A 71,394-nucleotide genomic window follows, 5' to 3' on the forward strand; every position below is an offset into this window, starting at 1 on the left:
TTATTTCTAAAATTCTCTTCCTCTCTCTCAATTAGCATATGTGAAAAATTGCCACGCTCTTTTCTCCCCTAATTTTTGGTGGTGCCTTTTGATGTCCTTCCTACTTCGAATACGGATCGAGCCCCCTTCGTCCCTGGGTCAGTCAAGCCCAATCTTCTATTTTCCTAGCTTGTGTGCATTTCGGCGGTGCCGGGCAGCCTGTTGAAAGCCATAACATCCGCAAGGAAGCTTTTGGAAAGCACACGGTCATGTTATCACCCTGCTGGGATGTCTGCATCCATCTCAGCAAGGCCCAGCTGGCAGGAGGAGCGTGTTGCTCACGCTGAGACCTTTTCTTCTTTTTTTGTCTTTGGTCCTCTTTCACCTGAGCAACGGCAGCAGGAGCCAGAGGACCAGGGGAAGGGTGCCAAGAAGCACAGAAGGATGCAGCTGGTCTCCCGTCTCAGAGGATGGGAGGTTTTACTGTGTGCCCATATAACCTTCCTGCTGGACTGCCTTGTTGGCCCATCATTTGGATGGAGGCAGAGGCCATTTCCCCTGTAACCAAACAGGGTCAGTAACATTGTCCTCCTTCTGAGCCAGGCTGCCACCTGATTCACAAATTGATCTTCTGTTTCTGGATCGATACTGGGCATGTTTGCCACTCTAAGCATGCTATGTTTTGGGGGGGAGGGAGGCGCTGGACCTCCCCATGAACATCTCCTTTGTTCTCTTATACAGTGGTAAAGGTAAAGGGACCCCTGACCATTAGGTCCAGTTGTGACCGACTCTGGGGTTGTGGCACTCATCTTGCTTTATTGGCCGAGGGAGCCGGGTCATGTGGCCAGCTTCCGGGTCATGTGGCCACAATGACTAAGCCGCTTCTGGCGAACCAGAGCAGCGCACGGAAACGCCGTTTACCTTCCTGCCAGAGTGGTAGCTATATATCTACTTGCACTTTGACGTGCTTTCGAACCCGCTGACCTTCTGATAGGCAAATCCTAGGCTCTGTGGTTTAACCCACAGCGCCACCCACGTCCCATTATACAGTGGTACCTCAGGTTAAAAACTTAATTCATTCTGGAGTTCCGTTCTTAACTTGAAACTGTTCTTAACCTGAGGGACCACTTTAGCTAATGCGGCCTCCCGCTGTCGCCACGCCACCGCCGCACGATTTCTGTTCTCATCCTGAAGCAAAGTTCTTAACCCGAGGTACTATTTCTGGGTTAGCAGAGTCTGTAACCTGAAGCGTCTGTAACCTGAAGCATCTGTAACCCGAGGTACCACTGTAATAGCAATGGTGCCCACCAGAGAGACACCCAACCGAATGGGAGGGATGGGCACAGAAATGTGTATTTTGGATGAGGTTTCATTTGTGACCACTGTGTGTTTCTTCGCCCCACCTGTCTTCTTCCCCTTGAACTTTGCTTCTTCTTTCTCAACGTCCTTCAGGGAGTCCCTGCCCCCCTCTCCCTGCTCCCCAAAGCCTAGCGCTCGATTTTGTTCCCGGACAGCAGCTCAGCCAATTGCTGCTCATCTCAAACACCTAATAGAGAGCCAGTGTAGTGGTTAAGAGCTGTAGACTCGTAATCTGGTGAACCGGGTTCGCGTCTCCGCTCCTCCACATGCAACTGCTGGGTGACCTTGGGCCAGTCACACTTCTCTGAAGTCTCTCTGCCTCACTCACCTTACAGAGTGTTTGTTGTGGGGAAGGAAGGGAAAGGAGAATGTTAGCCGCTTTGAGACTCCTTCGCGTAGTGATGAAGTGGAATATCAAATCCAAACTCTTCTAATAATGCCGGGGTTGCCGGGAACAATATATTTAAGCCACTGAATGCCTGAGTGAACAAGGATTTATTTTTTTCCATTTCTCCTGTTAATAATAAGGGTAATGGATAAGCATAGCTGCCTCTGGGTGGCTGAGCGCCTCAGAGGTACTACACTTTGCAATGTGTCCAGCTGCCTTATAAGTAAATTAAATGTTTAAAGGGGGTGCAGGAGATCTGGGGCCCATTGCAAATAATCTGGAGCTCCCACAACCACCACTCCTTAATAATGCCGCTGGTGGAAGGATTTCCAACCCCCAGTTAAAAATGAAACTCTACTGAGAGGATAAACTCAAAGGATGCCTCGGAATCCACACACGGACGGGCTCTTCTTCAAGCGTCTCCTTTTAAAACAAGCAAAACTGGACTTGGATGCTCTCGCTGCCCTTGTAAGAGGTCGCAGCTGAAAGGAAGATGCCGTTTTTCACATCTGCTCTGTTGACAAGAAACCAAATGGGCCCTTTTGGATGGGCAGGAGGCTGTTTTGGCAGCTGCGGCCTTCGTTCTCCAACCCTTCTGAACTCAGGTGGGAAGTGTAGCCCAACGGCGCTTTTTGCTGGCTCGAGCCTATTAACCGAAAGTTATCGTTTCAGTTTGTGCTTTTCTCTATAGCATGCCGTTTTTGGATGGGCAATCCGATCTGCTGCCTCGCCTTGCCCTTGGCATAGCTGCCGACAATTTAGCAAGCTGCAATTTGTTTGTGTGAGCTCATCATCTTTAAAGAGCAGGCTGTTGGAGGCGTTGAGAGCGTGGCTGCAAGAGAAATGTAAAGGTTCGAGTGATGCTTTCGGCAAATTGGAATATACATAACGGTCTTAACTAGAGGAGTTTAGGCTCCAGAGTATCTATTGAAGTTAAGTGGTGCCAAACCCTCTTCATCGCTTCCTTGATTGCCCCATTCACAAAGACACTAGAGATGAGTGCTTATGTCAGCCCAATATTTACATCCTACAAATTGTGGCCAATTCAACATAAAACTGGATACCTTCAACAGAGCTTCCAAATGGCTAGAGCAACTAAGAGTCTCTGACGATAATACAGTTGACCATTTTAACAACGAGACATGATTTTGTATTGCTTTCTTCTTTCCTTGGGGCAACATTTTTGTGACAGCTTCTTAGATTTCCAAACGTGCCTGGGGTCCAAAAAAAGGGGGGTGGGGGGCTTGGGTGTCCCAAACAAGGAAGAATGACAGATCAAGTTAATGCAGAAACGGCAAAATTAATGGGAAGAATAAGGAATCAAGAGGAAAGAATTTTCAACAAAAATTGTGGACTATCTTAAAAACTATTGTAAACAACTAAACACATTAGCAGGATTAATCTAAAACGAAGCAGTTAAAAAGTTTATTTAAAAGGAAACTAGAGAGTAACTAAGTAAAAGGTGTAAAATGGGAGATGCCATTTTGGAAAGGATTTTATACGAAACCACGGAAGGGGTTGGGAGTCAAACTGGGTATGTACTGATATACATGTGATTGTTGTCAAACTGAAAACTAAAATGTATTTTTTTTTAAAAAAAAAAAAGGCTTGGGACCCCTGCTCTAAGGTAAGGCAATATTATTCTCCTACATGTTGCCTATGGAGGGGAAAGCAAGACTGAGAAAGAGTGGAATACAAAACAGGGGTGTGGTACAAATCAGGGGCTTTATTTGTTTTATTTAGGAAATTTTTGTTCCCCCCTTTGTTATTCTCAACAATAAAGTCAAAGTGTAACATAGCCAGAATACACAAAAACAGAGGAAACCGATGCTCAAAAATCAATTTAATTTCATAAAACCAACAATCTCAACACTTAGGGTGGTATTCAGCTGTGTTTTGCTCAAGACTTGTTGAAATGAATGAATGCAACTCATTAATTTCAATTTGTTTCCTCTTGGTAAAACTAAGCTGAACACCACACTTAACAGGCTTGGGCGGGGGGGGGAGCGATAAATAAGTTTGAAGCGGATGCTGAAACAGTAATCCCGGTAGTAGCTTTCATAACAAAATAAGCAGAAGTAAAACAATGCTTGTTTAATTATCTTGAACTTGATCCATAAAAGCAATGATGCTAAACTTTAGAAAGCATAATAGGATCCCCATAATAGGAAGTGATTACTGAGAGTGGCCACTAGATGGAGGCAGATAGTTACTAATCTGATTTATGATATTCAACAGGGCACCTTCAACTGCACTCCAACTTTCTTTTTAAATCCTTTTTTAAATCCATTTTTAAAATCCTACGACTGGACGGAAACGGGATCCATTCTGCAGTTATTTGGACTGAGGCAAATCAAATGTAAAGGCAGTGATCTTTTCATTTGTGGGTCGTAATACTGTTGAGCAGAAGTGGTTGGGTGGTATAGGTAGAGCATGAGACTCATAATCTCAGGGTTGCGGGTTTGAGCCCCATGTTGGGCAAAAAGATTCCTGTATTGCAGAGGGTTGGACTAGATGACCCTTGTGGTCCCTTCCAACTGTATGATTCTAGGATTCTGGGAAGCAGTGATTTATTGTAGTAGCTTGTGAATGAGGGGAGTGAGATTGGATGCATTCAAAGAGTGTCCTTTATGTTAATTGGGGTTATACATTTTACTATCTTTAATGCTTTTAATGCCCCATTGCTCCAGAAGCAGTTTAGTCCTGCTGACCACATGACCCGGAAAGCTGTCTGTGGACAAACGCTGGCTCCCTCGGCCTGAAAGTGAGATGAACGCCCCAACCCCATAGTCGCATTTGACTGGACTTAACCGTCCAGGGGTCCTTTACCTTTTTACCTTTACCTTACCCTCCCAAGCAGGAGAAAACAAGCTCGCTCCATCCTCCATGGGACAGCCCTTTAGATATTTGAAGGTGGCTGTCCTGTCTCCTTATATTGTATGTTGCATTTGTTGATCACTTTATCTTGCCCAAGGTAGCACTGGATTTAGGGCGGTTTAGCCTACACAGAGCTCCGAGCCAAAGGAGAGCATAATACTGTAATAATAATGTTATATACTGAGTTGAATAGGATCCAAAAGGCAGCAGTCTGATTGGTCCTAGAACATTAGGATTCAGAATGCAGCAATCTGATTGGTTCTAGAACAATAGGGTCCAGAATGCAGCAGTCTGATTGGTCCTAGAACAATGCAGCAGTATGATTGGTCCACAGGAGCCACCCAATCCAGCTCCAGGTGGAAGTGAATCCGCAACCTGATTGGCCTACAGGAGAATCCCAGAATTAGCCAATCACATGTGGCCCATTGTGTAAATAATGTATATAGAGCAGATATTTTGGGGAAACTTTCATTCCTCACTACTATGAGCTGAATAAAGGGCATGAAATTCACGCTTGACGCCAAGTATATTTCAAATAATAATAATAATAATAATAATAATAATAATAATAATAATAATACAGGTACCTGCTGAGAAGGTCCATAAGAAGGCAACTGTACCAAAAGGAATTATTATGAAAATAAGAAATATTTGCAGGGGGCACTAATTTTTAGTCCTCGTTCTAGGTGCCATGTTACCAAGTCCACATCTGCCCACGGCAACCCAAAGCAATTTACAACCCTGAAACCCCCATAGATACATTAAAACCAGGCTGGGGTGGGGAGGAATACATTAAAAACATCCCACCCATTTCTAAAAGGGATATACATATATATAGGCATCCGTCTGTGTCAGAAGACAATGGAGGTGTGTGTCTTCAGAGGTGAGGTCAAACTGTGTAAATTATGTTCTTAATATTGTACACTGTCCTGTGATCTTTGGACAAAGGGTGGTATATAAATAGAAATAATAATAATAATAATAATAATAATAATAATAATAATAATAATAATAATAATAATAGCTAGACCAGAAGCTGGGCAACCAGACTGCACTTCTACATCAGACGTTATGAGGAAGTCTCTATATAGGCCTATAACAGGCATTGGTAAACTCGGCCCTCCAGATGTTTTGGGACTACAATTCCCATCGTCCCTGACCACTGGTCCTGTTAGCTAGGGATGATGGGAGTTGTAGTCCCAAAACAGGTGGAGGAGGGCAGAGTTCGCCTATGCCTGGTGTTACCCCCAGGAGCACTGGGCGGCTGCCAACAAATTAAAACAAAGTATCAAGGTATCAAGTTACAAGGTTTCAAGGAGATTCCAACTAAACATTGACATTTTATTGACATTTTGGAAGGTCGGATAGTTACAATGGAATGGTCTCGGTGGTGGGGCGCACATTTTTATTGTTACTTATTTATGATTATTACTTTGTCAAAATAAAAAATATTATTACTTTGTCAAAATTAAAAATAGGTTTTTTTTATAAAAAAAAGTTGTTCGACAGCGGAAGAAACACCCTCGTGAGGTTTCGGGCTCTCCTTCCTTGGAGGTTTCGAAGCAGAGGTCGGGTGTCCATCTGTTCTGGATGCTTGCGTTCGGAATTCCTGCATCGCAGAGGGGGTGGACTAGATGACTCTGGGTACCCCTCTTCCAACTCTACAATTCGATCGTTCTACGATTGTCCAGGCTTTCAGCCTTTTCGCAGCTGCCGGGGGTCGAGCCTGCGACGCCCCGGTTGCTCTATCCACAAGACTGGTGGGCTTTCCCCCAGTTTCGCCCCTGCGCGCGCGCGCGCGCCCGTCCGCTCAAACCGGGAATTTCCTCTCCCTTCCCGTGACGACAGCAAGAGCATGCAAGCGTCACGTGAGCGCGGCGGGGAGAAAGTACACTTCGGCGTGCAAAGCTGCAGGAAGCCTCCTCTCTCCCTAACACGCTTTCCAAGAAAAACCCAAGAAATAAAACCCCCAAAATGCCCGCTTTCAACCTCTCCAAAGAAACAGTCGTCGGGACTGCAGCGCTGGGGGTGGTTGCTGTTGCTGGATTCCTAATAGGTAAGATCCTGAGACTAAGATCCCTTTGTCCTCTGAGTCTGCCTTGGAAGCAGGATCCGCGTGGGCGCCGCCCTGTTGCGCGTTCGCCAGAGGCTCCATGGCTTGTTGCGCGCGTGACCCGGCCGAGGGTGGAGTCGTGGGTGGGCTGGGTGGCAGGAGGGGCATCCCAAACCCTAATGAGCTCATGGGTTTAGGGCTGGGGCAAGCCCCAGTCTCCCTTTAACAAAACACACTGAGGATGCTGACACTATGTGACACTCAAAAAATAAAAAAATAAAAGGTAAAGGACCCCTGGATGGTTAAGTCCAGTCAAAGGTGACTATGGGGTATGGCGCTCATCTCGCTTTCAGGCCAAGGGAGCCGGCATTTGTCCACAGACAGCTTTCCAGGTCATGTGGCCATCATGACTAAACCGCTTCTGGCGCAACAGGACACCGTGATGGAAACCAGAGCGCATGGAAACGCCATTTACCTTCCCGTCCCAGCGGTACCTATTTATCTACTTGCACTGGCATGCTTTCTTTTTTTTAAATGGATTTTTATTAAAGAGCCAAGAGGCTCAGTGGTTTAGACCACAGCGCCACCCACATCCCTTGTATTCTCGAACAAATGTTTTTCGGAAGCCGAACGTCTGACACAACTTCCAATTGAGTGCAGGAAGCTCCTGCAGCCAATTAGAAGACACGCCTTGGTTTTCAAATGGTTTTGGGATTTGATCGGACTACCGGAACAGATCAAGTTCGAGAACCATGGTACCACTGTATAGTGTAACAGCCCTCCAGTTCAAGGCTGGATGGAGCCTGGGAAAAGGACGTCATAGCAGAGTTTCACTGTAGTGCTATGGTGCTCTGTTCAGTTTGGGGGGCTGTGGAAAATTCACATTGCGGCAATCTGCATGTTCCCAGTCCTGTGATGCCTTTCTATAGGGAAGAGTTTGGGGCACAGCCTTGATCTCTACTGCCCCTGTCTTAGGGCTCTTGTGCTTTGATGTACACACTGAGTTTGGGATGAGCTTTACCATTAACTCCCATGAAGAAGACAGGCCTGTAAATGGGCAGATCTGCTTCCACCATTGAAGTGAACGGGGAAACCCTTAGGTGCAAGGGAGCGATGTGTGCATGCAGCCACACCAGAAATCTTTGGAAGCTTACGGGTTTCTATGCTTGTCTTATTTCTTTCCCAAAAGGCAGAAGATATTCAGGCCTTCCCTTTGGAACTCCCAAAAGCCGTTTCCAAGGGAAAAACAGCCCGTTACTCCAGTACGTACTGGATCACTCCTTGAGGGAGCACCCGGCTTTGAAGAAGCTAAGAATGGTAAGTATGTCTTTCTACTGGGTCTATCTTCCCGACTTCAGCTCTCACATAAGTGCCCCGTTCAGAGTCCACTTAGGAACTTGCTCATGCCCAGAACTGGGTTTTGTCTACTCCATGAGATGATAAGCATAGACATCCCAGAAAAAATATATGGTTGTTTATTCTTCAATGGTTTCGTTTCGCATCAGAACCGTGTTGCCTCAAGGAAAAGGTATATGGGGCCCACAGTGAAACCCACAAGCTCCGCCCCATGTTTCTGTGCTGTTTTCACCAGATAATTCCCATATAGTCTTCTAAAAAACAATAGAATATCAGTAAAGACCAGGACCCGCCTTTCCCCCTGTAAATGCGGCCATGCTGGGTTTCATTGCAAGTGAAGGCGCACGGTGGCTGACTCAAGACAAGAGAGAGAGGTGCTCAGTTAGGTTTCTCCTCAACCTGCTAGTCTTGTTTGTGGAGGAATTTAGCTTTTGCTTTCCTGAGAGAACTTTGCATCATGTGAACACCAGGCTGTGTTCCTCTGATGTGGTACTGCTAAGCCGCAGTGAGAAGTAGGTCGTATCATGGTGTGGACTCTCCTTTCCCATTGCCTCTGTGAACTCAGTTCTAAATACCCTTGCAATTATAAATAGCCCTATTTAATGCAACAAGAGTGCCTGGCGTGCTTTGGTCCATGGGGTCACGAAGAGTCGGACACGACTAAACGACTAAACAACAACAAATGCAACAAGGCTGACCTATAGGTACTTTCTAGGAGCTTGCGACAGCTGAACCTCTCATTGTAGTGAATATTAATTCACGTAACCACTGGCGGAGGAAGAGGGGTGCGGGGGGGCGCACCACCCCCGGCAGTGCGATCCCAGTGGGGCGCCATTGGGGCTGCCCCCGAGTCCGCGCTAGGTGTGCTACGCCCCCAGGGTGCCCTGCCCTGCTCTCCGCCCCCTGGTGCCGGAGCATGAAGCTCCACCACTGCATGTAACAGTTTTAAAAATGTGTATCCCTGTGTTACCTGTCTGTTCAGTCGTGGATCAATAGTTTCCCCGCTCCCCTGCTATTCAGTGTATAGCCTTTACAATTATTATTGTGATGATTATTATTATTATTCGTCAAAGTTATCTGTAGCTTTTTCTTTGCTAAAGGCAACAGCCAAAGACTTTATGCAGAAGCAGGGCTTTTTTTCAGCCGGAACTTGCCCAAACTCAGGTGGCCGCCATTGCCATTCTAAGAGAACAGGGGTGGCATTCATGGAGAGTTCTGGCACCTCTTTTTCTAGAAAAAAAATAGCACTGTGCAGAAGGTTATTGTCATTTCTCTGGTCATGCAGATGGAGAAATCAGCCAAAGGCAAATTGTGTTCACATGCACAAATAGCCCCCACACCCCATAATAACTTATAGCACTGGTTACTGATCAGTAAGTTAGCAACTTGTAATAAGCAGATGTTCTTTTCTAGGTTACTTGGAACCTTCCCAATAAAAATATGATGGTGTCTATTGACGAGGCCCAGCTTTTGGCCAACCTGGCGAGGCTGATCAAAGCAAAGAAGGTCATTGAAGTAGGTAAGTCATTCTGTTTATGTAGGGAAGGCTCCGAAATGATCTGTAGGCTGAATTGCAGGATCTGTGGGTCATGTGGCTGTTGCCTGCTAATCACATCTGGAAGAGAAGTGACCTTATGTCCACTGGAAGTCTGGCATCCAGTCACTTTCTTTCTTTTTTGAAAAAAATTTCCTTGAATTTCAAAAAAAAAAAAAATCCACATAAAAATTCCAGTGCATTAGAGAGAGTGTGTCAACATCCCATCCTATTTTACATGACATTTTTCTTAGCTTTCCTGTGTTGCATCCTGTCTTCCCTCTTTTTAACATAGTCATAACGCAATAATCTTTCATTATTTCTGTTGCTCATAGTTTGAAACCTGTTGGCGGGTTCTTCGTGTTATAGTATTTCTTCAAATAATCTGAAAAAGGTTTCCATTCGTCAAAATAAAAAACACCAGTCATCATTAGATTCTCGTATTTTAGCTGTTAGCTTGGCTGATTCAACATAGCCCGTTACTTTGCTTAGCATCCAACCACTTTCTAGTTTCTGTTCTTTGGCCTGTACATTTGGCTTGACTCTAAAGATCCCCATGTTTTTTTCAGGCTGTGGACTGAGGCAGAGGAACAAATACTCCCAATTCTGCAACAAATGTTTGTTCTTTGAGAATTTCTGAGACTTTCTCAGCATTCAATCCCTGGCCCTCCACCTAAAAACATTTCATTGGTTTCTCCAAAGAACGCTGTCGCCTGCCTGAACCCTGTCTGAATTATCCTAGCTTCTTTGAGCTGAGCTGGCCAGGGCAATGTTGAATGGAAGCCTAGCATTGAACAGGCTGCAACCTCTTAGGCCAACCCATTCTGAGAAGTTTTATTTTTCCAGGAAGTGGCTTCCAAACGGCGCTGCATCCCAGACCATATTGTAGTCCCAAACTTGCCCCAGCTCCTGCAAATGTACATTGGCTGCAGTTAGATTGCTCTGAGTGTTGTGAAGTCGCAAGGGCAAACACTATAAATAAGTAAGCATTGAATAATTGCATTTCAGGGCTTAATCCATGGTCGAGAGCGCCATTCTGAGCTGCTTACAGGAAGGGCACGGCAGGGCCAAATGAGAGACAAGCAAAGTCTCACGGGCTGCATGGGTGGAAAAAAACACTTGGCACGCAAGTTTCAGTTGGGCCGCCTCTGCCACCATCTCCGCTTCTGCATTAGTTACTAGAGACTGCGAGATAATTTGGGGTGGGGCAGAGGAGAGCAATTTGTGGGTTTTGCAGAGACATCCCAAGCATCCGTGTGGGATTGGTCATTGGGCAAAGGACCAAGAGATTTATGGAGCCTGCTGCTCCCCACCTCCCTGCTGTAGCTGTCTCATGATGCAATGGCATTCTCCAAATAGGACATGATAATATTCTAAAATATAGAATATAGGTATAAATAATAAATTATTATTATTCCTGTGGAACGCCCTCCCACCAGATGTCAAAGAGAACAACAACTACCAGACTTTTAGAAGACATCTGAAGGCAGCACTGTTTAGGGAAGCTTTTAATGTTTGATGTATTATAGTATTTTAATATTTTTTGGAAGCCGCCCAGAGTGGCTGGGGAAGCCCAGCCAGATGGGTGGGGTATAAATAATAAATTTATTATTATTATTATTATTATTATTATTATTATTATTATTATTCAAAACCCTACCAGATAAGAATGGCAGATCAAGTTGATGGATTATGCCGAAATGGCCAAAATGATCAGAAGGATCAGAAATCGGGAAGACCAAAATTTTAATAAGGAATGGGGAAATTTTATAATTTATCTTAAAAACCATTGTAAACAGCAAAAATTGTTAGTAGGATTGGAATAACCCACCCAAGAGTCCAGGATATTATTTTTAATATTTTTCTCTCTCTGAAAACAAGTACTGAAGACATCCACAGTCTCTCATGCATGAGAGGAGGTTGTGTTAAGATACCAGTTAATGGGATCTAGAACTCGTGGAACTCTCTGTGTCGCAGAAATAGGAACCAGGCTCCGACAACTGCCCGTAATTCCTGGTGTGTTTCAGGTGTCTTTACAGGGTACAATTCCTTAAACATGGCTCTGGTCATACCTGAGGATGGCAGAGTCGTCGCCTGCGATATAAGCGAAGATTATGCCAATATGGGAAAGCCAGTGTGGAAAGAGGTAAATGAGCTGCGCCGGCACACCTGGGCATTGGGAGACCTGAGAACTGGAGCTAAGCAATATATTACATGGGAGATCTGTCATTTCAGGCATTGGGTGTCTTAGTTTTTAACCCTGAATCAAATGCAGGGAAGTACGGGTTTGGTTGGTGCAGCTGGGCTTATAAGGGTACATCAACTTCTCCGTTTGATGCTGTTTCCTTCTATCTAAATCAGTGGTTTCCAGCCTTTTTTTTGGCCATGCCCCATCTAAGCATCTCTAAAATCCTGATCCCCCCCCCCCGCCCCGGTGACATATAATTCTTATTATGGATAAATCACAAATTTCCTGAGGTATCTGAATTCCTGCTGATCACCAGTGCTCAGAGCAGGGGGAAATTCCACAACTGTTGACTGAGTGCTCCCAGAGCACTACTCCCCCTGAATGCGCCCAGTATCTGTTTAGATAACCTTTTCTGTTTAGATAACCTCTCCATTGCCACCAGCTGACTGCCGTGTACATGCCAATTTTAATTTTAAAAATGTTTACGTCACAAAATATATTTATGTACCATATATGAGGCCGCTAGGACCATAAGAAATGCAAAAAAATCACTGCTAATAACTCATTCTCGAATTGCCCCCCTTAAAAATCAAATCGCCCCACGTTGGGAACCACAGAGCTAAATCTTCTCCTCCCTCCCCCACCCCCCTGGCAAGCTGCTTTTGGCCCGTAGAAATACAACCGCTGAAGTGTTATTTGGCACTTACTCAGGTAACTGCTTGCAAAATTATGTTGCAGCCACTCCCTAGCAATAATGGCTACATTACCAGTAACCGATGCTGGCACCATTAGCGTCCCGCAAGGTACAGAATGCCTGCGGTCACCATTTTACAAATGCAAAAGCATCTTTATGCTCCATAAGTGATGCCACTGTGACGCATCTTTGCTCTAGCTAGTAAAGATAAAGGACCCCTGGATGGTTAAGTCCACTCAAAGGCGACTATGGGGTTGCGGCGCTCGTCTCGCTTTCAGGCTGAGGGAGCCGGCATTTGTCCATAGACAGGTTTCCGGGTCATGTGGCCAGCATGACTAAACTGCTTCTGGTGCAACGGGACACTGTGACAGAAACCAGAGCTCACGGAAATGCCGTTTACCTTCCCACCGCAGCAGTATCTATTTATCTACTTGCTCTGGCATGCTTTCAAACTGCTAGGTTGGCAGGAGCTGGGACAGAGCAATGGGAGCTCACTCCATTGCAGGGATTCGAACTGCCAACTTTCTGATCGGCTAGCCCAAGAGGCTCAATGGTTTAGACAGCAGCGCCACCCGCGTCCAAATGTTGCATTCCGTCTTAGGGCATTGGACACGATCTTGCCGGATGTCAAATCCTGTTTTAAATCCTCCCTCTTACCTTCAATGGAAGAGATTGAAACATATGCTTGATGCTTTTCTCAAAATATGAGGACTTTCTCCCCTTTTCTGCACGTACATAGTGCAATATTTTTTATCTGAAACAGGTTCTCACCCACTGCCAAGTGTATCCACGGCATATGGTTGCATGGCATGGGTGCCTAAGAGGGCAGGAGTGGCCAAGCTGGCGCCACTCAGATGCTGTTAAACTCCAGCACCTTCAGCCATGAGGGCAATTCTCAGGGATGCTGGGACTTGTAGTTCAGCAATATGTGACACAGGGCATTGCCTCTGACGTGGCACTATTTTTGTAGATTTTCTTGTGTTCTGAAAGCCGAGCATTCCCATCCTGTAACAGGCAAAGAAAGAAAAAAACCTGCTTATCTCATCAGAGGGGTTAGTGGCTTCCTCCTCCTCCTCCTCCTCCAATAATTAAATAAGTAGAAATTAAAAAGCAAAGACAAAAGGGTGTGCCATTTCCTTGCCCAGTCATGCCCCACAAATTTTTTTGTAAGGGGAAATGTGGATATGACTTATATCAACTATCAGCAAACTGGCTTCCATTTGGCAGCGTTCTCTGTGTTTTCACGTTCAGCCCTGAAACAAAGTGATTTCAGAATTTTTGACTTTGGCGGTTTGCCTAAGATGCCTGGAGAAAGGACCGAGGAGGTGACGGTTTGTAGCCTCCAGCTAAGCCACAGCTGAACCACTCAGCTTTTATTTCCACCACCTCTCTGTTTTTCCTCTCAACTCTGATTTCCCAAATCCAGGGATTTAGTATATGCCGTAAACAACCACCCACCTGGTCAGTTGTGGCAAAAAGGAAACTTTGCAGAAACTTTTTAGGCCACAAACGATGTATATAGGTGGCGCATAAAGCTTGCTTTGGGTTAGTAATACTTGTGGAGAGTGGTTTCATGTTCCACGTAATCTTCCCAGTACTCCAATTCACAGACCAGATGAAGACCTCTTAACCTTGGCCTTCAAGCAGAGCAAATGATATCCAATGAAATGGATAAATTACATATGAAAAGACAATGATTTTGTCAGGCCTTCTATCTCAAAATCACCTATAGTACAGTCGTACTTTGGATCCCGAATGCCCTGGAACTCGAGACGTTTTGGCTCCCAAACGCCTCAAACCCGGAAGTCGTCGTTCCAGTTTGCGAATGTTCTTTTGGAACCCAAACATCTGATGGGACTTCCGTGGCTTCTGATTGGCTGCAAGAGCTTCCTGCAGCCAATCAGAAGCCACGATTTGGTTTTCAAACGTTTTGGAAGTTAAACTGACTTCTGGAACGGATTCCGTTCGACTTGCAATGTACAACTGTATGCCTTTCCTAGGAAATAACCTTTTACCCCTCTCTCACTTCAGGCAAGAGTGGATCACAAAATTGACCTCAGGATAAAGCCGGCCATCCAAACACTAGGTATGTCAATAATGCCTGGAAATTATAGAATGTGCAGCTGAATTGTGACATGTCATATTGGTTGAGAAGAGTAGATAACAAAATGGGTTCACCAGTTTAGTGGTGTGTCAGGAGAGTGGCTTAAAAAGTGTTGTTTTTTCATAAAGGATGGTTTACTCTTTGGTAGGCCCCTCATCTGAAATGTCAACTTATACAAAATCAAACTCCTACGAATATTATGGCACAGCACTATTGTACATCAGGCAATGCTAATGGGAGGAGTCTGCTAATTTCACTGAAACTGAACTGTCCTACAGATGTTTCCTATTTTAAATGAAATCGTCCTTTTTTTAATGTCTAGATGAACTTCTGGCAAATGGCGAAGCTGGGACATTTGACTTTGCTTTCATAGATGCTAACAAAGATGGCTACAACGATTACTATGAAAGATGCTTACAGCTCGTGAGAAAAGGAGGAATAATAGCAATTGATAATGTAAGCACAGCATGTTTCCTCAAGAAAGTCTCGTGGCAAATTAAAAGTTCTTAACAAATTCATTGGAGCATAGGTATTGGTGGAGCCTGTTTGACAATCAAATACTAAATCATTTCAAAGAATTCCAACAGATAATTTGATTATATGAACACTATAGAATCATTGAATTGTAGAGTTGGAAGAGGGACACCCAGAGTCATCTAGTTTAATCCCCTGTGATGCAGGAATCTCAACTTAAAGCATCCATGACAGAGGGCCTTCCATCCTCTGCTTAGAAACCACCAAGAAAGAAGAGTCCACAACCTTGTTGAAGTCCGCTCAACTGTCAAAACAGCTCTTACTGTCAGAAAGCTCTTCCTGGTGTTTAGTCAAAATTTCCTTTCTTGTAATTTGAAGCCATTGTTACAGGCCCTACCCTCCAGAGCAGGAGGAAGCTAGCTTGTTCCATCTTCCATGTAACAGCCCTTTAGATACCGTATTTTTCGCTCTATAGGGCGCACCGGACTATAGGGCGAACCTAGGGGGGTTTTTTGGGGGGGGAATAAAGAAAAAAAATTTATTGCCCCGCCCCAGCCCCAAAGAGCAAAGAAGCCAAGACAGACAGCGGGATCCATCCCGCTGGCTGTCTTGGCTTCCTCTTTAGCCACGCACAACCTCTGCAGCTGGGAGAGGCTGCTGCGCCAGCTTTGGCAGAAGCCAAGACAGCGAGCGGGATGGATCCCGCTCACTGTCTTGGCTTCATTTTTAGCCATGGGGCTGGGGCGGGGGAATCCCAGAACAGGTAATGGAGTGGCGGCAAGGTTGCGCGCAGACTTGCCGCCGCTCCCGGAGCTTGCGGGCTGGGGGAGCGCTCCGAAGGTTTGCGGATAGCTGCCTGAAGCCCGGGGAGCGCAGTGGGAGTTGGCACTGTGCTCCCCGGGCTTCAGGCTGCAGGCTTCTATCTGCAAGCCTTCGGAGCCTGGCGGGAACTCCCGCCACGCTCTGAAGGCTTGCGGATAGCTTCCTGAAGCCTGGAGAGCGAGAGGGGTCAGTGCGCACCGACCCCTCTCGCTCTCCAGGCTTCAGCGAAAGCCTGCATTCGCTCCATAGGGCACGCACACATTTCCCCTTCATTTTTGGAGGGGAAAAAGTGTGTCCTATAGAGCGAAAAATACGGTATTTGGAGATGGCTATCATATCTTTTCTCAGTTTCCTCTTTACCAAGCTGGAACATTCCCAATTCCTTCAACCGTTCCTCATAAGGTTTGGCTTCCAGACCCTTCATCTCCTTGGTTGCCCTCCTCTGCACACACGTTCCAGCTTGTCAATATTCTTACATTGTGGTGCCCAGAACTAGACACATTATTCCAGGTATGGCCTGGCTCCAGGTGTGGCAGAGTAGAGCAGGATTATGATTACTTCCCTTGATCTGGACACTCGACTTTTGTTGATCCATAGCGTCCAGATCAAGGGAAGTCAGAAGCCACTACTTTATTTTTGGGTGACAGCTTTAAACTGATAGGCCCTTAGTCACATGAGTATGTTTTACGGGGGAAATACTGGCGGTGACGGACAGAGGGCACATATTATGCCTTTACTAACAGGAAGGAAAGGAGGAGAAGGGGGAAAGCATTTGGAACTTTGTTGGGAAGGGAATTATCTCTTGTATCTTAAAAAAAATCTCAGTTACTATTAGTCAATTTTGTACTGGGGGAAAAAGACTAAAAGTACAGTCCCTTGTTTGGGAGTAAGACCGCTTGACTCAACTTATGAGCAAAGATTGAAATATAGAGGGCCTTCTCAGTAGTGGCGCCCGCCCTGTGGAATGCCCTCCCATCAGATGTCAAGGAAATAAACAACTATCTGACTTTTAGAAGACATCTGATGGCAGCCCTGTTCAGGGAAGTTTTTAATGTTTGATGTTTTATCATGTTTTAATATTCTGTTGGGAGCCACCCAGAGTGGCTGGGGAAACACAGTCTGATAGGTGGGATATAAATATATTGTTGTCTTTGTCATTAGATGGCTTAAATCTCATTTTCAGAGCTACAGACTACACTTTTTAAGGAGTATTTTGGGAAAGGGGCTGTTTGTTTCAAATCTGGTGGTACATTGGTCAGACTCCAATGTCATGCCCTAGGCACATATGGAAATAAATATAGATGATATAGAATGAAATATATGCAAATATAAGGATAAAAAGTGCGCTGTGCCATGTTTTTCTTGTAAAAATAAGTATACGTTTTCTCTCCCCTGCCCTCCCCACCCTTTCTAATAGGTTTTGTGGTCGGGGAGAGTCCTTAAGCCAGCCAAAAATGATCTGGATGGCCAGCACCTCCATCAGTTGAATGAGAAGATCTTCCGTGATCCGCGAGTGAATATTAGCATGCTCACCATTGGCGACGGGGTGACGTTGGCATTTAAGCTGTAGAGAGAAGCCCAGATGCTGTAGATGGGCTGGGCCCTCTAATCATGGGAACACTGAAGATGAAATGATGTATATTTTTGAACTTGTCTCAATAAAATAGCCTAGACTTGAAATCAGCAACTGACATAGACAAGTTCCTTCTTTTCTCTATCGCTGAAAATCATGGAGGGTGCAGGAAAACTGTATTTTGCATGTTCTCAGTGGGGGGGAAACCAAAACTCTTATTTTCACATTCAGAATCATACAATGAAAATAAGCTTCAAAATACCCAAGGTGTTTCCAGGACACATTGGACACCAGTTGCTTAAACAAGAAATTCATGTTGGGAGGTGGATAAACTGCTTCGCTCTTCGTATGGTTGAAAGCTCCTCAGCATAGAAAATTGCATGTTGGGGAGGGGTTGTAGACTGGTCTCCCCAGTATGAAGTTGTCATTGTTGTTGTTTATTTGGTTCTTCAACTTAAAATCTTACAGAGATATATCAAACATAAATCATAAAAACAAGATTCCAAGGAATCTCCTGGACTTCCATCCTATTATTATTCATTTCCTCCCACATCTTTTATGTTAATGCTTCCATTATATCCAGAATCAACCTTAAACTACAAGTTTTTAAGATAAATTATAAAATTTTCCCATTCCTTGTTCAAATTTTGGTCTTCCTGGTTTCTAACTCTTCCAGTCATTTTAGCCATTTCAGCATAGTCCATCTGCCATTCTTCTCTTGTTTATCTTCTTTCCATTTCTGGGCCAGTAGCATCCATGCAGCTGTGGGTCGCACACGTAAATAGACTTTTCTGCTCCTTTTGGATTTCGGCACCTCACGTTTTATTTTCTTTGTGCGGTGGATTTTATATACATAAGATTGACCATGGTTTACTGCATTCACAAGCAAACCACTCCTTCACTGCCCTCCTCCTGGCTCACCGAAGAGGAAACAAACCAGGCTTTGTGCCTTAGTGGTGTGTCTGAACTAGCTTCTCTCCAATGTTGTTCATGGCTGAAGACCCACAGTGATCCCCAACATGCACTTGGCAGGCTGCCTCATGGACAGCAGAGGTACCCTCACCCATGGACGGCATTGGGATAAAAGGTAAAGGTAAAGGACCCCTGGATGATTAAGTCCAGTCAAAGGCAACTATGGCGTTGCGGCGCTCATCTCGCTTTCAGGCTGAGGGAGCTAGCATTTGTCCACAGATAGCTTTCCGGGTCATGTGCCCAGCATGACTAAACTGCTTCTGCCGCAACAGGACACTGTGATGAGTGCCAGAGCGCATAGAAACACCGTTTACCTTCCTGCCACAGCTGTACCTATTTATTTACTTGCACTGGTGTGCTTTCGAACTGCTAGGTTGGCAGGAGCTGGGGCAGAGCAATGGGAGCTCACTCCGTCGCGGGGATTCGAACTGCTGACCTTCCGATCGGCAAGCCCAAGAGGCTCAGTGTTTTAGACCACAGCACCACCAGTGTGGGGCCACTTCTCTCCTACAATGATCCTTGCTTGTTTTCTACGTTAAAGACGTAGAGAGAGCACGTTCATGAAAGCTGCCTCTTTTCTGATCCCGTAGCTGCCATTAGGAAAGACCCGCAATGCCCGGCTAGACCACCAATCGATGAACCATCTGTAAACTTGCTGCAAAAGTTAAGAAGGAAACCGGGTGGGATTGAATACCGAGAATATATTACGCTGCCTCCCATTTCCTGAAAGCGTGGGTGAACCTTGAGCAACTTGTCCCGGGTTGTCTTGCATTCATGACTGCTAAATATTCCTTGATTCTTTCTTTGATGCTAACGGCATTTTAATCTGTTCTCCATACCAACCCACTCCAGATATCATGGTTGTGAGTCAGCCTGAGAAGTTTCAGGAAAGCTGTGGCAGGCATGTTTGGATATGTTTTCTGCCAACTCTTCACCAGTAATATAATCACACTTCTCCATCATGAAGTATACCTACTCTAGGTATTTTTGTGTGTGTGTGTGTGTGGAATTTGATCTATGCTGCAAAACCTATTTTGTTGGTGCAAAAACATGGAACTCTCTTGTGCATTCTTCCCTGCCTCTTCGCAAACAGTGGTGTGTCGTCCCCGTCCCCCCCATCTGTGTTGACAGCAGGAGAGAGAGAGAGAGATCAACCCTGGTAGATAAGTTGAATTGTTTCAGTGTCCAAGAAGAAGTCCCAACGAGAGAAGAATGGCTACAGAAATTAATGGACCATGCAGAAGTGGCAAAACATGTCAGAAGAATAAGAAATCAAGACAGCAAGCATTTTATTAAGGAATGGAAATGGTTTGTTGAATATCTACAAACTGCACACAGATTAGGACATTGGCAAGATTAGTGTAGATACCTGCAGTTTCAAAAGCATCTATGAAAATATGTAGGAATAAGTAGAGATGGTTGGGATATGTGGGGAAAGATGTAAATAAATCTAAGGAACTGCAGAAAGAGAGAGAGGGAAGTCCAAGTTTAAATGTGAGAATTAGAGTTGAAATGTTTGTTATAAATGAAAATTAGCATAATAATTTTTTTTAAGAGAATTGCCTCAATGCCCTGCTCTTCATTTGGGCAGTGTCTGCCACCAGACGCAATGTGGGGCTCAGGAACTCCATCTGCACTTAAATGAATATCCCGATACAAAGGCACACTTCCTGGTTGCCTCAGCAGCAATGCCCTGTGGGCCAAATCGCTCCATAAGACGCACTTTCCCCCTCTTAAAATCTAAGGGGAAATGTCTGTGCGTCTTATGGAGCGAATGTGTCTCCCTGGGGCTGGGGGGGACCCGGGCTTCGCCACTGCCAGCCCCACAAGCTCTGGGAGCATCCGCTGCTCCCTGAGCTGTTTGTGGGGGGCTGGGGGGGACCCAGGCTTCCCCCACCAGCCCCTACAAGCTCCTGAGCAGCTCTGGGATAGCCCATGAAGCCTCCGCAGGGCAGCAGGGAGCCTTCATCCCGCTGCCCTGGGGAGGCTTCACGAGGCTATCCCTGGCTTTTGAGGGAGGTGGGGGAAGGGACAGAGCTGCGCAGAGTGTGTGTGTAGCTCTTGGGGGCTTTTCCCCAAGGAGGGAGAAGGGCAGCCCGTCACTGAGGGGCTGTCCTTCTCCCCCCTTGGGGAAAAGCCGCAAGCGCTGCACACACGCTCCACGTGGCTCATGAAAGGGAGCGCTGAGCAGAGCCTGGGATGTATTCAGGCTCTGCTCAGCGCTCCCTTTACATATATTTTTTTTCTTGAATTCCCCCCCCCAAAAAAAAAAGTAGGTGCGCCTTACGGAGCGAAAAATACGGTAGAGTGTCCGTGGCAAGCTAACTTAGGAAACCCAGGAAATTTGGGGCAGAGAGGGTGTGAGAAGAGTTTGCAACACTCTGCAGCTGCCTCACACTGTGAGCACTGTCAGCGCTGTAGGGTAACCAGTTGAAAAGAGAGGACAGGGTTCTTGCAGCTTCAATATTTGCATAGAAGAGGGAATTGGCAAGTTTGGGCAAGAGGGGGCCATTCCAGCGCACAGTGTTGCCGCTTGTCTGCCCCGGGGCAGAGAAGTTGAGCACCAAGTCCCCCTCTCTCACCAAGTTTGACCCTGCTGTGAGATGGTTCTTCTGTTCGGAAGGCGCCATCGATGCACAAGCATGGCTGTCACACAGTGACCCTTTGCAGCTTCTCACAGCCTGTCATCTACTGCATTAATATAATAATATAATAAGAGTAACTTCTATAAAGCACGGCTTCAGAAAGAAGGGACTCAGCTAGACTGCTAAAGAAAAAGTGATTTATGTGCGTTGTATGTGCGATATAACATTGTGTGCCACCAGGTGGCAACGTGGAGTCCCATTTTTCCCAGCCGGATTTCCCTGTTTAAATTTACAGTGCTTTAAACCGAAACATTTCTTTGATGCGTCTAGATCCAGCTAAGGAATGCACAGTTGTAAAACAGTTGGAAAGAATAAATGAACAATTGTGGTAGTGGGAAACATGCCAAAGGGAGGGATTAATGCACAGTTTCGAACAATGTATTTATTTCTCTTTCTTTTCCATAACAGCGAGTACATAAACTGGCTGCTGTAATATTTATTCCTATTATTGGGAAGTTAAATATTGCCAATAACTCACTGGTTTCGCTCTGCATTAGGTTTCATATTATAGAGGTTGATTTAAGTTTGTGGGAACGCAAACATTTATCTCTTCCTCTCGTTCATATTACCCTCCTGAGTTCCAAACAAATTGTGCCTACTTATATTTTATGATTTTGAGATAATTAAAATATTTTATGAAGGCAACTAAAAAAATAAAATAAAAACCCTCCCCAGAGTTAGCGGCAAGACTATTGATTGACTAGCGCTTTACTGCAAAGGGGGTGAGGCTGCGATGAATCATTCTTTAAAGGCTTCTAAGTTTCCTTTCATTGACACGCTAAACACAGCAACCTCCTACACTGCTAAGGCTCCTGGGGGAAGCTGAATATTCACAACATTTACTGATAGCGCCACACCAGAGTTACTAAAAATAATTCATGTACGGGCCTCGCTGTCAGTTTTGGAAATAAACGCCAAACAGCTGCAAACATTTATACTGTAGTGGGGGTTTTGACCCATAAAATAATACAGCAAGGAACAAATAAAATAATATTTGTGAAGCTTTCTGTATTTTTGTACTTTGGTAACTCGATAAAGGTCCGTATAGTTAAAGCTATGGTTTTCCCAGTAGTGATGTATGGAAGTGAGAGCTGGACCATAAAGAAGGCTGATCGCTGAAGAATTGATGCTTTTGAATTATGGTGCTGGAGGAGACTCTTGAGAGTCCCATGGACTGCAAGAAGATCAAACCTATCCATTCTTAAGGAAATCAGCCCTGAGTGCTCACTGGAAGGACAGATCCTGAAGCTGAGGCTCCGATACTTTGGCCACCTCATGAGAAGAGAAGACTCCCTGGAAAAGACCCTGATGTTGGGAAAGATGGAGGGCACAAGGAGAAGGGGACGACAGAGGGGGAGATGGTTGGACAGTGTTCTCGAAGCTACCAGCATGAGTTTGACCAAACTGTGGGAGGCAGTGGAAGACAGAAGTGCCTGGCGTGCTCTGGTCCATGGGGTCACGAAGAGCCGGACACGACTAAACGACTAAACAACAACAAACCCAATAAAATATTTAATAAAAACAATTTTTTAAAAATGAATGAAATTACATGAGCGGGGAGCAGGGGCCAGACTGTAAAAAGAGTCAAAGAATTGGAAGGGGCCCCAAGGGTCTTCTAGTCCAACCCCATATTCTGTGTGGCGTGGGACTCGAACCCACAACCGTGAGATTAAAAGTCTCACGATCTAGCAACTGAGCTATATGTTCCTACTGAAATGGAATAGAGTCTCTTACCACGGAACGGGTTCGCTTTGACTCTTTTAATAGAAAAAATGTTGAATGGAATGAGGTTTGCTTCATAGGGGAGGGGTAAAATTTTCAGTGCCATTTCTCACATCCGTATCAATTTCCACACGTTCCCGTTTTTTCACAGTATTCCCTGTTCTGTTGCTTGCCATCCACACCCATAAATGTAGCTAGGGTTTTTTTTATATATATATTCTTATGTCCCTCACCTGCCTTTCCACATTCTGAGCACGTGTGCAGGTATTTCTGCATTCAGTCTTTCATGGATCTGCACATATCTTTATTCTGACACTCTAATTTTAAATCAATTTCCCTGGAAGGGGAAGGCAGGCTGTGCGGTCTGAGCCACATAAACGCCAGCGCAAGGAAAGAAGAGGCCAGGAAACTAAAGCTGGCTTGGGGTTTCAGCCCAAGTTGGCGTCCTGGCTCTCTGTGAACGCCGCGTGGTGTCAGAAGTGGGAAGAGTCACGCTGCAGTGCTCATCCTCCTTTCAAAGAAGAAAATAATTCGGGAACGGGGTGCAAGTCCCAGGAAAATGAACTGCATAAGCTGCCTATGCAGAACTGCAAGTTCACAAGTCCAGCTGTCAATTCTAAACCAAGCACGTGAAATGCAGCCTGATAGCTACCATTGGGGTGGGGCAGGGCAGGGAGAGAGAAACAACCTTTCTGGTGCAGTGCTGGGAAACAGCAGGCCATCCGAGTGCAGAGAAAACCTCGTGACAACCAGTACGTTCTGAGCACAATTCAAAGTGTTGGCGCTTACCATTAAAGCCCTAAACAGCCTCAGCCCAGTATACCTGAAGGAGCGTCTCCATCCCCATCATTCAACACGGACATTGAGGTCCAGCTCCGAGGGCCTTCTGGCAGTTCCCTCACTGGGAGAAGCAAAGTTACAGAGAACCAGGCAGAGGGCCTTCTCGGTGGTGGCGCCCACCCTGTGGAACGCCCTCCCATCAGATGTCAAGGAAATAAACAACTACCTGACTTTTAGAAGACAGCTGAAGGCAGCCCTGTTTAGGGACGTTTTTAATGACGGCTGTTTTGATGTATTTTTAATCTTTTGTTGGAAGCCGCCCAGAGTGGCTGGGGAAACCCAGCCAGATGGGTGGGGTGTATATAAATAATATATTATTATTATTATTATTATTATTATTATTATTATTATTATTATTATTATTACCGCAACTCAGGGGGCTAAGCCCATTTCAGCTGGGGTTTTAGACCCATTCACGCATCGCTGCAGCAGTGTTGGGGGCTAATTCGCTTCAGCTCCTCTCTTGGGTCTCATCAGTGCTATGCCCTGAAAGCAGTATGGCACTGCTTTAAATAATCATGGCTCCCCCCGCCACCGAGAATCCTGGGAAGTGTAGTTTGTTAAGGGTGCTGAGAGCAGCTAGGAGACCTTTGTTCCCCTTGCATAGCTAGAATTCCCAGAGAGGTTTAACAGTCAATCCCTTTCCCCGGGAAACTCTGAGAAATGTAGCTCTGTGAGGGGAATAGGAGCCTCCTAACCACTCACAACAGCTGTCTGCTCCATCTTCCGGGTGACAACCCTTCAGGTATTTGAAGACCCCCAACACATCCTGTCCCACCCTATACTTTATCTCCTCCTAACTAAACATACCCAGCTATGTCAGCTGTTCTTGAGTCCTCATGGGGCTCTGGGCTTGTTGCATGGGGAGCTGAATTGCCCAGTAGATCTTGACCTGGACTCTCCTACATTAGGCAGATAATAGGTGGTGATAATAGATAATAGGCAGTGTGGGTGCCTGGAGGCAGTTGGAGGATGGATGGTGGCTAATGGATTGAGGTTGAATCCTGACAAGACAGAAGTACTGTTCTTGGGGGACAGGGGGCAGGCTGGTGTGGAGGACTCCCTGGTCCTGAATGGGGTAACTGTGCCCCTGAAGGACCAGGTGCGCAGCCTGGGAGTCATTTTGGACTCATAGCTGTCCATTGAGGTGCAGGTCAATTCTGTATCCAGGGCAGCTGTCTACCAGCTCCATCTGGTACGCAGGCTGTCTCACCAGAGTGGGGCATGCTCTAGTTATCTCCTGCTTGGACTACTGCAATGCGCTCTACGTGGGGCTACCTTTGAAGCTGACCTGGAAACTACAACTAATCCAGAATACAGCAGCTAGACTGGTGACTGGGGGCGGCTGCCGAGACCATATAACACTGGTCTTGAAAGATCTACATTGGCTCCCAGTACGTTTCCGAGCACAATTCAAAGTGTTGGTGTTGACCTTTAAAGCCCTAAACGACCTCGGCCCAGTATACCTGAAGGAGCGTCTCCACCCCAATCGTTCTGCCCGGACGCTGAGGTCCAGCGCTGAGGGCCTTCTGGTGGTTCCCTCATTGTGAGAAGCAAAGCTACAGGGAACCAGGTAGAGGGCCTTCTCAGTGGTGGCACCCATCCTGTGGAACACCCTACCATCAGATGTCAAGGAGATAACTACCTGACTTTTAGAAGACATCTGAAGGCAGCCCTGTTTAGGGAAGTTTTTAATGACTGATGTTTTAATGTATTTTTAATCTTTTGTTGGAAGCTGCCCAGAGTGACTGGGGAAATCCAGCCAGATGGGCGGGGTATATATAAATAATAAATATATTATTATTATTACCGCAACTCAGGAGGCTAAGCCCATTTCACCTGAGGTTTTAGACCCATTCACGCATCGCCGCAGCAGTGTTGGGGGCTAATTCGCTTCAGCTCCTCTCTTGGGTCCCATCAGCGCTATGCCCTGAAAGCAGTATGGCACCGCTTTAAATAATCACGGCTCCCCCTGTCACCGAGAATCCTGGGAAGTGTAGTTTGTTAAGGGTGCTGAGAGTTGCTAGGAGACCTTTGTTCCCCTTGCATAGCTAGAATTCCCAGAGAGGTTTAACAGTCAATCCCTCTCCCCGGAGAACTCTGAGAAATGTAGCTCTGTGAGGGGAATAGGAGCCTCCTAACCACTCTCAACAACTGTCTGCTCCATCTTCCGGGTGACAACCCTTCAGGTATTTGAAGACCCCCAACACGTCCTGTCCCACCCCATACTTTATCTCCTCCTAACTAAACATACCCAACTATGTCAGCTGTTCTTGAGTCTTCATGGGGCTCAGGGCTTGTTGCATGGGCAGCAAAATTGCCCAGTAGAACTTGATCTGGACTGTTCTACATCAGGCAGATAATAGGACTTTTGTTGTGGTTGTGCTGTTTAGCTAATTTTTTATTGTTGTTTCATTTATCATCCTCATCCTCATCCTCCTCCTCCTCATCATCATTATTTGTACACTGTCCATCTGGTTGCGTTGCCCCAGTCACTCTGGGTGGCTTCCAACATAGATTTAAAAAATCACAAAACCTTAAAGCTTAGAATCTATACAGGGCTGCCTTCGGATGTGTTCTAAAGGTTATAGAATTTCTTATATCCTTGACATCTGATAGGAGGGCATTCCACAGGGTGGGCGCCACCACCGAGAAGGCCCTCTGCCTGCTTCGCTGTAGCTCCACTTATCACAGTGAGGGAACTGCCAGAAGGAGCTGGGCCTCAGTTACTGGGCAGAATGGTGGGGGTGGAGATGCGCCTTCAGGTATACAGGGCTGAGACCATTTAGGGCTTTAAAGGTCAACACTAACACTTTGACTTGTGCTCGGAAACATACTGAGAGCCCATGAAGGAGACACTCCTTCAGGTGTTTTACCAAAAGTGGTTGTTTTACCGATGATTTGCAATTGCTACTGATGATTTGTTAGTTTTTCTGTATGATTTAAGTTGTAACTGTGATGTGCTGTTCTGTTATTGTTATTTATCGCTTGCGAGCCGCTTTGTGATACGTGTGAGTGCAAAGAAGCGTGGAAATATAATAAACGAGATGAAATGAAATGAAATGTGAGAGGGTTATGTGTTTGAATGCATCATTTAAAAAAACAACAACCCACATATTCCTTTACTTAGAAAGCTAGCACATCATGGAGAAGGGTGAACTTTCCTTAGAAATGCTGGTTTTCTATGTGCAAGAATTGTGGGGTGAGGAAGTACTAAGCCAGGCTTCCTCAACCTCAGCCCTCCAGATGTTTTTGAGACTACAATTCCCATCATCCCTGACCACTGGCCCTGCTAGCTAGGGATCATGGGAGTTGTAGGCCAAAAACATCTGGAGGGCCAAGGTTGAGGAAGCCTGTACTAAGCATTCACATACAACCTCCCCCATCTCTCTCTCTCTCTCTCTCACACACACACACACACACTTACCATGTGAAACTGCAACCAAACCCTCCAACATTTCTCTGATGAAAAGTGGGACATCTTACCATAACCTCCAAAATTTCTCCCATGAAAATTGGGACGTCCTAAGGAAAAGCAGGACATTCCTGGATCAAATCAGAAACCGGAACAGCTCCTCTAAATCGGGAACATCCTTGGAAAATAGGGACACTTGGAGACTCTGCGACTATATAATTATGTAGTTATAGATTTAGCCAGACCACCAGCGGTTAGAGTTTAGGCTCCAGCTATCCATCAAGTGGCATTCCATAAATCTCTCCTCCGCAGTTTGCTTTTGGTTTTTTTTGCTCTGGATTGCCAGCAGATGGTGCAATTGCTCCACATCAGACTGGTCTTCTCCTGTTTCTAAACTCTACCATCTCAGCCCTGCAAGCTACAGGCGACTCTTCTTCAGCAGGCAAAAAGCGAACACAGTTCCCTGCACATAAAGGTAAGGTAAAGGTACCCCTGCCCATACGGGCCAGTCCTGCCAGACTCTGGGGTTGTGCGCCCATCTCACTCAAGAGGCCAGGGGCCAGCGCTGTCCGGAGACACTTCCGGGTCACGTGGCCAGCGTGACATCGCTGCTCTGGCAAGCCAGAGCTGCACACGGAAACGCTGTTTACCTTCCCGCTAGAAAGCGGTCCCTATTTATCTACTTGCACCCGGGGGTGCTTTCGAACTGCTAGGTTGGCAGGCGCTGGGACCGAGCAACGGGAGCGCACCCCGCCGCGGGGATTCGAACCGCCGACCTTTCGATCGGCAAGCCCTAGGCGCTGAGGCTTTTACCCACAGCGCCACCCTGCACATAGGGTTGCCATATCTCAAAAAAGTAAAATTCCTGACACCCACATAATTGTTGAACTTTCTTTTTGGGGAACAAACCCAAACTGTGGAGCATTTTTGGAGAAACCTCCACACCCCAAATAGTGTTTTTAAGCTATTTGAGCTGTTTCAACTGCTTTTTCCATTGCATTGCCATACGTTCAGGTTTTCCCTGGCATTTTGCCAATTTGCCAAAACTCCCTCGATGCCATTTTTACACCCAAAAACCAGGATATGTCAGGAATTTTCCTGACATATGGCGAGCCTACCCACACATAGCCTCATAGATGCATGCAGCCCTTTGTTCTGTGCAGGGCCGGATTTAGGTCTGATGTGGCCCTAAGCTACTGAAGGTAATGGGGCCCTTGATATGTCCAGCTGTCCTTTGTCAACAACAAATTGTCGCTGTTTTTGTGTGTTGAATACCGTATTTTTTGCTCTATAAGACGCACCCGACCATAGGACGCACCGTGTTTTAGAGGAGGAGAACAAGAAAAAAAATCTCCCCTTCTCTGCTCAGCACCCCTTCAGTGAAGCGGCAGGAAAAATGGAGCCCCTTCTATTTCTCCTCCTGCTTCGCTGAAGGGTGCTGTGCAGAGAGGAAAAGTTGTGCAGTGCCTCTCCAGTAAAGCAAAGCCAGGAGAGCAAGAGGGATCAGTGCGCACCGACCCCTCTTGCTCTCCAGGCTTCAGCGAAAGCAACCCGAAGCCTCCGGAGCGCGGAGGGAGCGCTCCCTCTGTGCTTTAGAGGCTTTGCGTTGCCATCGCTGAAGCCAAGGAGCCTGCATTCGCTCCATAAGACGCACACACATTTCCCCTTAATTTTTGGAGGGGGAAAAGTGCGTCTTCTAGAGCGAAAAATACGGTAGATGCTATATGGTAATTTATGGACCTAATACATATCAAAAGCCATTTGCACATAACAAAATATGTATTTTATCAAAGTAATTGTTGAACTGAAATACATTTAAGAAGTATATTAATAGTGAAATTTGGGGGGGGGCAAGAGAGTGGGGCCCAAACTGTAGCTTGTTTAGCTTATACACAATTCCGGCACTGGTTCTGTAAGTCATAAGTTCTACCATGGCCATTCATCCCACCTTGGCATTAGAAGCAGATGACGAGGGAAGGGCACAGGAGCAACTGAAGCTCCCACAGTATAGCCTCTGTCCCTTTTGTGGCTTCCACGATTAGCAAAGTGCTTGTGGGCGGCAGGGATGATACACCAGATCTCTGTTGCTGCTTGGAGGAAAGGACCCCAAGCGCAGCTGCCAACTGACACTTTCTTTCTAGAACTCTGTCCAGCATATCCGGCACCGTGATGCAAAGATCCCTCCGGCGCCCCCCCCCCAGCAACTCCAAAACAAGGGAGGGGGCGGTGAAAAATGTCCTCTGCCTCCCCCACGACCCCGATCCCCGACGTGGTGGCTGAGATCAAGAAGTGCTGGCAGACATGCTCTCCGGCATAGGGGCTCCCAGGAAGGCTGCGCGCCGCCTTTCACCAGGAAGGAGGAGGAGGACAACGACCAGGAGCAGGGCTGTCTTTAGCAGATGGAGAGGCTTAGGAGGCAAGCTGCATGCCTGCCAGCCATATAGTTGGCAGGGCGCAGCTGGCGGGCGTGCAGGGAAAGGGAAGGCTGCCGGCAAAGCCGTGAAGCTCCCCCACTCGCTAGGGCACCCCTGAGAGGCTGGCGTCCTGGCGCAACGAACCACTAACACCAATGGGAAAGACGGCTGTGACTCTCTCACAGAGAGAGAAACATCTTGAAGGTGTCTCTTTCATTTGCTGGCTATGCATCCGACTTGACAGCATGGGACATGGGTGGCACTGTGGTCTAAACCACTGAGCCTCTTGGGATTGCTGATTTAGGCCAGCGGTTCAACTCCCCGCAACGGAGTGAGCTCCTGTTGCTCTGTCCCAGCTCCTGCCAACCTAGCAGTTCAAAAGCATGCCAGTGCAAGAAGATAAATAGGGGCCGCTGCAGCGGGAAGGTAAATGGCGTTTCCGTGCGCTCTGGTTTCAGTCACAGTGTCCTGTTGTGCCAGAAGCGGTTTAGTCATGATGGCTACATGACCTGGAAAGCTGTCTGTGGACAAACTCCGACTCCCTCGGCCCGAAAGTGAGATGAGCGCCATACCCCATATTTGCCTTTGACTGGACTTTTCCTTTACCTTTTACCCTACTTGACACAAGACAGTCTTCTATCCAAAGCAGGGGCGGCATGTTATGTTTGGCCATTGGAGGTGAAGTGGGAAGGTGCCTTGCCTCCCTGAAGCCTCACGGATCGGGGCAGTATGGCAGCAATTCCCAAGGTCCAGCGAGATCCTGTTTGAGAGATCTCGCTGGAAGCTGCCAGCACTTTACCTCTCTTTTCTAGCAGGAGGGATGGAAAGCCATCCCGGGGATTCCGCCACCCGAGGCGTCTGCCTCATGGACAGGCCAGTCCTGATCTGAAGGGCTGTCCTGTCCAAGTCAAATTTAAAGATTAAGAAACACCCCCCCCCAAAAAAAGAGGAGGGTTGTTGGTGGTTTGAAGTTGCCCATCCACAGTTTGTATCTGGACAGCAGAACTGAGGAGGCAGACGGATTACCAGAACAGCTTTTCCATATTGTATTTCTATTTAAATTATAACAATCAAGTCTAGATATTTGCACACATATATGTATGGCAACCTTTGAAGGCTATGTGTGAATCTGAATTCTCTTTTTTTGGTGGCTGTTTCCCCTTATTTTGGCAATATGCAAGTTGAATCCCATGTGCACACACTTCCTAACTCCAGAGAGGTCAAAGTTCACATGCCCTGTCTCCCATTCAAGGCAATTTGCATGAAACTCTGGAGACGGAAAGTTGCTTAAACCTTTCTCCCAAATTACCCCAACATTATTTTGCTTGTTTTTTCAGCCACTCGGTTCTAGCTCTGATCAGTGTTTGGCATGAACTAAATCAGACAAATTAATTCACAATTCAAAAATCACTGAATGGCACCTGAAAGCCATTCCTTATAATTTCAGGGGGAACTGAAAAGCAAATGAAGTTCCTTATGCAGTAGGGCTTGGGGCAATTTTAATTCAATTTAATTGCATTTCAATCATTTGTATATGTATAGGAGCTTCGTCACACTTAATTCTGGGTTTGTGGCCACTAAAAAGTAATGCTGCTGTGTTAAGTTTGAAGATCCTAATTGTTGGGGGAAATAAATGAAACCGTTGTTCACATTACACCGTGTGTTTTGATGGTTTCTTATGTCTATTTTATACTCCAGCAGAGCAGCTTGTAAAATTCTATAGGCTGGAGGGGAGCAGAAGCCAAGGACCACGTGAATCAATTACATAATGAGCTGCGAATCGAACTGGAAACAGAGTTAGTTCTCTTCTGGAGGGGGTGAATGTGAACTGCAACAAATTCCTTTCTAAAACTAACTTCCCAAGCACTTGACTCCAGGATGTTCTAAATCAATTTCTCTGTCCATCTCTACAGACTTTAATTTACACATGAGGAACACTTGGTAAACCTTTGTGACCTGCTTGCGAATCGCTTTGCAGATAATCTCGCTCATATCTCAGCTTTAACTTGGGTGTCACATTACTTGCTGTGCTATGAATGTCCTTGCAGTCTCCTCATTGCCACATTTGCTTGGGGTTATGGCAGCCCAAGGACATCGGTAAGTTACTTGGAAGACCCAAAGTCTGCAGATCATTTGCACACTTGAGCTTTGCCTTGCTGAGCTAAATAGAGCCACCAGAACAAAGGAGGCTCAACTGTTGGGTAAAGGAGACAGTAAATGCTTCCTGGATGGAAAGAACAGTCTCTGTAATCTTGAAGGCTAGGCGAGTCCAGTCCTGTAGAAAACCTTTTCTAGATCTCACATATTTCAATATTAGCAAGTCTCCAATGTCCTGTTAGGGATGCGAGTGGTGCTGTGGGTTAAACCAGAGCCTAGGGCTTGCCGATCGGAAGGTCGGCGGTTCGAATCCCCGCGACAGGGTGAGCTCCCGTTGCTCAGTCCCTGCTCCTGCCAACCTAGCAGTTCGAAAGCACGCCAGTGCAAGTAGATAAATAGGTACCGCTCCGGCGGGAAGGCGAACGGCGTTTCTGTGTGCTGCTCTGGTTCACCAGAAGCGGCTTAGTCATGCTGGCCACATGACCCGGAAGCTGTACGCCCGCTCCCTCGGCCAATAAAGCAAGATGAGCGCCGCAACTCCAGAGTCAGCCACGAATGGACCTAATGGTCAGGGGTCCTTTTACCTTTAATGTCCTGTTGAGCAAGATTGGGGCTTTTTTAATGCTTGCTTTGCATCAATCTGTCTCAAGAAACAATGGAGTGAGCCTCCAGGGGTGAAGTCAAATAACTGAAGTGACCTTCCCAGGGCACAAGCCTGGGCAGTGTCTATGGAGGTCCTGGGCTGCTCCAGACAAGAAGACCCACCCCATCGGCCTCGCTGACATGGTCCAAAGGAAAGCAGAGCAGTACGTTTGGCACCAGCTGGGCTGCAGGAGTTGCCGGAAGGCGGACAAGGAAGCATCCAACCACCTTAGGGACTCCACTCCAGATCTGTGTAGGACTTAACTCCTTATCCTTTTCTTCTCCCAAAGATATCTGCAAGGCAGTGGAGCTTTAAGATCAGAGTGGCTCTTCTCCCAGATGGGCTGCCTTCCCAGGTTGACAAGCCCCATTTGCCCCTTTTCAATAACCCCAATGATCTAAATCAGGAAGGGGGCATCTGGAGGGAGAATGGGCCTGATCTGCAGTGGCTCCATCTGTGGAATGCTTTCCCCAGGGAGGTTTGGCTGGTGCCTTCATTATACACCTTTAGGCGCTAGGCAAAAACGTTTCTCTTCAGCCAGGCCTTTGCCCGGTTAACATCCAATATCCTTTTAAATGTGTTTGTGGGAGAGAGGGGGGCTATTGGTTTGTTTTTCTTGTTGTATTTTCTTTTTTTACCTCTTATTTTTATGTTGTGAACTGCCCTGAGATCTTCGGATGAAGAGCAGTACACAAATTTAATAAATAGCTGTAATTTTTTAAAAAACGCAAAAGAACAGACCTTTTACTACCTCTTGTAGGTCCTCCATTTGGGGATAATACAGGGCTACGATGTGTAGCAAGCTATTCTCAACTTCTGGGAGAAAGCAATTGATGGAGGCACTTAAAAAAAAATCCAGACACTGCAACCAATAGCTCCCCAAGCCAACAGGCAGCAAGAACAGTTTCACGCATGAACCAAGGATGGGCACATTCTACAATGTGTCAAAATAAATGTATGCACCCAATGCAGCTGTGAAACACTATTCAGGCATTTCCTTCCCTCGTGTAATTAGGACTGTATGAGGCAGGGTCCGGGCAAGCACGCTAGCTCTGCCACCTTCATTGTCTTGGGGTTTCTAAATTGTGTGGGGAGCCTATGCAAGTAGAGCAGACTCCCCACGGCAGGCATTTGCCCTCCAACATGTAGAGCAGGGACAGAGCTAATACATTTCCACTCTTCCACGTTGAGGGGCATGGCCCCTAAGGAGGGCAAGTGAGTGGGCAATCTCTGTACCTCTTCCTCCGAAAGCCGCTTCCATTTCATATTGCTGGCATATTTTGTTAAGAGGCAAGAAGAGAAGCGGCCCTTGGGTTGGTTCAATAGGCCTGTGCATCTGGCTGCTAACCAGAAGGTTGGTGATTTGAGCCCACCCATGGACAGCTGAGGGCATGATTCCTGCATTTCAGCGGCTTGGATGGCCCTCGAGGTCCCTTCCAACTCTACAATTCTATGATTCCTTAAAGGTAAAGGGACCCCTGACCATTAGCTCCAGTCGTGGCCGACTCTGGGGTTGCGGCGCTCATTTCGCTTTATTGGCCTAGGGAGGCGGCGTACAGCTTCCGGGTCATGTGGCCAGGATGACGAAGCAGCTTCTGACGAACCAGAGCAGCGCACGGAAAGGGCGTTTACCTTCCCGCCGGAGCAGTACCTATTATCTACTTGCACCCTGACGTGCTTTCGAACTGCTAGGTTGGCAGGAGCAGGGACCGAGCAACGGGAGCTCACCCCATTGCGGGGATTCAAACCACCAACCTTCTGACTGGCAAGTCCTAGGCTCTGTGGCAGCACTAAACGACTGCCCCAAGAGTAGTACTCCACTCAAAAGATCTCGCTAAGCCATGGCCAAACTCAAGAAATCCCCAGATTGGACATTTAACAGCTTCGGCAAACTGGAGTCATAGCAAATGCTCCAGAACGCCGAGCAGCAAGGACACCTGGAACAACAGGCAGCTTTTTTTAAAGCAAAATTAAGGCGGACCTCAGCCCTCCCTATCAATAACTTCAACATATCTGGAGGCACAAGTATGTGTGTGTATTTGTTTTATTCATAATTTTCGAATTGCCTTGGGATACCAAAAGTATTTCTAGTTAAGGTGATTTTAACAAAACCGTTGACCTTTCTTTTCAGAACATCCACTGATCCATTCTGTTATTTCAATGGCTATTATCACGTGTTAAAAGAAACATAACATGCACACATGTGTACAGGTTTTCATAAAGTCTATTTCATTATTTGTGGGTAGCGCATTCAACAGTTAAATACATTTAAATAATGTATTATGTAGTGACTGCACTAATGCAGAATTGAGAACTAGATAGGTAACCAATTTAACTAAAAACCAGCTAACAAGTAACTGCCTAAATACTCTGAATACAGCTCTTGTTCTAGGCCATCCATTTTGAGTAGGAAAAAAAGCCCCCCGGGTCACACTGGAAATACATTTTTAAGGCCATATTCTTCTGATATCCCATTTCCTGCGGCAGCTTTCTTCACACCTCTTAAGCCTCCAATTCTAGGCCAAGACCAAGTTTGTGTCCACCAGCATTGATGTTCTTCCCATCGATTAGGGCAGACAGAGTGAGCTTCACACCTGCAGATCAATATAACCAAAGGGTTTTAGAGAAGGCAAGGTCCACTGAACACATCAGTTGCTGCTAACATTTTTCAATGCTCAAATGTAGTAAATTATATTGAAACACACATGGATGCCGACACCAGTGGGATTAGAAGCATCAAGCTTCACACAAAGGTGCCTACGTACCAGTTAAGTTGCAGAGACACTTAAAAAGGAATGTTTCAAACTTTCATACTGAATGCAAGTAAATCCTTTTTGAAGAGGCAAGTTCTGCTACTCTGAGAACTGTCAACTAACTTTCTTTTTTTTGCAATTCATCTTTATTGGTTTTTAACAGAAATGCTTTCTTAACGTAAAATCACAGTACTGTATAAAGTTTCAGTTTCTTGTTAATGTGCATGTGTTTCTAAATCATAATAAAGAAAAACAAAGATATATTCTTACTCATTCAACACATTAATATTCTAATTATGTCTGACTTTCCTTACTTGGGTCCTTTAGAGTTCTTGGTTGAATGCGCATCATAATAAATCTAGTTTATTGGTAACCAATTTTTCGCTACTTTTTGATGTTTCTCATTACAAGAGTTAATCTAAACCAGTCAAAAAAATTAATTCTTTGCAGTCGTCTTTCAGGTATTGTTTAAATATATTCCAATCTTTACTAAATTTTTGTTTCACTTGATCCCTTATCTGTCCTGTCAGTTTATCCATCTCGGCGTATTCCATTAGTTTAATCAGCAAATCTTTTTTTGATGGTATCGTCTCACTTTTCCAATTTTGTGCAATCAAAACTCTCGCTGCCGTGGTGGCATACATAAATAATTTCTTTAAATTTCTAAGAATCTCCCTCCCAATAATCCCTAAAAGAAATGCCTCAGGTTTTGAACATCTTTTTCAACTCATTATAGACTGAATCCCAAAATTCCCTCATTCTTTTACAAGTCCACCAGACATGGTACATTGATCCCACCGCCTCCTTACATTTCCAACATCGGTCTGAATTATTTTGTACATTATTGCTAATTTCCTTAAATACCAGCGATAACTCATGTAGTTTTCCTTAATAGAATAACATGCTGTGAACTTAATTTTTGCCATTCTGAGAGTTGTATGTTATGACCTAGATCTCTTGCCCATTTTACCATGGCTGATTTTACCTCCTCGTCCTTCACTGACTATTCTAATAAGATTTTATACATTTTGGACAGTGTTTTCTCACTGTTATATATCAAGTCTCTTTCGAACCTTGAATGGAGAACTGACAACTTCCAAGAGCATGTTAACAACAGACTCTAGCCACCATTAACCTGAATATTAATCAAAACCTTCAACATCTCTCATATTCTTATCAAAATTATTTACCTGGCCTCAGGGTCTGGGTGTACCCAACTCCAACTAGACTAGAGTTGTTCACTTTTGCCTGCAAAACAATGAGAAGCAAGATGACATTTTTATCAATCCTTTGTGTCACACAATATGTTGTGCCCTAATTTTAACATCCCTTTGCCCTGCTCCAAAGAATATACAGTGGTACCTCGGGTTACATACGCTTCAGGTTACAGACTCCGCTAACACAGAAATAGTACCTCAGATTAAGAACCTTGCTTCAGGAAGAGAACAGAAACCGTGCTCTGGTGGCCCGGCAGCAGCAGGAGCCCCTATTAGCTAAAGTGGTACTTCAGGTTAAGAACAGTTTCAGGTTAAGAACCGACCTCTGGAACAAATTAAGTACTTAACCCGAGGTACTACTGTAGTGCCCAACTAGAACAAGAAGGCAGCACCCGCAACCAGAGTGTAATCTAGCATAAGCTTTCTTCAACTGCTTTTTCAACTCATGATGACCAGGCTTCAAATAATCTCTCTCTCATCCCCTTGCCATGGCAACACCAAATCCGGGGCTTCCTCCTAAAGAATGAGCTAGGTTAGGGAGGATGAGTACCGGCCGCAGAAGCTCACAAATTGGTTTTAGCAATGCAGTTCCCATGTGCAAGTAATGATGATTGCAACTCCGCTTCCCCACTCTCCCTCAAGCTGGAGGGAGAACACAAGAACACAGAGCCTTGTCTTTGTACACAGCTGGGCTGCTGGAGTTGCAACGGCCCAGTCACAGCAGACAAACACCCCTGCTGCCCCTCACCAGAGGAGAATGAAGAAGTCATGTTGTATCATCTCTGTTTCTGCCAAGTGGTTAAAACTTCTGCTGTCCAGCAGGTACAGAGGAAGAGAGGCAGCATGCTTCTGCAGCCCTTCTCTAGCTCAGAACTGGGTGACAGTCACACTTCTGCTTGTCCCTGACCTTCTCCTGCATTCCAGTGATGTTATCACGAGACCAGGGACATGACGCACAGGAGCATGTCCTGACAACCATACATTTTTTCTTGGCTACCAAGGGCTTCCACAATTTGTAGGCAGATGATAATCACTAGTCCTCAGGACTGTTCCAACCAGGAGATCTATGCAACTTGGGTTTTCTTCCCTTTTCTTTTGCTTTAAAGCCTGTTTCTACTATGACAGAGCTTCCAATCTTGTCATGCGCAATGGAAATAAGAGATGGGTTAGTATTTCTATACTGCCATCTGTGTACGTGAGTCTTAGCATAGAATGAGGCCACAGGTCAAAGGAACCCATTACAGCCATACCAGGCAAAAGCCTCAGAAGCAGTGCTATTCACTACAATATTGGACTGTTATAATCTCCATCAAATATCTGTAAAGCACTTTAAACATGCAGTAGGATGCTTTATACTGTTTTATCTTAACTTTACAACCATTCCCTTCAGGTTGTTTATTCCTAATTTTACTGATGGTGGTAAAATATAATGGCACACCTACGGTTAAATTTACAGCTCAAAGCACAGCTGTGGGAAACCTTGCCCCAATGCAATCAAGTCCCTGCTATGTAATTAGACCTCATTTCCATTCATGAGTGAACCTTACCAGAATTCTTAGAACATACAGTCATACCTTGGAAGTCAAACAGAATCCGTTATGGAAGTCCGTTTGACTTCTGAAACATTCGACTTCCAAAGCGCAGCTTCTGATTGGCTGCAGGAAGCTCCTGCAGCCAGTCGGAAGCTACGGAAGCTCCGTTAAGATAGTGGAGTCCAAAAGAACATTCGAAAATGATAACATTCATTTCTGGTTTTCAATTGTTCGGGAGCCAGAACATTTGACTCCCAAGGTGTTCAGGAGCCGAGGTACGACTGTACACAGCATTTTCTGCTACACACAAAGCAATTCATCTGTGTAAACTTATGAAACAGGGGTGGGAATGACCCTGCCCCCTCAGAAACTCCAAATAGATGCTGCCCATCAATGTGGATGATACTGAAGTAGACAAATTATCTGTCCTTGCACAAGGCGGCTTCGGTTATGTTCTTAACCATTTTGCCGGGCTAGTTCTCACTTGGAGAAAATGGTGCTACTGAGAGCCCACCCAGTTTCATTCAGACTAAGAAGCCATTAAGAAAAGTTGTCCATGCCAAAGTTGGAGTTAGGCAGCTCACAAAGGTATACTCAGGCATGAACAAAGGCCAGTTGGGAGATGCTCATTCAAGCTATGATGTGAAGGGGGGCTTCTCATGGTAAGGGATATAGAAGTTTTCTATGTATAGTTTTGTGGACCAAGATAGCTATGGCATTTTTTTCTATAAGTTCGACTTACGGAAATAGAAGCGGTAGGATCCAACAGGTACTTTGCTGCAATTCCAAAACGAGTGCTATTGCTGCCTGCTGCCCAGTTAAGGTTTACAGCAGTCTCAAGGTTGTCGCTGACTTTTTGGTAAATTGAGCCACCGAACTCCGACCCATCGTTGCTGAAAAATAGTTTTGAAATGGTTTTTTTTATTCAATGATAAAATAAAGAAAAGCTTCAGATGAAGAAGAGCATTGAGGCTTCCCCGTGACATAGTAAGTGACTGCATTTCAGGGTGGTAGTGGGAGATAAAAACCCTGGCTCACCCTACAGAAAGTGCAAACATAACACAAAATGCAAACGTTTAGGCAGTCTTCCATTTCCCTCTGAAAGGCATGATAGTAACTTGTGACCCTTAAGTCACACTGGCAAGAATAATAGATTTCGTCAAGTTTTTCCTTTGCAGTCGTTATGTTTATGAAAGTGCTGTGAGAAGTGGCATAAGACACTGCTGGCAAGTAAAAGACTACAACAATGGTAAGCCACAACAGATTCTTTTGCTCTGTTCATGAATATTCAGTTCTCCTCCACCTCACCAAATAGCCTGTAGTACATTAGCGTTCCAGGCCCGATTGATCTATGCACTAACTGCCAACTGAACTAAAAGGTAAAAAAGGTAAAGGACTCCTGGACGGTCAAGTCCAGTCAAAGGCTACAATTGCAAACCACCTTTTTTTTTAAGTAGCTGAAACCTCAATTTTCTGTTGGGCTTTCAATGCAACTCAGGTTGCCTTGTCTCTGTTAATTCGACTTGCCTAGTTAAAAAGGTACTGTAGTCTTCCAACTAATCAAGATGTTCCATGCAGTTTTAGGGGCGAAACTTAATTTAATAATAATATTCAATTAACTAAACACTATTAATATATAACATAACTGCAAGTACTTGGCAATGATTTTTAATGATTTCTATGCAATTTTACACATTTTACTTACCTAGCAAAACTAAATCATATTAATTTAACCAAAATATATTTTGAATTTACAAGCCATGTTACAATTTTTTTTAGCACCCCTCATTTTTTGAAATCGCAAGTTGAAAACTCCAACACACTCTAATGCAGTATTTATCAATGAGAAACTGCAAGTTCTCATACCAATTTGTACTAGATCATATCCAGTTGAAGTTGTGTGAAATAAAACTACTCATTGGAGCATGAAACCTAAGTTGGGAAGGTAGCCCATTAAAAAAAAAAAATGCATGCATGAACTTTTTTAAAATACTTTTTAAAAACAATATACTTTAGAACAATGCTTAAAAAGTACTTCTGCTATTCTAGACCTTCAAAATTTATTTTGATAATTAATCACCCAGCAAAAAAATCTATTCAGAATGTAGGCATATTCAATGCCACTACAGCTCCAACAATGAAATTATTTCCCCTAGTTTTCAAGATTTCTGGGTACCTTCATTAACTGCAATCGTGTTAGTTTCTGATACTTACACATTGGTGTGCAACTGGAAGTCTCCAGTCTTGTATCCCACAGAGAAGTTATTCCTTGTCAACTTGGATTTGGCACTGTCAAAGGTCATTTGGTAGCCAGCAAGCCAGCCCTCATAACCCAAGACAACTGTACCATGGATGGCAGGTCCAGCAAAATCAAAGTCAACATCACAACCGAGGTTTATACATTCACGCTTATAAGCAGATTTGATTTTGCCACTTTTCTTTCTGGAAAAAGAAATATGTAAGAAAAAAACCTGTTCTTCCCCTGGAATGCACAAGTTATATTGTTTCTCATCTTAAGCAAATAAATTAAAGATGTCCACGTAGTCCAAATTGTGAGTATTCACTAGATCAAGAGCCACAGAGCCGACCTGTGGTTACAGGAAGGAGATCTGTATGTTTAAGGGGCAAGAGAGTTTGTAGAATGACTTCACTTGAAATCAGTAATTCAACTCTACAGTAGGAAACTTGTTCAGTATCAAATTCCTGGCACCTCTAGGTAGGGCAGGAAAATCATGGGGAGCTGCTGGTAGTTGGACTTATGGCCTCACTTGGTGTTAAGTAGTTCCACATTTTCTCAAATGACATAACTAGAAGCATATCATGGGGTAAAGGGAAATCAGTAAGTTTATTATATGCCATTCATGTATACAAATATTTGCCTATCATTCTTCCCCATGAACCAGGCAGAAGCCAAGCCTAAGACAATAACTCCTTGCAGAGTAGATAAACTGATTCAGCAGTTTAAGTTGTTTTATTCAGAATTTAGGAATCAAGGCAGTTCAAACACAAGTTAATGGAGGCTTTCCCCACTTACTACTATGTAGTTGATAACAGTATCTGCTACTACATTTTATGAAGAGAAGTCTGGATTCTGTGATACCAAAAAGAACTAAAAAACAACTTCATACTGTCTGCTCTGCTTATAACTGGCACTTGGAGACAGAAAAGTGTCTTTTGCCAGGTCAGATGAATAGCCATTACTGTACGTTTGGCTGGTTTTCCTCTGTCACATGTTTTTGGGATCATCTGCTTGAATTCACTGAGATTTTATAGAATTATTCCTTGAACCACGGGCATGAGGCACCATGTATCTGCCTGAGATGTATTATAAAATTAAGACAAATTAAATTAAATATTATGTGTGGTGTGAATTCATTTTGTATATTTGTGGTTTTTTGTTCTTAAAGACCACAGTATGTGTCCAGCCACTGAAGTCTTCTTCAGTAGCATTCATTACCCCATTTCTCACTTTCAGTGTACTCTACGTGGAACGTGCCAAGACTTAAGAGGGAAAGAACTTACCCGGTGTTTGGTGAGAAAGTTGTGTCAAATGTCAACTTCAAACCTTTGGCAAGCTAGTTTAGAGAAGGGGGGAAAGTTATGAATTAGCAGATGTAAAAAGTGACTTCCACTTAACTTTTCAGCAACATCGAAATTCAATTACCTGATCTTCAATTGCCATTTCTGTTCCCAGAGTGTTATCCGTGTTCCATTTTTCTGTGAAAGTGACACCATACTCAGACCACTTGTATTTCGTCTCCAAGCTCCCATTCACTTTTCCTGTGTCTGTGTTTGATGAACCAGCTGTTGCGAACTCCTAGCAGGACAATGCAGGTGGGAAGAAAAGGTTTAACAAACCGAAGGTGAATACAGAGAGGAGCAATTACTCCTATGACTATTAAAATATCCCTTCTTTTTTCTTGACAGGACTCAAGACAGCTTACAGATAAAAATAAGAACTTGTTTTACCAAAAAACCCTGCAGCTTTCTGAAAGTTTCTGACGTAACTAATTGGACAGAATCACCTTTGAGTTTCAATGCCATTGACCATGACTTACTGAAATTCTGAAGAATTGGACAATCTGTATACCTCTGCTACAGTTGTGATTATGCTCAAAGTGTCACCGCAACTTGTGTTATAAAAACCTCAAGCAACACTCAGAGCAACCAGAAACTCCTGGTACATTTATGACAAACTGGTCTGTAGCAAACTATATGTTACTTCTTTAGGCAAAAATTTGAAGAAAGCACAAGTTCCAACTTTTACTATGAATACAGGGAAGAGGAAAGGTGAGGACAAAGTACACAGACCTGGTCATTCTTGTTTAACACGTTATGCCTGAAAGACCCTGGTGATCAAGCTACTTAATTATGGGGCCTGAGGTATTATTAACCTGTACTTTAAAAGGAATCACACAATGACCAAAAAGAAATGTAATTTCTCAGTTCAGGCAATCGTACAAACCATGATTTGGAAGATCAGAAAAAATGCTGCCTCCTTCATTACAGGGATCCAAATTGAGCATCTATGCTAATACTGTTAATACTGAAATTGTGGCTTGCAAACCCATCTGAAACTATAGCTTTGAGATTAGCATTAGTTTGCCCAGCTTGGACTTCAGAACAAACTATGATTATTACAGATGAGAAAAGGGAGAGGCAAGGAGCTTGCAAGGGAAGGAAGAGAAATGAGTCCATGGCAGATTCCCTATTCAGCTGTCGCATCAGAACACTGCATGTTAAACAAGGTCAACTTAGTTTGCAATTAGACTAGAAAGATTCCCTTAAAAGAAAAGAGAAAGAGGAAAGGAAATAAAATCACTTTCTCCTTCATTTCTATGTGCTTGAAATCTTACCGGGGGGGGGGGGGAGCTTGCAACATAATAATTTGGAATTGAATTTGTTTTGAACTGTTTTTAATGTTGCATTTTAAATTGCTGAGACTTTCCCTGGGACCTTAAGATGAAGGGAGGGTAAATAATAATAATGCCTCATGGAGACAAGTTTAACCCATGGCCTTTTGCTTGTTAAGATGTTTTCACTGATTTTAATATTCTTGTCACCTTGGCACCATGTGATGAAGGGCATATTATTATTATTATTATTATTATTGCTACTACTACTGCCTGGGGAGGGGAGAAAGGGTGTGTGGGAAGGCTGAGAAGGGTCTGGAGTCCTCCCCACCACATTTCAGAGGTTATTTCAGAGGTTAATATTACACCAAAATGCACTTACCACGCCACTTGCAGATTTCGTTTTCACATCCAATTTCACCAGACCAAAACCTTGACAGACAGAACTGAAATTACTACTGCCCTTTTATACAACATGCCAGTGTTTCAAGCAGTTAACACTATACCCAAGCTTGAATACAATTCCAGGCAGAGTCATAAGAAAACATTACGCTGCTCTCTTCCTGGTTGCATCGCTGTAACTGTAACAAAATTCTGATCTTAGGACACCTACATCTCTGATGAATAAGCAAGGGCTCTTTCACTAAAGCATTGCTTTTATTTAACTACAGTGATAGTAAAGCATTCTACAACTGAAATGACCATCTATATGGATCTAATCAATTTCTCTAGCAACATCAAGAAGAAAGTTCATTTCTTGCATATATTGCACATGCTCGTTCCCGGAACAGATGGGGGAAAGACTTTTTAAAACTGAAATATTGGAACAAGGACCCACCCCCAAAAGAATTCACACCAAGCTTTTAGTGGAAGCAAAAGCATTTTACAGAGGAGGCCCAGGACCTGCTGCTTTCCGATGGGCTCCTAACCAACTCTAAAGCGTCTTTGCCTACCTTAGGGAGCCAGGGACTGCATCTATCTCACCCCACACCCTTCTGAAAGATTCACTGTTTGATCAAAGAAAACTCAACAGACCTTTGCTAGACCGAAGCAATCTAAAAATCCATTTATGGCTTCCATGATCCCCTTGAAGTTTTGGCGATGCGGAATGAAATAATTTTGCTCTTTACCAAAGCTCAGCAGAGCAGAACCCAATATTTACCTGGGAGATATTTACTTAGATGCACCCCACAGTAGTTAGTATGGAATATGAATATGTAAATGGTTTCATGAAAGCAGTCATTGCTCAATTTAGAACCCAGAAACAAGAAATCAATTCTCCTTGCATTCCCCCAGCAAGGCTCTCTCCTAGCAAGTTGTTTTGCCCCGGGGGTGGTGTGTATGCCCCATTTGCATTATACATTTAAAGCAGTATCATAACACTTTAAATAGTTATGGCTTTGCCCCCCACCCTCAAGAATGCCGCCGACTGCATTTGCTAAGTGTGCTAAGAGCTGATAGGAGTCCCCATTCCTCTTCTGAGCTAGTATTCACAGAGTTCTATGGGAAGGGGACTATAGTTAAACCCTGCAGGGAACTGCAGCTCCTTGAGGAGACTGGGATTATCCTACAGTACCCAGGATTCTTTGGGGAATCCCTAACTGTTTCAAGTGGTTCATTCATTCATTCATTCATTTGGTTAATAAAACTTACTATACAGCTTGATTGTAACAAAACAAAGTAAAACCAGCAACCTCAAAGTGGTTTTAGGTGTTTCTTCTAATGTCAGTGAACATGCAATTCTGCACTGACATTAGAAAAGAAACAGAGCAGAATCTTTGACACCGTTATAAAATGATACACAAATTAACAAAAGAAAAAAAGCAGCAGCTCTTTCAGAATCCCCCTTTTCCCAGTACATTGTTTATTTCCACAAACGCAAAAATGCATCAATCAGTGCTTTCTGTTCAGGGGCATTCAACCCATCAGGTTCTCAGCTACTGGTGAGTGAAATTTTTAACTGCCTCTGGACCTTATCCCTCCTAATAACCTCATAAACTACCATCCTGCTCTTGGTGCCCTGCAACTCCCGAGGAAGAACCATCCCACAGTTTGAAAACTAAGGTTTCCCTCGCTGGAAATCAGCTACCAGCACTAGTAGGGGGGAATATTGTTAATTCAACTCCCACCTCTTGCTCCTGTCAGGAAAAAAAAACCCCAGCACCCAGGGTAGATGGGTGAGTTCTCACTTTGCTATAACCATAGTAAATTCCCTTTGCGACATCTACTCCTGTTTGAAAATCGTAGTGCTAAGGCCTATTGTAAGAAACTTTTGATCTGAGCTACCTTCTAAGTGTTCCCTAAGCAGTATATTTAATACTTTTACTAGTCTCCCGATACAGTATGCTCCACTGTACTTGGCAGTGCCAATCTTTATATGTCCAAAGAGAAACTAAACTAAGCGGTGAAAATATTCAGCAGCAAGTTACAGTTATGTCTAATGACATGCCAAACATTCTGGTGATAAACATTCCACTTCTAGCAATAATTTGCTCAATAAAGTGGGGGAAAGGTGGAAGACAGCAACTATGTAGCATAGTTTGGGTTTGCTGAGAGCAGCAGTAAATGTTGTGTCCGCTTCCAAACAATACTATATTCTTTACAAATGTTTTCATACCAAATCCTTTGTTGAAGACGTCTCTGGCAGACTTGCCAAGGTCCGCATATGGTGGCGGGATAGCCATTGGAGCTAGGAAGACAAAATAATGGGAATGTTAGTACTGCAAGAACAAAATGTAAACAGTAATTAGTTCTGTCTGCTGTGAAGTCAAATAACAATTCATAATGAGGTGGATAGCCAGTACTGCTGCATATTTTTTTTAAGTAATTTGACAAAAGGTGATATATTTAGTATGGCAATGCAGAACTGTACTAAAAGGAATTGCAAAGTTAAGATGACAAACTAACGTACCTCTAGATGTTTTTAGGGGGGATCCGGGTGCACTTTTACAACAGCAAGGGCGAATATTTCAAATATATACCAATATTTAAAATACATTATAACAAGCAAACAATTGTTGGTGCATTTTACAAAATGCCTCCTCCCCCATTCCATGCATGGAAGTCCTACAAAGCAGATGTTCACATCCAATAATGCCAAGAGCCACTCAGTAACAGCTGCAAATCTATTCACATAGTGGAAGTAAAACCCAATATCCTCTTTACTTATTAAACTGTTTCCACACAAATCTGTTTTAATCTGTAATACAGCTTTGCTCATGCAGAATATGGAGAATCCTGTGACAATTGAGGACAGACACATGCACACTCCATATAACACAAACTGCATGAAACGTGTAAAAAAGGTAAAGGACCCCTGGACGGTTAAGTCCAGCCAAAGGCGACTCTGGGGTTGTGGTACTCATCTCCCTTCAGGCCGAAGGAGCCGGCATTTGTCCATAGACAGCTTTCCAGGTCATGTGGCCAGCATGACTAAACCACTACTGGCGCATGGAGGACTGTGATGGAAGCCAGAGCGCACGGAAACACCGTTTACCTTCCCGCCACAGTGGTACCTATTTACTCGCACTGGTGTGCTTTAGAACTGCTAGGTTGGCAGAAGCTGGGACAGAGCAACAGGAGCTTGCCAAAATGCACGGATTCAAAATGCCAACTTTCCAATCAGCAAAACATGTAGCATGAATCAGACACCACATTTAACTTGCATATCACTGAACAAAATACTTGTTAAAACTTGGTTAACAGCATTTGTTATTAATATGTTCAAAATATTGACAGGCAGATATAATGTTGTGAAGAGCTTTGGTTTCAGATTTCTGCACGCTATGCTGCTGTTAAAGCACAAAAGCAGGCCAAACCCATTATTTTTGGTCAGTTGGCAACCCTAGTCACAATCTGATGAACTCCTGCTCAGATGATGATGATGATGGATCTTGCATTTTGGGAGAAAGTTAGAGTTCAATGAGTGGTTTGAACCAAACATCAATATGTAATATTTCCAAGTCAAAATGTATTAGTGCACATCTGAGGCATGAAGGATAGCATTAGTACATTTTTGCATGCACTAATGTATAAATAAATGTTTATCCTACAACGAAGGCCTGTATTTCCATTTTTCTGCTGAGCTGGGTATAAAAATATGACAAGAATGCAATAGTAATTATGTTTCACTTGCATATTAGAGAAATGCAGTTGTGTGGGTTTGTACTATGTAGTTTTGTCAACTGGGATAGAATGGGCTCAATGAAAGCCAACTTCTCCTTTCCTATCCAGTAGGATCAGCAAACTGAACCCCCGCCCCAGACCACTCATTTCTTCACCTCCCCTCAGCTGCCAATTCAGCTGGTGGCAGCTGAAGCAACTCACTTTGGGGGATAGGCAAGGTCCACTACCCTGCACTCTCAATGGGGCACTTCTGGGTAGCTCAGTCAGTAGAGCACGAGGCAAAGTTTTAATAGGCATTCTAAATATCACTTTCTCCCAATTTCAAAAAATGTTGACAACTTTATCAGAACATACATTTGCAAAGAAAAAGCACAAGGCCTGCCAATTTGAACAGTTAAGTGTTTAAGGCCCATTGAAGCCAATGGGGGGGAATTCCAAATCAATACCATTAAGAAAAAGGTGCCAGCCATGTAACAACTTCTTAATAATGAATTTTACCAAGTAATTGCACTTCCTAATTCCAGTTATGTACTGAGCCCTAGGGACAGACGATCAAGGAGAGAAGATATTTGCAAAACCCTTGCTAAGAGCAGCCCAATGTATGATGATTAAACCACAAGTTATGAAGATTACATAATTATGCTGCACCTTTCCCTCAAGTTATTATTTCAAACACCTCCACACCCTTATCACAAACCACATCCCCAAGGCTTTGCAAATATCTGCAGCTCCCAACATATTAACATATTAAGCAGTCCAGGCAGACACACCCATAACAGACAGTAGAAATATTTCATTTAAACACATATTTAAGCAGCTTAGCCCCCTAGATTTCAAATACTTATTTTGACTTTTTCTGACTGTGGATTATACGGTGGGTTAGGTATTAGTCTCATCATCAAAGCTCACTCTTACTGTAACTTATAAATCTGTTAGTTAGGTTACTTCAACATCCTTACTTCATCTCCCTACTTACGTCTTGGACGCTGACATGCTGGATTAAAAGACATAGCTATCTAGTCCAATTTAGAGAATCTATAAAATGGAAAATTACATTAAAAATAAATTACAGAGATTTTAGAATTAAGAACTCTCGTGGTATTCAGATAACTCTCATGTCATGACTTTGGGGAGGGATGCTGCACACAAAGAACATTTCTGCAGTTTCCCTTCTGAACGGAAGTGTCCCTTTACTCATGGAGGCTGCCTCTGTCCCACATAAAGGAGACGACTTTGGGTGTGGCAGCTATTGGGGATAAAGGAGGGGTGGTGGTGGTGGAGAGAGAGAAGATAAAATAACTTTTTCCCTGCTACTGCAATGTGAATTCTTCCTTGCGGCCATCTTAGGGAGCAAGTCCTGACCCCTTCCCTGCATCGCCAGCCTAAGTACAGCCCACCAGAAAAGCACATCCTCCTCTCCTCTTTGCAAACGTCACAAAGCTACAAATAAAGGAAGCAGCAGATGCGAACCCGAAAACTAGGATCGAAAAGGGGAGCATAGGAGAATGCCAGCTCCTTTTTTTTTTTTGCAAAGGGGACAGTTTGCAAACGGGAGCCAAGCCAAAAACTTGCAAGGGTGAACCATCCAGAAACTGCAGAGGAAAGGGAGAGGGAGCCACCTTGATGCTCAACTTAACTAGACGCCAAGGGTACTTGACCCCCAAACAATAAAGCAAGTGACATGTTGTTCGTATCTTTATTTTGGAATCATGTGGAAATTGTTCGATTTGTTGTGTACTTTTTGAAGTTTGATTATTTACAATTGCTTTTATGTTTGAAGTTATGTGGTTTTCTTATATACGTTGTAAGCCGCCTCGAGCATAGTTTTAACTTCGGAAAGGCGGCATACAAACAAAATGATTGATTGATTGAAAAAGCAAGAGAAGAGAAAAGCCCCAACGGGAAACTGGGGAGAGGAGGGCCTGCGCCAGATACCTCACAAGGGGGAAAGGGAGGAGGAAGGGAAACGGGGGACGGGGGGGGGGGACACCCCACTCGGGATCCCCCCACCCACCCACGGAAAACCTTGACGGAAAGAGCGCGTGGAGAAGCAGAATAAATTCTCTATTAAGCCCCGCAGGAGGGATTTGAGGCCGAGCCAACCTCGCCGGGCTGTTGCTGCGGGGAAACGAGAGCGGGGGGGGGGGAATGCTTCCTTTTCAACTCCTTTCCTCTCCCGCGCCATCACCCCCGGGCAAAAGGAAACCCCCCACCCCGCGTTGTCATGGTAACCCCGCCACGGCCCTTACCTGCCCAGTCGGGGGGGGAAAGGGACGTGCTTCTTTCCGAGACCCAGAGAGACCCGCGCGCGCCTCCGCCGCCGCCCCTCCCTCTTCTACCCGCGTGAAGGCCGCGCTGGAGGGCGAAGTGAAGGAGACACCTCGCGCTCGCCGCCCGCCTGCGCGCAAGGACCCCCTCCGCGACTCGGGCGCGCAACGACAGACGGGCTGCCCGAGGCGGGCGCCTAAGTTGGAGCGGCCCCGGGGACGCTTACGGAGACGGGCCGGCGGCGAGCAAGCGAGCGCCGAGGAGACACTTTGCGACAAAATGCAGAAGGAGGGATGCAGAGAGAGCGGGGACGGGCGCGGGGAGTCTCGCAACCCACGCAGGCGCTGGAGAGGACAGCCCTGCCGAGGAGATGCCGCGGGCCGGCGGGGTCCTCGGCTCGAGGAGGGTGGGGCGGGGAAGGGGCGGGGCTCCGGAGGGAGGAGAAGAGGGGCGGGCTGCTACAGGGCAGCAGAGCAGACATGCGCAGTGCGAGCGAACGAGAATCGCGGGTTTCGATGGTGCTAGGAGGCCGCGCCTGCGCTTTGTCGGGTACGAAGCCGCGGGGAGCTCAGGGCGGAGTTGCTTTTGAGCTGAGCATGCGCGGAATTGGAGCCTGAACCGCGCCTTCCGAAGAGTAGAAGAGTAGAAGCGCAAATCCGTGTTTTTCACTGCAACAAATGCTATATCCAGACACACAACCCACTAGCAAACGGATTTGCTAGTAGGTTGTGTGTCTGGATATAGCATTTGTTGCAGTGAAAAAAAGTATTCCCGGTTTTTAATATATACATATATTTAGATATAGATAAGGAGAGATCTATAAACAAACACACACAATTTTTTTTTTTACAATATATTCTATAAATATAAAATCACAGAAATGTTGGAAGGGGCTGTGAGATGAAACACCTCATGGTCTGCTGGCTGAGGGGGGGATATATGATAAATGCAATTGCATAAAATGCAACATATAGATTATTTGGTTCTCTATACCAGTGTTTCCCAACCTTGGGCCTCCAGCTGGTTTTGAACTACAATTCCCATCATCCCTGACCACTGGTCTTGCTAGCTAGGGATGATGGGAGTTGTAGTCCAAAAACAGCTGGAGGCCCAAGGTTGGGAAACACTGCTCTATACAGTATATATAATTTATGTTTTTCAGATGTATACATTTCCCTGATTTTGCAATCATTGTAACATTTCAAAACTTGACTTCCATCCCCCTCTTTCTGTGGTTACTTAAATTTATTTTTAATGTCTTCTGCATATCCAAATTAATTTGCCCATTTATTCATCTGCTTTAAATATATACTCTTATAAAACTGCATGTTATTGCAGTGAACCTGCCAATGTTCTTATCTGTTTACAATTTATCTGTAAATATTCAATAAATCATTTCCATTCTTTTATAAAAAAAGGTTTGTTGTCTTGCTTTCTTATTCTTCCGTTAAGTTTTGCCATTTCTGCATATTCCATAAGTTTTTGTATCCATTCTTCCTTTGCTGGGACTTCTACTTCTTTCCATTTGGGGTGAGTATTTTTCAAAACTTTTTTAAAATAGCATTTTCACAGCGTTTTTTTTTAAATGTGTGTAGATTCCGCCTTAGCGGGCTGTTCCCAGGCTGTCCTGGTTAGTCCAACAATTGAATCCATGCTGGATTCAGGAATTAGGAAGTTGATTGCCTAAGATCACCTAATCAGTGCACAGCAGAGGAGAGTTTGAAAATGGATTTCTGGATTCTTAGCTCAGCAGCAGCCTGCTACACACTGATTCTCAGAAGCAAATCCCACTTTTCTCAACGATGCTATGGGATTTTGCAGCCCTAACCACACCATAACCATACGCTTCTGGGATCGGTTCCTTTTTTCCTGGTACCTGTCCAAAGCAAACAATGGACCAGTTTTGCCCACATTATCTGCCTTTTGGTGCACATCATTATTTGGTTAAGCCACATCGCAAAAGATAGCTTAAAAATAGGCAAACTTGTTGAGAACAGCCACCGTCCAAATCTGAACAAATACAGTACTTAAAACAGAGTTTCCAAGGGGAACAACTTAGCAACCAAGAGCAGCGCTAATAAAGACTTGACTTAGCTGGATCAAATTCCACACAATGCTCATGTGAAAAGGAAAGTACAGTATAGTCATGTTGTATTGAGGCATAGCATATTAACTGTGGACTGTCTCTTATGTACAGGCTATTCTCCATTTCCCCCTTCCAGTTCTGAAATAAAATATGTAGTGTTGCGTACTTCTGCATTAAAGTTGCTATACCCAAGGCTTTACATGACCCACGTGCCCCTAGAAGTAGTTTGTAAAATAAATACTGTAGATACGTTTTTATTTTAGCACTTATTTGTCAGAATAATTTATATCTCAGGTTTCCAAACAAATGGTCGGTGTGTTCAATACAATATGGTAAGGTAAAAAAGGGCCCCTGGATGGTTAAGTCCAGTCAAAGGTACCTATGGGTTGTGGCGCTCATCTTGCTTTCAGGTCAAGGGAGACGGCGTTTGTCCACAGACAGCTTTCCAGGTCATGTGATCAGCATGACTAAACTGCTTCTGGCGCAACAGGACACCGTGACGGAAACCAGGGCGCATGGAAACGCCGTTTACCTTCCCGTCGCAGTGGTGCCTACAGTGGTGCCTCGCAAGACGAAATTAATTCGTTCCGCAAGTCTCTTCGTCTTGCGAGTTTTTCGTCTTGCGATGCACGGTTTTCCATAGGAATGCATTGAAAATCAATTAATGCGTTCCTATGGAAACCGCCTTCCCCCGACCTCTTCTGGCGGGCGGCATTTTAAAATAGCCCGGGACAGCGGAGGACTTCTCCGCTGTCTGGGGCGATTTAAAAGCCCCTGGGAAGGCAGGCAGGGGGTACAAAGGCTTTCTCGCCCCGCCGCTCTGCTTCGGGACATCGTTCCGATGCCGGGCGGCGGGGGGAGGCTTTCCCGCCCGGCCGCCCGGCTTCGGGACATCGTTCCGATGCCGGGCGGCGGGGGGAGGCTTTCCCGCCCCGCCGCCGGGCTTCGGGACATCGTTCTGAAGCCGGGCGGCGGGGGGAGGCTTTCCCGCCCGGCCGCCCGGCTTCGGGACATCGTTCCGATGCCGGGCGGCGGGGGGAGGCGTTCCTGCCCCACCGCCCGGCATCGGAACGATGCCCCGAAGCCGGGCGGCGGGGGGAGGCGTTCCTGCCCCACCGCCCGGCATCGGAACGATGCCCCGAAGCCGGGCGGCGGGGGAGGCGTTCCTGCCCCACCGCCCGGCATCGGGACGATGCCCCGAAGCCGGGCGGCGGGGGGAGGCGTTCCTGCCCCACCGCCCGGCATCGGGACGATGCCCCGAAGCCGGGCGGCTGGGGGAGGCGTTCCTGCCCCACCGCCCGGCATCGGAACGATGCCCCGAAGCCGGGCGGCTGGGGGAGGCGTTCCTGCCCCACCGCCCGGCATCGGGACATCGTTCCGATGCCGGGCGGCGGGGGGAGGCTTTCCCGCCCGGCCGCCCGGCTTCGGGACATCGTTCCGATGCCGGGCGGCGGGGGGAGGCTTCAAAAGCCGTCTGGGGGCTTTTAAATCGCCCCGGACAGTCCCGGGGCGATTTAAAATTTTGCCCCCCCTGCCTGCCTAACCGGGGGCTTTTAAAAGTCTTTGCCCCCCCCTGCCTGCCTTCAAAAGCCGTCCGGGATAGCGGGAAGCGCTTCCCTGCTATCCCGGACCGCTTTTAAAATGCTGGCGGTGGGGAGCAAAGCCTTTCGCCCCCGCCGGCCTTCCTGGACCTCTTCTGAAGTCCGGAGGGGGGGGGAAAGGCTTTGCTCCCCACCGCCAGCATTTAAAAAAAGGTCCCCGAGATTTCCCTATGGGCTTTCGTCTTGCGATGCAAGCCCATAGGGAAAATCGTCTAGCGAAGCGTCGCAAAAACCGAAAAACCCTTTCGTCTTGCGGGTTTTTCGTCTTGCGAGGCATTCTTCTTGCGGGGCACCACTGTATTTACTTGCATTGGCAACGGGAGCTTACCCTGTCACAGGGATTCGAACTGCCAACCTTCTGATCCACAAGCCCAAGAGTCTCAGTGGTTTAGAAAATTGATTCACCCAATGCTTTCCACCCCCCAAAAAATGTTAAGGGGTACTCTCATTTTCCAACTCATATTGAAATACTGCCCTTCAATGAAGCCAAACTTAGATTCACAAAATGTTTAGGGGTGCGCATACCACTGCGTCCCCTCAGAAAAACTCCCCCACTGAATTCACCTGCATGAATCTCACTTCTATCGAGTTTGCATGGACACTAAAGCAAAACAGGATTGTGCAACTGCCACTTCCCAAATCACAACCGCTGGAATTCATTTCGAACTATTGCCACGGTATCACATATAGCAGGGCAACTATGTGTTTCCAACTTCACCACCCCCAGTTTTTTTGCTATAGCAAACAAAGCCTGGTTGTGGCTCAGTTAATTCTTTCGTGGTTATCTAAACAAGTTGCCAGCGAACCATTTCACTCCTCTCCCTCTTATCTAGGTAGTAGATGTTGCTGCTTCAGCCGTAACTACCGTATTTTTTGCTCTATAAGACTCACTTTTTCCCTCCTAAAAAGTAAGGGGAAATGTGTGTGCGTCTTATGGAGCGAATGCAGGCTGCGCAGCTATCCCAGAAGCCAGAACAGCAAGAGGGATTGTTGCTTTCACTGCGCAGCGATCCCTCTTGCTGTTCTGGCTTCTGAGACTCAGAATATTTTTGTTCTTGTTTTCCTCCTCCAAAAACTAGGTGCGTCTTGTGGTCTGGTGCGTCTTATAGAGCGAAAAATACGGTATTCTGTGATAAGTACAACCATATCGGTTGTGAGAATAAAAGCAAGATCCTCAAGTTTTAACAAAAGAAGCTGCTGCAGCCAGGGGCGTAGCCAAAGCAGAAGGGAGACAGCCTAAACCAATAAAAATAAATAATAATACATAGCTAACTGAGGTTCTGCGCCCCCCCCAAAGGCCTGCCTTCCCCAACAAAAATCCTGCCTACGCCCATGCAGCCTCTTTGCTAATACCCTTACTTCAGAAGGCAGGACAACACAGGCCATTGCAGATAAGAGATAAGTGCTTACAGAATAGGGGGAGAGGGGAAGAATGAGAATAGTCAGAGCAAGAGCTCGCCAAAATAATTAGAATTTAGCCTGCAAACCACCACTACCACCCCCGGCACGCACGAGTGGAGCTTAGAGTAAAATGATAGCCTGCTTCAAGATTTTGCCAGGGCAAGAGAAAGATTCAGAGATCCTGGTTGGCAACCAGTTTTTAATACGGGGGATGTTGTGAAATTAGACAAGATCTGAAGCATAGTTCAAGTCTACCAAATCTGCAACAGAGCAGGGTTCCCCACCGAATTGTTGCTTTGAGCAGCCCAAATGCCGAATACGCCAGGGCACTGGAAAGGAGAAACTAGCAAATGAGGTACAGTGGTACCTCGCAAGACGAAATTAATTCGTTCTGCGAGTTTTCTCGTCTTGCGAATTTTTCATCTTGCGTGTTGTGCGACGCACCACAACACAAGACACACCTAGTTTTTGGAGGAGGAAAACAAAATCCAAAACCCCCCAAAAAGTTTTAAAAGTTTAACTTACCAAATGGCTGCAAAAGAAGTTTTGGAAAAGCTTCAAAAATCACCAAAGTCTTCAAAAACCTCAAAAAAGGCTTTTAAGAAAAAGGAAAAGGAAACAAACTTGCAAGACGTTTTCGTCTTGTGAAGCAAGCCCATAGGGAAATTCATCTTGCGAAGCAACTCAAAAAACGAAAAACTCTTTCGCCTTGCGAGTTTTTCGTCTTACGAGGCATTCGTCTTGCGAGGTACCACTGTACCTAGTAAGAACAGAACTATCCCAAATTTCTCATTCTTTCTTTGTTTGGTCCCAGGGTGGGTTACAGCAATGTTCGTACTGGGGAAGAAAACAGGGACGCGGACTTATAAAAAATATTGGGGGGGGGGGCCCGGGAAAGCTCATGAATAATAAATAAGCTCATGAATATGCAAATAAAGTGGCGCCGCCTCCTCGTGAGCGAATAGGGGAGAGCGTGCTGCGCCTATTAATCAGCTCCAAAGGAAATTGGGTGGAGCTTTTGCTCGGGAGGGAGGGCAGGAGGCATGCAGCCCGCCCCTCCCTGTGCATTTTGGGCTGGGGGAGGGGCGGCGATGGCGCTCTGCTGGAGGGGCGCCGGAGATTATTGGGGGGGCGGAGCCCCCCCAAACGAATTTTTGAGGGGGCTTGGGCCCCCTCAAGCCCCATGGAGTCGGCGCCTATGGAGAAAACACCCTTTGCCTGTGTTCTGGGGCAAGCAGCTAAGGTGTGCAAAATATGTTTTTCTTGGCTCCCACTCCGATCAGTCTTTAATATTTGCATACAGTAAAAGTACGTTAAAAAGTATGAAAGAGAATAAAAACTGCCTTTTGTTTAAGAGTGCATGCAATACTGCATTCTTAACAGCTACAATAAAATTAGGGATTTCCCCACTATCCCCTATGGATAGTAATCACTCTTCCACCAGGAAGACAAACAACTGGATTCAAAATAACCAGCAAGCCCTTTCTTCAGTCAATGGGTGTGTTGCTCAAACTTTTTTTTATCTTTAGGGACGGCATCTAACATGGACCTAGAACAATGAAAGGTAGGAGCAGGCATGATCAGAAAGACATTTTTGTCCCCTATCTTTGGTTCTAGATTGCTAGAAAATGGTCCAGGTCCAGACAAAAAAAAAAAAAAAAAAAGAAGTAACATGGATAGAATCCAGGTAAGATCCAGCCGGCCAGTTACAACAGCCCTAGTAACAGGCACACATGCCAAATACTTTTGCTTTAAAAGAAGCACTGGTGCTATTCCCTCTGGTTATTATGAGAGACACAACAAGACAAATCACAATCAGTATTCTAAGACTACATGGGGGGATTGTTTGCAATTGAATACTGAATATATCCAAGAGCAGGCCTTAGAATCTTATAGCCAAAATTGCACCCTAATTACAGACTAACCTCCGTACACCTTCCCCTGCAGGCTGCTTGCACATTGTATACAGGTAATTGTCATAAAACCCTAATTAGTTCAATTCTGATCTATAAGAGATACAAGGAGATTTATAGCAGCACTGCCATTTTGAGGATCATGGAGATTCCTACGAAGACTCTCCTTTAAACTGGAAGAGTCAAGAGAGTGTGCTAAACAAGAATTTCCACCTGGCTTTCTGCTCCCCACAGAGCGGTGGGGAGGCCAGCCCCTCCCAGTCTTAGGGTCCAAATAAACGCCTGAGTCAAGCCTGAACCATGAGGATGGAGCTCTCTTCTTAATGTGACCACGATTGTACTCACATTTGTGCTCACATCTGTGCGACCGTTTATGTCCTTTCTTTTTCTTCTCTTTCTTCTCAACCTTTTCCTCTTTCTTCACTTCCACCATTTCCCCCTGCAGCACAGAGAAAGGCGGTTCTTCAGCCATAAGTGAAAACCGTCTCAGCGTTTTGCTTCCTTCAAGGCAATCTGACTCGATCCAAGACTCTGTTTGCAGAAGATGTGGACTTTAGCACTGGGGCGAAACTACTTTTGTCATTGCCTCTTTCCTGGGAGAAGGATCTCTGTCTTTAAAGGGGCTGTAGGGACCTCTTGTAAATGAAGGAAGACTAAATAATCACTTCCTGCCACTTATATATCAGTGGGAGGGGCGTATTTTCAAAGCTGCAATCCCAACCCACTTCCCTATTGAACCTAGTAAGACTTACTTCAGAGTAAACATGCACAAAACATGTTATATAGTTTGGTTCCACTTTATTGTCTAGGTAGGTCTTTCCTATGGTGGCACCCTAGTTGGTGCAATGCCTTTCCTACAAAGATTTGCCTGGCACCTTCATTGTGGCGTCTTTAGCACCAGTTGAAAACATTTCTGTTGTCTCGATGGCACCTTCTATCATATGTGGTGGACATATAAGGTATTAAAAGAATTTTGGGAAATGATATATAATGAACTGAAAAAACTGTCTAAAATAACTTTTTTCTTTAAAAAACACACACCCTGAAACCTTTCTTTCAGGAATTCTAGGTGCCAAAATCCCAACGGAGCAGAAAAGACTATTTATGTAGGTGACCACAGTTGCACGGATGTTATTGGCCCAGAGATGGAAAGAAGATAAAGTCCCGACCAGATAAGAGTGGCAGGTTAAATTGATGGATTATGCCAAAATGGCAAAAATGACCAGAAGAATCAGAAATCAGGACGACCAAAATTTTAATAAAAAATGAGGAAAATTTATAATTTATCTTAAAAACCATTGTAAACAGTTAAAATTCTTAGTAAGATTGGAATAACACTTATAGTTTAATGGTGGATTTTGGATATAATGGGGATGTAAAAGTTCTCAATTAGTATAAACGATGCAGGAGGGAAGTGGAGGAGGGAAGTCCAGGAGATTCATTTGAATCTTATTTTCATATTGTATGTTGGATATGTGATTGTAAAACTGTAATTTGAAAAACCAAATAAATAATTTTTCAAAAAACCACATTTCTGTTGTCTCACAAACTTTTTCATTTCAGTGCCTTTAAGTGGTTTGAACGGTGGTTGTTTTCTGCGACTGCTTTTATGCTATTGCTGTTTTAACTGTTCCAGATTGCATGAGTGTGTCTCTTTTTTTTGTTAATGGGCACTGTAAAATGGTATAAAGAAATTAATCTCCTGCAGAAAGACCTGTCCGTAGAAAAATGCAAGCACGCTGTGAAATTCACGTCCTTATTTCTCACATCCGACTGTAATATTTTATTTTCTGACTCTGAGCAGCTTCACAATACTGCCCCCACGTGGCAAGGACAAATTGCGAATGTGTGTCGAAAAACTCCCCTAGCTGACTCACAGCGGAGAAGCTTCTTTCGTCTCTGACGAGAGCCTATGATGTGCTGCCAGCCTGGGACGCCCCTGAGCATACACTCAAAAGGGGCTACAGCTATTGCAGCTCCCTGATCACTCTACCTGTAGAGTTAGCAAACACCTGTTTGTTGCAGTCACACATTGTGAAGGGCTGTGGTTTTGTTTCTTTCTTCCTTTAAGAAATGTGGCTGGAAGAGAGCTTTTTTTTCTGGGGAGAAGCAGGGGTCTGTACACCCCTAAACATTTTGTGAATCTTTGTACTTTTGTCCATTTATTGTATTTATTTTTCCCAATCTGAACTATAAAAGAGTGATTTTCTTGAGTCAATATGAGAGTACCCCTAAGCATTTTTTTTGGGGGGGGGGAAGCACTGGGCTGGAGTATGAAAATGCAGAATGCTAAACAAACTCATATTTTTTCCTGGAAGGTAATCCTTTCACCCTTAAATGTCAGGCCATTGTGTTTCTTGCTAGCAGACAGGCACTGGCTATTAAGAATTTTCTTATTCTGTGTTTGTCTCAACCTTCCAGCAAATGCACCTCAAAGTTGCCGTTTGAAATCTGTTGTTTGAAATTAAGAGCCACACTCATTTTGACTTGAGAACTGTTTAGTCAAATCTACCTGCCACTGAGTGATAGCAGTCACAGAATTAAAAGACACCTGCTTCTTGGGAGAAAAGTGATGACAAACCTAGACAGCATCTTAAAAAGCAGAGACATCACCTTGCCAACAAAGGCCCGTATAGTTAAAGCTATGGTTTTTCCAGTAGTGATGTATGGAAGTGAGAGCTGGACCATAAAGAAGGCTGATCGCCGAAGAATTGATGCTTTTGAATTATGGTGCTGGAGGAGACTCTTGAGAGTCCCATGGACTGCAAGAAGATCAAACCTATCCATTCTGAAGGAAAATCAGCCCTGAGTGCTCACTGGAAGGACAGATCGTGAAGCTGAGGCTCCAATACTTTGGCCACCCGATGAGAAGAGAAGACTCCCTGGAAAAGGCCCTGATGTTGGGGAAGATGGAGGGCACAAGGATAAGGGGACGACAGAGGACGAGATGATTGGACAGTGTTCTCGAAGCTACCAGCATGAGTTTGACCAAACTGCGGGAGGCAGTGGAAGACAGGAGTGCCTGGTGTGCTCTCTTCCATGGGGTCACAAAGAGTTGGACACGACTAAACAACTAAACAACAACCTGCCACCGATGTGGCATGCTGAGTTTGATTTAGATGCAGAGAGTCATGCCCCCACTTCTATTTATATAGCAATCCCTGACATGGGGATACACTCTGGCTTGCTTTTGTTTCATGCTAGATTTTCCTCTGATGTCTGTGAAAGAGCCAAACCTGCTCCATATTATGGACGCTGCATTATGGACTAGAGATGGGCAGTGGCGTAGCGTGGGTTGTCAGCAAGGCAAGTAATTTGCGCCCCCTAACCCATGGATTTTAGCACTCGGGCAGAGAGCTGCGAGTGCGAGCGCGCCCCCCAGATGTTGCGCCCGGTGCGGCCGGCCCCCCTGCACCCCCATGCTACGCCACTGGAGATGGGAGCGTCTGCCACCTGCCCCAGACTGACTCAGAAATTATCAGAGCTGTTTCCAAGATGAATCAGAAAGAACTTGAACCATTTTCTTTTTTATAGATAATAATTTTTATTCAATTTTACATTTTACATTTCCAAACAAACATTTTACAAACTTTAAAATATCCAGTGACTTCCCTGCTTCTATTTCCATGGTTCATTTTCCATATCATACATCCCTGCATATTTTACTATAACCATTTAAATCTGTTTTCCACTTTTACATCCATCAACTATTATTTACTTTGTTGAATTTATCTTAATGCTGCCAACATTTTCAGCTGTAAACAGTTATTTTCCATATATTCAACAAATGTTTTCAGTCTTCTTTAAATGTGTGTTCTTCTTGCTCTCTTATGTTAAATCTGCAAGTTCTGCATATTCTGTCAATTTAAGTTGCCAATCCTCTTTAGTTGGGTGGGCCCTCTCTCACCTACCATTTTGGTGCTAACAAAACACGGGCCACAGTTGTTGCATACATTTGTTGTTGTTGTTTAGTCCTTTAGTCGTGTACAACTCTTCGTGACCCCGTGGACCAGAGCATGCCAGGCACATCTGTCTTCCACTGCCTCCCGCAGTTTGGTCAAACTCATGTTGGTAGCTTCGACAACACTGTCCAACCATCTCATCCTCTGTCATCCCCTTCTCCTTGTGCCTTCAATCTTTCCCAACATCAGGGACTTTTCCAGGGAGTCTTCTCTTCTCATATTGGAGCCTCAGCTTCAGGATCTGTCCTTCCAGTGAGCACTCAGGGCTGATTTCCTTCAGAATGGAATACATAAATAACCTTTTCTGACACCTAGGCATTTCAGTCTGGGTTATCCCCAACAAAAAGGACTCCAGTTTTTTGGGGAAAGTAGTTTAAAACATTTTTTTTGATTCATTACAAGTCATTTCCCAATACTCTTTTACCTTTTTACATGTCCACCACATGTGGATAAATGTTTCCTCTGCATCTGTACACTTCCAACATGTATCTGATTCTTTTATAAATCTTAGTAACCTACTCAGGAGTAGTAACCTACTCAGGAACCTTTTCTTAGTCATTCTAAGGATCAGAAAAATCAACCCCTTTTCCTTGCCTCTTTCCATTCCCCAAGCATTGTACTGCTTCATTTTAATTACTCGGTCAGCAATGGCGGTAAAATCTGCAGCACCATCAGAGCCTGTAGAGAAGGGAGGAAACAGGTTGCCCCTTCTTGTTCATCCACTTGGTCTGCAGGGCCCCTCCAGACAGGGCTGGCTCCATATATTTTGGCACCTGAGGCAGATCACAAAAATGGCGTCCCCCCATGCCCCACCAGGGAAGAAGTGGTGAATGACGATCTACCTCAGTAACAAGGGGGAATAAAGATCTACTTCGGGAACCAGGGTGGTAGGAGACCAGCAGCAGCCTTCCCTGGCCTACTGACATCCCCAATATGTGTTGTAGTTGTTTTTTTTAAAATTTAAAATCAAGATCATCTTTCGCTCAAGCCTTTTCTTTCAGTCTAGATTTACTCTTTTGCATACATCAATTCAGCAAAGCCAAGTTGGAGGCAGAGTTAACAACTTCCTTCCAGCCGTCAGGAATTTCCATCTGTCCTGAATTTCCATGCCGCTTCAGGCTAAAGGATGTTGAGTCATTCTCATGGAATTGCTACAGAAATGAAGGAAGCGCCAGGCAAAATAAAATAGGAAACATAACTGTTTACACGATTTATCTGATCCTGTCCTTGGGGTGGGCAACAAATAGCAACCGCTGATGACAACACTTACATATCTGTATCTCTATTGATCGGTCTAGCTAGTAAAGGCCCTAGAATGTTGTAGAAAAAAACCACACGACTCTGAATCAAAACAAAATGTAGACCATTCATTCTGGTCATCGTCAGCCAAAAGATGCTCGCCAAATAAATAGTGTTTCCAGAAAACTTAGATCACATGCATATCATACATTTAAAGCAGTCTTATACCATGTTAATAGTCATGGCATTCCCCCCAAAAGCAGGAAAGTGAAAATCTCCCAGATTGGGAGACTGAGAGAGGAAATGAAAGCTCCATTTTCTGTTCAGGCTGAAGTTAAGAGCTGCTTTTGCATAAAGGGAAGACTGTTGTACAGTTGCCCGGTTTTTGTATTTTTGTTTTTGTATTTTAGATGCCCTGCTGCCAATTTTCTGCATGTACACACTTGTTTAAGCTGTTGCTGCTAGGTGTGAATTATGTTTTAGAATTGTACAGTGGTACCTCGGGTTACAGACGCTTCAGGTTACAGACTCCACTAACCCAGAAATAGTACCTCAGGTTAAGAACTTTGCTTCAGGATGAGAACAGAAATCGCGTTGTGGCAGTGTAGTGGCAGTGGGAGGCCCCATTAGCTAAAGTGGTACCTCAGGTTAAGAACAGTTTCAGGTTAAGAACGGACCTCCAGAACGAATTAAGTTCTTAACCCAAGGTACCACTGTATCTAATAACATATTGTTGTGAGTTTGTGGATGCCAGACTCCCCTAAATTCCTGGGTCCAGTAGGTGTTATAATTTAAGCAAGGCTTGGGGAGTTGAACTGGATGCCAGACTCCTAATCCCTGTCCTAGACCCAGTTTCCCATGGTCAGGAAATAGTCTGGGAGATGGGCCATTAAGAAAGCCAGGGAAAGGGGTTCTGTACCGGATGACAAATGGGTGGGGCCCCTCTTCCAGCTCTGAGTTAGTTAGAAGGACAAAAAACAGAGTTTAGAGGGGAGAGTTGGCTGTGATGTGACTTAGAGGACAAAACGTTATGGGCTGGTCAAAGCAGCAAGTTGGAGAGAGGATCAGAGCATGATGGTTGATTTCTGTTTGAACCCAAGCCTATACCTAGGGGAGAAGCAAGACCTCTTGCAGTGTTAATGCTGTGATATTCTAACTTATGGGGAACATTGAGGGGACTAGCCTAGTCCCCCTAGTCCACTGACTGCATGCCACTGTCTTTGCCCGCTCCACAGCAACTGGCGTTTTGGATAAACTGGCCTGCAAGCATCACCTCCGTCTGTCATGGTTCGTAGCCACTGACGAACCAGCATTTCAGGAATTTGTCAGATGGCTGTTTTTCCAAATCCAAGCTAGTAACAACTTTTACTGAGACCTTTTAAAATGCTGCTTCACAACCCCATGGCTCAAGTGGCACAGGGTGTGTTTGTTTTCCAGGGAAACGCAGGGGAAGGGGCCCATTTGTTTGCAGAAGCAGCACCAGGGGAGGTCTGACCAACAACTTACCTTAAGGCTATTTTGGTGATCAAATCCACCCACCCACCCACCCACAAGAGTCTCGCTGCTCTCTCCCCCCTCTACCACCATGAGTGGGGAAACAATGAATCACAACTCCACGTGCTCTGCTTCTGCAATAAACTTCACAGCTGCTCCCAGGTGCATTTCCCAATTGCCTTTGCCAGGAGGCAGAATACCCGTATTTTTCGCTCTATAAGACGCACCACACCACAAGACGCACCTAGTTTTTGGAGGAGGAAAACAAGAACAAAAATATTCTGAATCTCAGAAGCCAGAACAGCAAGAAGGATCACTGCGCAGTGAAAGCAGCAATCCCTCTTGCTGTTCTGGCTTCTGGGATAGCTGCACAGCCTGCATTCGCTCCATAAGACGCGCACACATTTCCCCTTACTTTTTAGGAGGGAAAAAGTGAGTCTTACAGAGCAAAAAATGCGGTAATAACACTGGACTGCAGCCACCCCTCCTTGCAATGATACAGATATTATTATTATTATTATTATTATTATTATTATTACTACTGCTACTACTACTATTACTACTTTGTTGTTGTTGTTTAGTCATTTAGTCGTGTCCGACTTTTCGTGACTCCATGGACCAGAGCACGCCAGGCGGCACTCCCATTTCTTTAAGAACTTGCCATAGTTTGCCGTGGTCGACACAGTCAAAGGCTTTTGCATAGTCAATGAAGCAGAAGTAGATGTCTTTCTGGAACTCTCTAGCTTTCTCCATAATCCAGCGCATGTTTGCAATTTGGTCTCTGGTTCCTCTGCCTCTTCTAAATCCAGCTTGCACTTCTGGGAGTTCTCGGTCCACATACTGCTTAAGCCTTCCTTGTAGAATTTTAAGCATAACCTTGCTAGGGTGTGAAATGAGTGCAATTGTGCGGTAGTTGGAGCATTCTTTGGCACTGCCCTTCTTTGGGATTGGGATGTAGACTGATCTTCTCCAATCCTCTGGCCATTGCTGAGTTTTCCAAACTTGCTGGCATATTTGAGTGTAGCACATTAACACCATCATCTTTTAAAATTTTAAATAGTTCAGCTGGAATACCATCACTTCTACTGGCCTTGTTATTAGCAGTGCTTTCTAAGGCCCATTTGACTTCAGCTACTACTATTTAACTGTGTATACTGCCCAATACCTGCAGGTCTTAGGGGGGTTTGCAAGATAAGATCTAAATCACAAGGTATAACCATGCAGAGCTGTTTTGCAGGACTGAGCTAACTCATTCTTTCTCAACCACAGCACCCTCCATCCTCAATGAGCTACAACATGAGTATGAGGATTTAATTGGACTTGGTACAGTCATTTTTAAGATGCTTTGCTTGTTTACAATGCTATTGTACTACCAACCTTACTGTATGTTTGTGAAACATGGACCGCTTATAAACGCCATCTCCAGCTCCTCAAAAGATTTCATCAATGGTGTCTCTGAAAAGTTTTACACACCACTTGGGAAGACAGGCAAACTAATGCCAGTTTACTAAAAGAAGCAAAGATCACCAGTGTCAAAGCAATGATTCTCCAACATCAACTTCGGTAGACTGGCCATGTATCGTCTTCCAAAGCAACGACTCTATTCCAAATTTAAAAATGGAAAGTATATTGCTGGTGGTCAACCAAAGAGGTTCCAAAACTCTCTCAAGGCAAATCTTAAAAAATGTAGGATAAACACCAGCAACTGGGAAACACTGGCCAGCAAGCGTGCCAATTGGAGAACGGCTTTCACCAAATTCAGGATGAAAGGGAGAAATGAACCATGAGGAAGGCACGCTTAGCAAACCCTCACCATGATCAACTCCTGCCCAGAAACCTACCGTATTTTTCGCCCTATAGGGCGCACCGGCCCATAGGGCGCACTTTTTTTGGGGGGGGGAATAAAGAAAAAAATTATTCCCCCCCCCCGAGCCCCAAAGAGCAAAGAAGCCATGACAGCGAGCGGGATGGATCCCACTAGCTGTCTTGGCTTCGTTTTTAGCCTTGGGGCTGCGGGTCCGGGAGTGATGGCGAGGTTGCGTGCAACCTCACCATCGCTCCTGGAGCTTGCGGGAGTGGGGGCGGGGGAAGCCCAAGCTTCCCCCGACCCCAGCCCCCAGAATGGGTCCTGCTGCCTGCAAGCCTTGCGAGCAACTGATCTGGACTGGTCCCAACCAGCTTTGACCGATTCAAACTGGTTCAAACCGGCCTAAACCGGTTCAAACCGGCTTCAACCGGTTCAAACTGGCTTTGACCGGTTCAAACTAGCCTAAACAGGTTCAAACTGGTCTAAAGCTGTTCAAACTGGCCTAAACCAGTTCCAACCGGCTTGGACTGGTTCAAACAGGGCTAAACCGGTTCAAACCGGTCTCAACCGATTCCAACCTGCTTTGACCGGTTTAAACTGGCCTAAACCGGTTCCAACTGGCATTGAACGGTTCAAACTGGCCTAAACCGGTTCAAACTAGCTTTGAGCAGATCAAACTAGCCTAAACCGGTTCAAACTGGCCTAAAGCGGTTCCAACTGGTTTGGACCAGGTCCAACCAGCTTGGACCAGTGAAAATTGGTCTGGACCCTTTCCAACAGATCTGGACCGGACCCAACCAGTTTGGACCAGTTCAAACTAGCCTAAACCGGTTCAAACTGGCCTAAACCGGTTCCAACCAGCTTCGAAAGGTTCAAACTAGCCTAAACCAGTTCAAACTGGCTTAAAGCAGACCAAATTGGAATAAACCGGTTCCAACGGGCTTGGACAGGTTCAAACTGGCCTAAACCGGTTCAAACCGGTCTGAACCGTTTCCAAGCGGTTCAAACTGGCCTAAACTGGTTCAAACTGGCTTCGACCAGTTCCAACCGGCTTGGACCAGTGCAAACTGGTCTGGACCAGTTCCAACTGATCTGGACTGGTCGCAACCGGCTTGGACCAGTGCAAACTGGCTTAAACTGGTTGCAACTGGTATGAACCAGTTCCAACCAGCTTGGACCAGTTAAAACCAGTTTCTACTGATTTCAACTGGTATGCACCAGTTCCAACCGGCTTGAAACGGTTCAAACGGGCCTAAACCAGTTCCAACCGGCTTTGACCGGTTTAAACTGGCCTATACCGGTTCCAACCGGCTTGGACCGGTTCAAACTGGCCTAAACCGGTTCAAACTGCTCTCAACCAGTTCCGGCTTTGACCGGTTTAAATTGGCCTAAACCGGTTCCAACCAGTCTGGACTGGTTCCAACCGGATTTGACCAGTTCAAAGTGGCCTAAACCGCTTGAAACCAGCTTCAACCCATTCCAACTGGTTTCGTCCGGTTCCAAACGGCATGGACGGGTTCCAAACGTTCTGGACGGGTTCCAACCAGCTTTGACCGGTTCAAACTAGCCTAAACCAGTTCAAACTGGCCTAAACCGGTTCCAACCGGCTTCAACCGGTTTAAACTGGCCTTTACCAGTTCAAACTAGACTAAACCAGTTCAAACTGGCCTAAACCAGTTCAAAGCGGTCTGAACCGGTTCCAACCGGCTTGGACCGCTGAAAACTGGCCTAAACCGGTTCCAACCATTCTGGACGGGTTCCAACCAGCTTTGACCGTTTCAAACTAGCCTAAACTGGTTCAAAGTGGCCTAAACCGGCTCAAACTGGCCTAAACCAGCTCAGACTGGCTTCATCCGGTTCAAACTGGCTTTTACCGGTTCAAACTAGCCTAAAGCAGTTCAAAATGACCTAAACCGGTTCCAACTGGTCCGGACCAGGTCCAACAGGCTTAGACCAGTGCAAACTGGTCTGGTGCAGTTCCAGCTGATCTGGACTGGTCCCAACCAGCTTTGACCGGTTCAAACTAACCTCAACCGGTTCCAAATGGCTTTGACCGGTTTAAACTGGCCTAAACTGGTTCCAACCAGCTTGGACCGGATTAAACTGGCCTAGACCGGTTCGAACCAGTCTGAACTGGATCCAGCCGGCTTGGACCGGTTCAAACTGGCCTAAACCGGTTCAAACGCTGAAACTGGTTCAAACCGGTCTGAACCGGTTCCAACCGTCTTGAATCGGTTCAAAATGGCCTAAACCGGTTCCAACCGGTCTGGACCAGATCAAACTGGCCTGGTCTGGACCAGTTCCAACTGGATTTGACCAGTTCAAAGTGGCCTAAACCAGTTGAAACCAGCTTCAGCCCATTCCAACCCACTTAGTCCGGTTCCAAACGGCATGGACCGGTTCCAAACATTCTGGACGGGTTCCAACCAGCTTTGACCAGTTCAAACTAGCCTAAACCAGTTCAAACTGGCCTAAACCAGTTCAAACCGGCTTCAACTGGTTTAAACGGGCTTTTACCGGTTCAAACTGGCTTTTACAGGTTCAAACTAGCCTAAAGCAGTTCAAAATGACCTAAACCGGTTCCAACTGGTCTTGACCAGGCCCAACCGGCTTAGACCAGTGCAAACTGGTCTGGTGCAGTTCTAACTGATCTGGACTGGTCCCAACCAGCTATGACCAGTTCAAACTAACCTAAACCGGTTCAAACCGGCTTCAACCAGTTCCAACTGGCTTTGACCGGTTTAAACTGGCCTAAACCGGTTCCAACCAGTCTGAACTGGATCCAACCGGCTTGGATCGGTTCAAACTGGCCTAAACCGGTTCCAACAGGTCTGGACCGGATCAAACAGGCCTGGAACTGTTCAAACTGGTCTGGACCGGTTCCAACCGGCTTTGACCGGTTCTAACTAGCCTAAACTTGTTCAATCTGGCCTAAACCAGCTCAAACTGGCCTAAACCGGCTCAGACTGGCTTCACTCGGTTCAAACTGGTTCCAACTGGTCTGGACCAGGTCCAACCAGCTTAGACCAGTGCAAACTGGTCTGGTGCAGTTACAAATGATCTGGACTGGTCCCAACCAGCTTTGACCGGTTCAAACTGGCTTCAACCGGTTCCAACCAGCTTGGACCGGTTTAAACTGGCCTAAACTGGTTCCAACCAGTCTGAACCAGATCCAAACAGCTTGGACCGGTTCAAACTGGCCTAAACCGGTTCAAACTAGCTGAAACTGGTTCAAACCAGTCTGAACCAGTTCCAACCGGATTGAATCGGTTCAAACTGGCCTAAACCGGTTCCAACCGGTCTGGACTGGATCAAACTGGCCTAAACCGGTTCCAACCATTCTGGACGGGTTCCAACCAGCTTTGACCATTTCAAACTAGCCTAAACCGGTTCAAACTGGCCAAAACCGGCTCAGACTGGCCTAAACCGGCTCAGACTGGCCTAAACCGGTTCAAACTGGCTTTTACCAGTTCAAACTAGACTAAAGCAGTTCAAAATGACCTAAACCGGCCTGGACCAGGTCCAACCGGCTTAGACCAGTGCAAACTGGTCTGGTGCAGTTCCAACTGATCTGGACTGGTCCTAACCAGCTTTGACCGGTTCAAACTAACCTAAAGCGGTTCAAACCGGCTTCAACCCATTCCAACCGGCTTCGTCCAGTTTCAAACGGCCTGGACTGGTTCCAACCATTCTGGACGTATTCCAGCCAGCTTTGACCGGTTCTAACTAGCCTAAACTGGTTCAACATGGCCTAAACCGGTTCAAACTGGACTAAACCAGTTCAAACTGGCCTAAACCGGCTCAAACTGGCTTCACCCGGTTCAAACTGGCTTTTACATGTTCAAACTAGTGAAAACTGGTCTGGTGCAGTTCCAACTGATCTGGACTGGTCCCAAACAGCTTTGACCAGTTCAAACTAACCTAAACCGGTTCAAACCGGCTTCAACTGGCTCCAACTGGCTTTGAATGGTTCAAACTGGCCTAAACCAGTTCCAACCGGTCTGGACTGGATCAAACAGGCCTGGAACTGTTCAAACTGGTCTGCACCGTTTCTAACCAGTTTTGACCAGTTCAAAATTGCCTGAACTGGTTGAAACCAGCTTCAGCCCATTCCAACCGGCTTCGTCTGGTTCCAAACGGCATGGACCGGTTCCAAACGTTCTGGACGGGTTCCAACTAGCTTTGACCAGTTCAAACTAGCCTAAACTTGTTCAAACTGGCCTAAAACTGTTCCAACTGGTCTGGACCGGCTCCAACCGGCTTAGACCAATTCAAACTGGCCTAAACCGGTTCCAACCACTCTGAACCGGTTCCAACTGGCTTGGACCAGTTCAAACTGCCCTAAACTGGTTCCAACTGGCTTCGACCGGTTCAAACTAGCCTAAACCAGTTCAAACTGGCCTAAAGTGGTTCATATTGGACTAAACCGGTTCCAACCGACTTCAACCGGTTCCAACCAGCGTGGACCAGTTCCGACTGATCTGGACCGTTCCCAACCAGCATTGACTGGTTCAAACTAGCCTAAACCGGTTCATATTGGCCTATAGCGGTTCAAATTGGACTAAACCAATTCCAACCATCTTGGACCGGTTAACATTGGCCTAAACCAGTTCAAACTGTCCTAAACCGGTTCCAACTGGCTTTGACCGGTTCCAACTGGCATGGACCCGTTCCAACTGGTCTGGACCGGTTCCAACCGGCTTTGACCGGTTCTAACTATCCTAAAATGATTCAAACTGGCCTAAACCGCCTCAAACTGACCTAAACCGGCTCAGACTGGCTTCACCCGTTTCAAACAGGTTCCAACTGGTCTGGACCAGCTCCAACCGGCTTAGACCAGTGCAAACTGGTCTGGTGCAGTTCCAACTGATCTGGACTGGTCCCAACCAGCTTTGACCGGTTCAAACCAGCTTCAACCGGTTCCAACCAGCTTGGACCGGTTTAAACTGGCCTAAACTGGTTCCAGTTCTGAACCGGATCCAACCAGCTTGGACCGGTTCAAACTGGCCTAAACCGGTTGAAACTAGCCGAAACTGGTTCAAACCAGTCTGAACCGGTTCCAACCTGATTGAATCGGTTCAAACTGGCCTAAATCGGTTCAAACTGGCCAAAACCGGCTCAGACTGGCTTCACCCGGTTCAAACTGGCTTTTACCAGTTCAAACTAGACTAAAGCAGTTCAAAATGACCTAAACTGGTTCCAACTGGTCTGGACCAGGTCCAACCGGCTTAGACCAGTGCAAACTGGTCTGGTGCAGTTCCAACTGATCTGCACTGGACCCAACCAGCTTTGACCGGTTCAAACTAACCTAAACCGGTTCAAACCGGCTTCAACCAGTTCAACTTGCTTGAATCGGTTCAAACTGGCCTGGAACAGTTCAAACTGGTCTGGACCGGTTCTAACTGGATTTGACTAGTTCAAAGTGGCCTAAAGCGGTTCAAACCGGCTTCAACCCATTCCAACCGGCTTCATCCGGTTCCAAACGGCCTGGACCGGTTCCAACCGTTCTGGACGGATTCCATACCAGCTTGGACCGGTTCAAACTAGCCTAAACCGGTTAAAACTGGCCAAACTGGTTCAAACCGGCTTTGACCAGTTCAAACTAGCAGAAACCAGTTTCAAACTAGCAGACACCGGTTGAAACCGGACTAAACCGGTTCAAACCAGCTTAAACCGGTTCCAACTGGCCTAAACCAGTTCAAACTGGCCTAAACCAGTTCAAAGCGGTCTGAACCGGTTCCAACCGGCATGGACCACTTAAAACTGGCCTAAACCGGTTCCAACCATTCTGGACGGGTTCCAACCAGCAATGACCGTTTCAAACTAGCCTAAACTGGTTCAAACTGGCCTAAACCGGCTCAAACTGGCGTAAACCAGCTCACACTGGCTTCATCCAGTTCAAACTGGATTTTACCTGTTCAAACTAGCCTAAAGCAGTGACCCCGGGGCTTAGGGATTTTTTTTAAAAAAAAATCATATTTTTTTTCCAAAAAAAATTCATATTTTCAGATTTCTTGTCCTGTTTCGACCGCCAAACCTCTCAGGGGAGCATTTGCAACCGTTTGGCACCATTTCTGAATGTATTGCCAAAAGTCAGATTTTTGATGAAATTGTGACCCCGGGGCTTAGGGATTTTTTCAATAAAATCTTTTGCTGCCTGTGAAGTTGTCGAGGGCTGATTTCTTCACCTGTGATAAAAAGCTTTCTGTTTCGAGCGCCAAACCTCTCAGGGGAGCATTTGCAACCGTCTGGCACCTTTTTTGAGTGAATTCCCAAAAATCCCATTTTTGATGAAATTGTGACCCCGGGGCTTAGGGATTTTTCCAAAAAAAATCTTTTTCAGCCAGTGAAGTTGTCGAGGGCAGATTTCTTTTCCTGTGATAAAAAGCCTTCTGTTTCGACCGCCAAACCTCTTAGGGGAGCATTTGCAACGGTCTGGCACCATTTTTGAGTGGATTGCCGAAAGTCCAATTTTTGATGAAATTGTGACCAAAGGGCTTAGGGATTTTTCCAAAAAAATCTTTTTCTGCCGGTGAAGTTGTCGAGGGCTGATTTCTTGTCCTGTGATAAAAAGCCTTCTGTTTCGACCGCCAAACCTCTCAGGGGAGGATTTGCAACCGTCTGGCACCATTTTTGAGTGAATTCCCAAAAGTCAGATTTTTGATGAAATTGTGACCCCGGGGCTTAGGGACTTTTTCAAAAAAAAATAAAAAAAAAAATCTGCTGGTGAAGTTGTCAAGGGCTGATTTCTTGTCCTGTGATAAAAAGCCTTCTGTTTCGACCGCCAAACCTCTCAGGGGAGTATTTGGAACCTTCTGGCACCATTTTTGAGTGAATTCCTAAAAGTCAGATTTTTGATGAAATTGTGACCCCAGGGCTTAGGGACTTTTTCAAAAAAAAAAAAAAAAAAAAATCTGCCGGTGAAGTTGTCAAGGGCTGATTTCTTGTCCTGTGATAAAAAGCCTTCTGTTTCTACCGCCAAACCTCTCAGGGG

General features: G+C 45.4%; 2 protein-coding genes and 1 long non-coding RNA gene across 4 annotated transcripts; 2 read left to right on the plus strand and 1 right to left on the minus strand.

The window, feature by feature from the left end:
• The first annotated feature begins 6,457 nt into the window (after positions 1–6,457).
• COMTD1 (catechol-O-methyltransferase domain containing 1) lies at positions 6,458–17,511 on the plus strand. Its single transcript, XM_081913820.1, has 7 exons — positions 6,458–6,659; positions 7,846–7,973; positions 9,426–9,531; positions 11,574–11,692; positions 14,460–14,514; positions 14,855–14,988; positions 17,246–17,511. Exons 1-7 carry the CDS (start codon positions 6,578–6,580, stop codon positions 17,396–17,398), a joined length of 777 nt encoding a protein of 258 aa, XP_081769946.1. The 5' UTR covers positions 6,458–6,577; the 3' UTR covers positions 17,399–17,511.
• Positions 17,512–25,611: 8,100 nt separating this feature from the next.
• On the plus strand, positions 25,612–42,484 carry LOC309371186. The gene is made up of 3 exons (XR_014168851.1): positions 25,612–25,769; positions 31,108–31,506; positions 41,579–42,484. It is a non-coding gene; the product is annotated as an uncharacterized lncRNA (long non-coding RNA).
• VDAC2 (voltage dependent anion channel 2) lies at positions 34,176–49,039 on the minus strand. 2 transcript variants are annotated; one of them, XM_081913790.1, is made up of 10 exons: positions 48,879–49,039; positions 47,606–47,664; positions 45,122–45,193; positions 42,887–42,936; positions 41,316–41,468; positions 41,174–41,226; positions 39,866–40,093; positions 38,394–38,544; positions 36,093–36,150; positions 34,176–34,743 (listed from the first exon to the last, which is right to left on the minus strand). In XM_081913790.1, the coding sequence occupies exons 2-10, from the start codon at positions 47,637–47,639 to the stop codon at positions 34,652–34,654; spliced, it is 891 nt and encodes a 296-aa protein (XP_081769916.1). In that variant the 5' UTR covers positions 47,640–47,664; positions 48,879–49,039; the 3' UTR covers positions 34,176–34,651. The 2 variants fall into 2 exon arrangements, with proteins under 2 accessions (XP_081769916.1, XP_081769917.1); XM_081913791.1 differs by lacking the exon at positions 47,606–47,664.
• Between the last annotated feature and the right edge of the window lie 22,355 nt (positions 49,040–71,394).

Source organism: Podarcis melisellensis, assembly GCF_964234715.1.
Source record: "Podarcis melisellensis genome assembly, chromosome: 5".
Taxonomy (NCBI): Eukaryota; Metazoa; Chordata; class Lepidosauria; order Squamata; family Lacertidae; genus Podarcis; species Podarcis melisellensis.

Coding starts and splice junctions, on each gene's coding strand:
- VDAC2 (XM_081913790.1), bottom strand. CDS start 47,639: ATGTCTTTTAATCCAGCATGTCAGCGTCCAAGAC. Junction 42,937..45,121: donor CGTCTTCAACAAAGGATTTG/GTATGAAAACAT, acceptor CTGTCTGTCAAG/GTTTTGGTCTGGTGAAATTG. Junction 41,469..42,886: donor CGAAATCTGCAAGTGGCGTG/GTAAGTGCATTT, acceptor TTGTCCTGCTAG/GAGTTCGCAACAGCTGGTTC.
- COMTD1 (XM_081913820.1), top strand. CDS start 6,578: ATGCCCGCTTTCAACCTCTCCAAAGAAACAGTCGTCGGGACTGCAGCG. Junction 11,693..14,459: donor GAAAGCCAGTGTGGAAAGAG/GTAAATGAGCTG, acceptor CTCTCACTTCAG/GCAAGAGTGGATCACAAAAT. Junction 14,515..14,854: donor GCCGGCCATCCAAACACTAG/GTATGTCAATAA, acceptor TTTAATGTCTAG/ATGAACTTCTGGCAAATGGC.